At 34.5% G+C, this 62,043-nt stretch overlaps 2 protein-coding genes, 1 non-coding gene and 1 pseudogene across 3 annotated transcripts; all 4 read left to right on the top strand.

Moving 5' to 3' along the window:
• Nucleotides 1–9,134: 9,134 nt before the first annotated feature.
• LOC143632453 (sodium/calcium exchanger NCL2-like) lies at nucleotides 9,135–15,766 on the top strand. Its single transcript, XM_077100971.1, has 7 exons — nucleotides 9,135–9,423; nucleotides 13,051–13,251; nucleotides 13,342–13,523; nucleotides 13,729–13,847; nucleotides 13,947–14,214; nucleotides 14,764–15,066; nucleotides 15,363–15,766. The coding sequence occupies exons 1-7, from the start codon at nucleotides 9,135–9,137 to the stop codon at nucleotides 15,609–15,611; spliced, it is 1,611 nt and encodes a 536-aa protein (XP_076957086.1). The 3' UTR covers nucleotides 15,612–15,766.
• Nucleotides 15,767–25,802: 10,036 nt separating this feature from the next.
• Nucleotides 25,803–33,483, top strand: LOC143632415 (glutamate receptor 2.7-like; annotated as a pseudogene).
• Nucleotides 33,484–46,017: 12,534 nt separating this feature from the next.
• LOC143632454 (sodium/calcium exchanger NCL2-like) lies at nucleotides 46,018–54,177 on the top strand. The gene is made up of 7 exons (XM_077100972.1): nucleotides 46,018–46,318; nucleotides 47,682–47,885; nucleotides 51,929–52,110; nucleotides 52,205–52,323; nucleotides 52,412–52,679; nucleotides 53,378–53,677; nucleotides 53,788–54,177. Exons 1-7 carry the CDS (start codon nucleotides 46,018–46,020, stop codon nucleotides 54,034–54,036), a joined length of 1,623 nt encoding a protein of 540 aa, XP_076957087.1. The 3' UTR covers nucleotides 54,037–54,177.
• Nucleotides 54,178–60,635: 6,458 nt separating this feature from the next.
• Nucleotides 60,636–60,709, top strand: TRNAI-UAU (transfer RNA isoleucine (anticodon UAU)). Its single transcript has one exon. It is a non-coding gene; the product is annotated as a tRNA-Ile (tRNA).
• The last annotated feature ends 1,334 nt before the right edge of the window (nucleotides 60,710–62,043 follow it).

Here is a 62,043-nt window from a genome sequence, read left to right on the forward strand (position 1 = left end):
TGACTTATAAAAAGCTATATTTAACTTCATGTTTAATTAAGGTATGGGTTATACCCCCGACTAGGGTCTAAGCCAATATAATAAAATACTTAGACAGAGCCCCTACCTTATGCGTGCGTTTGGATGAAATGCCCAGGCTTTTAGCGGGTGACGCTTCTACTAGTCAGCGGATATTTGAAAGAGAACAACATCGGAACTTGCACGCACTCAAGAAAACAAACACGTCGGATCGTCGGGATCGGGCACGAATCCCGAGACTAAATGTGTGATTTTGGGATGCTAGATGCAGAGCCCGATTCTCCTATTTATAGGCAAAATTTCTGGTTTCGTCACGTATCACGATGGTGTATAAAACTCTCCATCGCGTAGCGTGATGGATTTTTAAACCGCTTTTTATTATGTTAATCCGTTGCGTGTCGCGGCGGATGAAAAATTTGGTCGTCGCGTAATGCGACACTGTTAAATAGGGTTGCCCTGTCAACTCTAGGCTTGCCACATGGTATGTCAGATCGTGCCACGTGTTGCCACATAGTGCAACTCGTGTCTGATGACTGTGGTGGCCACGTCATGTTTCGCGATGATCGGTGACATGGTTCATCGCGTAGCGTGACACCACCCTTTCCTAGGATTTTGTGAAACATCCATTGTGATACCGCGATGGATCCTCTTCTGATCCATTGCATCATAAATTTCAGTTTAACCCTTATCTTCTACATTTATCAAATGTGGTTCAAAATTTTGAGATGTTACACTCATTAGTTCCCTTATCTCTAAATTTAGAATTACACTAATATTCAATGCATTTTCTCTATCATGATCAATTAAATAATATATTTTTAATACCTTTATCATTAAAATTTTCTCTTCACTACTCATAATTACTTTAAAAAAATATTAAAAAATTTATCTGGTGTTACAGGAACTTTTCAAAATTCAAGAAAATCACAATATTTTCTCTCTTACCTAAACCACTCACTATATTATAAAAACTCCTAAACTGCGGAGTAACATTCGAGGCATGAAGTGCGGAGAAGGAGAAGAAGAAAAGCCAGTAAGCACCAAGTAGAACCATTATTGCACCACCCACGTTAATATATATATATATATACATATATATATATATATTACATTATAAAAGATATAGGCAAACTCTCACCTTCCGATCCTCTCTTAACATCAGACGCCGTAATATTTATGAGGGCTTCACACCGGCGACTTCAATGCTTCAATTTCCGGCGACTTCAATTCACTCCGGCGACTTCATTCATTGCTATTAACCATCTTCAAACGTTACAACCTCTCCATAATTGAACGAATTGAAACTGACGAATCTGTCTGCTACCCCTAAAATCGTCTTCAAATTCAACCCATAGCCCTAGCCTCTTCCAATTGTACCGGCGAGATCAGGTAGGATTTTCGTATCTGTTGGTTGTTTATCTTCAATTGATTTCTTCTATTGTCTGCTTTTGTGTGTGATTTAAGTTAATTAGGGCTCTTTTCTTCTTCTCTTTATTTTTAGAGAGAATTGATTACCTTAGGGCTTAGACTTAACTTATTTAGGTCACATACCATAATGGTATTTTCCTTACATATATTATTATTATTATAATTATTATTAGCTTTTATATATCTGTTAAACTGTGATCTTATTATTAATATTATTATAATTAGCAGTAGTTTTTATATAACTGTTAAACTTTGATTTCCTTTATTTTGCTTCATACACATGTACTTAGAGCCGAGGGTCTCTCTGGAAGCCACCTCTTTATTCCTTTGGATAGAGGTACGGTGTGCCTACATCCCACCCTCCCCAGACCCTACTTATAGCTTTGCTGTCGGTGGGATTTTACTGGGCATGATTGATTGATATATTTTATTGAAAGTTCTTGCCTTCTTGAAGATGATTGTTGGGCATGAATTGAATGCTTTGTTGACTTACTTTAGAATTAATATAACGTACACAATGTGGTTACGGGTTTGTGCAAAAAACACAAACTGACTCTAAATTCAGGTTTCTGAAACTGATTTGATTTTGACGTTTATTAGTTACGGTTATGATGTCTGGATTTAATTGCTTGGTATTGCAGGAATATTGTGTTTGCCAAGTTCTCAGATGCAAGTGGTGGAGCTTGGATTTCTGTTTTTGGTGATGATGCTGGGAAAATAATAGTGTACTCTGCTGAAGAGCTTGATGCTCTGAAGTTAAGGTAATTTTGGTATCGATCGTTTTGGGTCTGAACAGGGTGTGATTCAACCCATCATTTAAAAAGGTATCGATCTGCTTTGGGTCTGAACACGTTAGTTTAAAAAGATATTGTTTTGGTTCGGGTCAAAACGGACCATTTTAAAAAGGTATCAATTTGGGTCCGATAAAAACCGTCCATTTAAAATGGGGCCGTTTTAAAAAAAATTGATCTGGTTTGGGTCACAACATGTTATTTTAAAAAGGCATTGATTTCGTTTGGGTCCAAACGGGCCATTTTAAAAAGGTATCGGTAGCAACTTGTTGATTACAGGTAACTGAAATTTGTATGATGTGTAGATATGGAGATGATGAGCCGACTGATAATGCTGCAAGATTTTATAAATGGTCTAGCGTGGTAAAATATAAATGTTGTTTGCATTGTAGATTGAAGTTATGTAGGTAAAAACTTAATTATCATGTCTTTGGTCTTGGCATCAATGCATTCTTCATCAATTTGGATGGAGTTTGTTCCATCATACACAATTTTTCCGCTTAATATTTTGATTAAGTTTGTTATAGTTAATCGGTTATTGACACTGTTTGGTTTGGTTATGGTTCGGTTAACTATACCTGATTTTTCAGCTTAATCCATGTTTGCTAGCAAGCATTAAAATTTGTATAAGAGAACCATGATGAGGCATGCCCGACTGTGGAAAGTCCCGTGAAGCCCGACCCGAAGGGCAGCAAAGAATACTTTGCAGCCATATAGTTATATACTGGCTCTTTGTTTTCAATATTTATTATTTTTTTTAAAAATCTTATATTTTTTCAACAAAACTTAAATAATTTGTCAATACATTTTGATTGAATGGACTTCAAATTGCAGTCATGAATTTGTTGGGCATTCACTGTTCCACGCAGATTTTGGCCATGGTGTGCTTGGTGATGGCATTGAGTTCTGGTAATGGTTTCAAAAAAGTCTAAGACCAACGCATATGGATTTATCATTAAATATAGGTACATGTTTGTTAGCGGTTGTGCTTTGTATTTGTGTTTTATTAATTATACTATATTTTCTATCGATTTTTTTTCTAGATATGTTCGCTAGGGATTTCTACAAACCAAGGTCTCTGATTATTGGAGAGTTTCTTAACAAAGATGTAACCAGACCACTTACAGACCAAGCATGAATAAAGGTGCTTGCTATATTGAGTTGTTTACTAACTATATGCATGAAAAAGTTCATAGTTGACTTTATGGTACTTAAATTTTTTAGGTGAAAACTGAAAAGAGCCCTTAAAGGTGTTAGGGTGGAAGTCCGCCGCCAAAATTACATGAGGCATTACAAGGTTCAAGGACTGGCGGTTCAGCCAATTAGCTAACTAACGTGAGTTGGAATAATAATTCTTGTTGGTTTTTGGTTTTACTCTTTGATATTAAGTTTTAAGTTAAATTAGGCACAAAATAAATATTTAATTGTAAAAGTTCAATTAGGCATATAAGTAATAAATGGTTTTTAATCTTGTGTGCTTCGTGATGTTTTTTTTTCTTTTATCTTTCTTTTTTTTTTCTTTTTTGACAGCTTTTGGTGGTTTGGAATGGATAAGTGTTTGTTGGTGGTTAACCGAATTGCAAGTACTTGTATACCTGCTTCAGACACTTACAATCTGGTCAACCACCTAAAAAAACACTTGTATTTCTTCTGAACTACCTAAAGATGCAATCAGTTCGTTAGTGATTGATCAATTTTATATAGCCTACTTATACTTTGTGATCGTGTGTGTTTTGTTATATATCTGACTAATCTTTTTTCTTTATTTACTTTGTTAGTTTTCCTGATGAATTTGGAGATATTATCTCTATCGTTAAGTTCTTTCGTGAAGGATGCAACATTAATCTTCGTTATGTCCCTACAATTCAACAAGGCACATGTACAAATCCAACTTATTTGGTTAAGGTATGACCCTTGGCCTAAGAAGTTGACTGCTGTAAAAGTCAACAAATTTTGAGTTCCTATTAGTCAAATGTGAAAAACCCTTGTGATGTAATCTTATATTTTTTATAAAGTGTTGTGAACTTGGATTGCATATGCAATATGCACCTGCAATGCTTATCCTCGTTAGAAATGATATTGGTCAAAGTGAAAGTCAACTAAATATATTTGCATGTGAGCCGAAAACTATAAGAGTTGACATTTGTTGTTACTAAATATCTATCCAATGCAATGCTCAGGTCCGTAATTCTGTTTAGTTTATTTGTTAGGATATTGTTGTATAAATTACCTTTTCTTTTTGTAACGTAAACTATATCGATTATCAATTTTGTTATAGTGAATGTGGTATCATAACAAACTGAACCCATACCGACTGAATTCTTATTGCTTCCTCTCCGCAACGCGCGGGCACACCTACTAGTATATATATATATAGAGAGAGAGAGAGAGGAGGGTTAAAATAAAAATAAAAAGTTTCCTAGGAATGCTTAGAATTTTATGACCTAGATCTATTATCACTCTTCCTAAAAAACTATCTTTTTTCACTTTAACATACTCATTCTCAATCACATGTTTTTAATTAAAGTTTGAAACTTTTGATATACAATTTTAGTTAATAAAAAATGTAAAAGTAAAATACATTTTCTCTCTCATGAAAAATATGTTTAAAAGTTAAAAAAAGATGTAAAAAAATATGAAACAAATTTTTTTTTTGATGTTTTGTATTAAATGTAACATATATTAATTAATTACGTATAATATGTAAAAAAAATGATGTTACATAGGGTTTTCTTAACCCAAATGAGTTTTCATTATGTACATACCCATATATATTTTCTATAGTTGGTTTTTAATATGTTATTATTTAATAGTTGATTATATTATAGATAATGGCATTAGGTAGTAGAGTTTGGGAGAACAAGATATTGAGAGTTTCATCCTTGATCAGTAGCAAGGGCTGAGCTATAAAAAGTTTGAACGTGTTTGGACAAGCTTAATGGTAGAAAGGAAGATGGAATATATTCAAAGACGGAGCTCGAAAACATGAATGCACAAACACAAATTTGATAATTTAGAAGTTGCCTATACCATGTAGTTTGATTTCGACGGTATCAAACATTGTTAGAAAATATGAAGCTTTGATATGAAGTCTAGTGACTACAAAGTGAGATAATATTAATGCATTATTATGTTATACAATATTTAATACAAAAGGACGTGTCTCAACTTTATGTTTGTGTGTTTCCAATTGAGAGGTAATTTAAGAGTTAACATTTTCTTATGTTCACCAGCTAGACATCGACAAACATAATAAAAAAGGGCCAATTTCAGACAAATGCAAGCTTCTCCCATGAAAATATGTTCTCTATAGTATACTTCGTCCTACCAAAGCTTCACCTGCCAAATGTACTTTCTCCATGCTACATTCTCATGCTGCTCACATCAAGATTTCATTGATTATTTCTTTAATACGTAAAACAAACAAATCATTGATATTAAATTGAATAATTCATGCATCTAATTAGTTTGCAAATTTCTCTTTCGGGTAGATGCTTTTTGGTTTGATTTGACATATTTATACCCATCCTATAAAAGGGAGATTGATGAAATAATATGGTATTGAGTTTGATATTTGTTTTCTTGTTTTAAGATTATTCTCTGCATCAGTTTTGTGTGAATTGGTATTAGAGCGCGTTAACATCCGATGGAACATATCTTAAGTGTTCGACAAAACCAATTAGGGAGGAGTACTGTGAGGTTCATGAATTGTGATGTACGGTGAATAATCTAGGTGCTAGGTTTAACAAAATCACCCCGATACTTGAAAAGCCACATAACATGATCGTAGGCGACCATAATCGCGCTGGAAACCATGCGGGTTGCGACTATAGTGTTTACTAGTATTTCTAAACAATGGTGGTGCCGGCGGGAGCTACCTACCTCGTAGCAGACGACAAGTTTCAAGCTGTGATGAAGACTTTTATGACGAGGATGAATAGTTTAAATATATGAGGCACGTTGATAGTAAGAATGATCAATATAGTTAATCTCAACTAGTCAACTAGATACATCTCTTTCTAAGGAGCGTTTTTCAGTCCGCTTCGTCCTACCAAAGCTTCATAATGTTGAAAGTACCTTGTTCATGTTACATTCTCCCAACATTCGAAATCAAAGATTTTGTTGATTGATTTCCTTATACATGTAAAATGTGTGAATTGTGGGTTTAAATAATTACTACGTCAATTTCGTTTTTAGATGGATGCTTTGTGTTTTCCGTCTCTCTAGTTCAACCTGACATTTAGACTTTACTTATAAAAGGGAGATTGATATATTGATTTCGTATTGAATGTGATTTTTTATTTTCTTCTTCTAGAGATTATTCTATATTTCATTTTTACTTCTGCCCCGCATCATTTTTATACTTGCTTCAAGTATTTTATAAGCACTTTTGCTTGTAGGTTACATTTCAATCTCACTTGGAAAACTTTTCGAGCACCTACCTGCCCCTTCAACACCTGGATTTGTTGTTATATGAAATTGGAATAGTCTTTAAATAATTTGTACTACTATCAATTTATATTCTTATTTTTGCATTTGTTCTTTAAGAAAATCCCAGTTATCCAAATAAATTTATGATATTTAAATCAACGACACTCTTTACTTATATTCTACACACCGTCTACAGTAAGTTCATGTGCGCCTATGAATATACAACTATAAACATGTTACATGCTTATTAGGTACCCTAACATATCGGATCCTTAATAAAGAATATGAAATTACAATTATCAAATATTAGCAGCCGTACGTATGTTTAATCACGTAGTAAATCACTAAATCCCACCTGCTCGCCTCACACCATCTTTGAATAATTGTAAAATAATTCCACTCAACCTTTTCTATTGACCAATGGCCTACCTACCCTCCTAAATATCTCGAAGTAATAGTAAATAATTATTCATCCTATGATATTGGAAAAGTCAAATGAATTTCTTCACGGCTTTAATTTCCTTAAAGTTGCTGATATATTGGTGTGTTATTAGCTTATTTAGTGCAATTTCATCTATAGATCGAGGGTTTAAGTCATGTTATAAACATTAGTTTATTAATTTGTGTAGCATTATTAAGAGTAGATTCAATTGCCATTAAAAAAATTATAAATTTAAAAGTAGTACCGTGTTCTCAGATATTTTAGTAACATAATATCTACATGTATCCTATACTCCTATTGAAAGCTTCTATAATGTGTGGCAAGATTTTAACTACTTTTACCATATATTCAATTTTCACTTATTTCGGACTTTTAACTCTTTTAAAGGCAACATATTCAATAGAAACAATGTTTTAATTTATTAGATCTCGTTTGTTAATTAATAGATTATCGAAGATATTCACATATCGTCAATGTCAAATATATATAAGTTTTAAGTATTAGCAGCCGTGCGTATATTTCATAATAAAAAAAAATATGAAAATTACAATTATCAATTATTAGCAGCCGTATGCATGTTTAATCACGCAGTAAATCCCACCTGCTCGCCTCACACCATCTTTGAATAATTGTTAAATAATTTTACACAACTTTTTCTAATGACCAACTTACCAACTCACCTTCTTAATATCTTCAAGTAAGGGTATGTTTAGTTGGAGGTAATGGAATGAAGGAGAAATAGAATGTGAGAGGAATGGAATGAACAAGGGAATAAAATGGATCATTACCATTCCTTTGTCTTGTTAGGTTAACCTATAGGAATGAAATCAATTATTAATTTTTAATGTTTGGTATCCAAAAAAATTGTAGAAATGAAATAGAAATAATAAAAAAACTCATATCTCAAAATACTTTTTAACCAAAAAAAAAAAAAAAAAACCCCTACAATGGCGACGGTGGTAGCTCCGACGACGAAAATGGTGGTGGCGGTGACGGCGGCGGTGGTGTCGGCGGAGTTGGTGGTGGTGCCAATAGTAGTGATGGTGGTGGTGGTTGTTAGGTTAGGTAGTGTTGTTGAGAAAGTAGGGTGAAGAAGGAATGAAATGAAAAAAAAAAAAGGGTGTGGGAAGGAATGGTTTTGATGGAATGAGATTCCATGTGTAATGGATGATTCCATTCCATTAAGCAACCAAATACCATTTTTTGCATTCCCACGTAATGAATCATTCCATTCCTACTGTCATTCATTCATACCAAACGCTACCTAATAGTAATAACTATTCATTCCATGATATTGGAAAAGTCAAGTGAATTTCTTTTGGGCTTTACTTTCCATAAATTCGATGACTTACATTTTATTTGGAAGAACGATAACGTGTTTGACCCAATAATATGTTGGTGTGACATTAGTCTATCGATCAAGTGCTTTTTTATTTAAAGGGCGAAAGTTTAGGCCCTGCTATAAACATTTATGTAGTACTATTAAGGGTAAATTTAATTACCATTAACAAAATGTAAATTTGAAAATAATATTACTGTGGTCTCAAATCATGTAGATCTACATGTATCCAACTGAAAACTACTAACGTATTGTAAGCTTTTAACAACTTTTACAATATATTCAGCTTTCACTAGTTTCATGCTTTTTAACTCTTTTTAACTTTCCAAGTGCAACACGTGCAACACAACAACGCTTTATAAGATCTCTTTCGTTAATAGAGTGTTGGGTATATTCACAAATTGTCCGTGGCAAATATAAGTTTTAAGTACTAACTAATTACACAACTTGGTATTGTTATAATTGAGTCAACCATTGTCGCCTTCTTACAAGCAGCAACTTCGGCCATTGTGTTAAAAATTATTGGCTCAAAGTTCAAACAACCCATTTAAATATCCCCTCTAGATTCTGAAATCACGGAATATCCATCATAATATCTACTTCAATCTAACCTTCTTCCTCCTTTCAAATCTTCTTACAACTATATAAATCTTCATCCTTGTGTTTATTCGTGAACCGAAAAGCGATGAAGACTAACGGGGGGTTGATTACATTGTTGGCGATGTTGGTGGGATTTTGTGGGAACACGGAGGGTGCAACGGTGACATGTGAGCCTCAATACGGGTTCTTGCCATGCACAAGCGGTCTTTGGGGGCAACTGTTCTTGATCGTGGTTTATCAATACTTGATGTCTTTGGGTCAAAGTTATATCTCAAATGGGTCGGATAAGTTCTTCAGCCTTTTCGGACCCGGTATCTTTGGTGCCGGTGTCTTCCATATTCTTGCAAATTTTCCTATGCTGTTCCTCATCCTTGGTAACCTTCATTTCTTCCCATTTTTCGTTTTCTCTTATTATTATATATTTGGCTTGCAAATATTACCCTAATTGTTTATTACAGTATATATTATACCAGCAAAAAGACTTAATAATCATATACGTATACAATATAAAACTTGTGAAATTTTAGAACCAAGAGAATGAAGATAATTAAGTAGTTTTTTTGTTATTATTTTGATAATAAATTATTTTATTTTTATTTATGTTTGTGGAGGTAGGTGGGTTTATTCTCTAGCTTATGCGCATTATAAATGCATGTTTTATGCCATAGATCTGATTATAGTAATAATACTTATAATCATTAGAGCATATTCATTCTGTTTCCTAAAATTATGTAATGAGATTTGTAAATTATATGATATGATTATGACTGATTGTGAGTAGAGGAGAGAGAAAATTTATATGGGAAAGTTAAATTTGGGTTTCACTGTAGATACTGTATCATTTTTTAATATTTTTATAAAATAGTTGTGAGTGAAAGAGAGAGAAAAATATGATGATAAAAGTATAAAATATATTATTTAATTAAACAGAAGAGAGAAAATAAAGTGTATTTTAGTGTAGTTTTATGATATATATGGATATAGGGTAAGGAATGGGCTGGGAATGTTCTTACCTATCTCTCATCTCCGTCTCTATAATTACATATATAACATTACATTTCTCTATTTTGTTTAATTAGATAATATTTTTTATACTTTTATCATTACAGTTTTCTCTCTTCACCCTATAATTTACAAAAAAATCACTACATTTTCTTCAAATTTACAAAAAATCATTACCTTTTCTTTCTCCATCCTATAATTTACACTCACAACCACTCAAAACCTCACCCTATAATTTACAAACTTCACTCGTAAAATTTTGAGGGATAGGATGAGAATGCTCTTATCCAACCCCTCATTTTATGTGAGGGGTGTTTTTATATTTTAAAAAGTGATTTTGGGTGTTATGAGTGAAGAGTTTTTATATTTTAGAAAAAGCAGTGAATTTCTATATATTTGAAAAGTTACTGTTCATCATCTATAATTTTTTAATATTTTTTGAAAGTGGTTCTGAGTGAAAGAAAGAGAAAAGTTAATGATAAAGGTATAAAAAGTATTATTTAATTGAAATAGAGAGAGAAAATATAATGAGTTTTAGTATAATTTTTGATTTAGGGATAAGGGGTTGGATGAGAATGCTCTTATATAACTTGTGGTTAACTATTTTTTTCGTTTACATAAATTCATTCAATTGAATAGAGCTAAATTTGTTAGGGATGTTCATGAGTTCGGGTTTTTTATTTCAGTTTGCTTTTCTAATTACAAGATGGTTTCGGTTGAAATCGAAAATCAAACCAAACCAAACCATATTCAAGTAGTTCAAAACCATACCAAATTCAGATTGTTTCAAAATCGAATTGAATTCAAGTATTTCAAAATTATTATTTGTAATTGGATTGGGTTGAAATTAAATAAATTTGAGCTCAAATTAATCATTATCTAATGGAGCTATGTGACAATCTTAAATCTCCATTATTTGTTATTCCGTATTTCATGTATTCAAAATTTTGGAACCGAAAGCTCAATTTAGTTTCGGTTTGAAACACACATATGTAATTTTGTTTTGTTTTATATCGTATCGGTTCGGTTTCTGGTTTTATTTCTTTTATACCGAGCAAGCAATCCTACGCTGGGCCGTCTCTGAAAATGCGGGGCACCTCAAGGGCCCTATGCAAGGAAACAACTTGGCCACTTTATATTGAAATCGTTTTTAAAGAGACTAATACTTTTTGTTTTTTGAATTACACGAAATTGGAATTTTATAAATTTAGTTACGGGCTTTAGCTTTAAAAACTATTTATATATATATATATACACACACACACACATATATACATACAGGCTAAGTATAAAATGAAAACCCACTTGAGTTGTGAAAACTCTAGAAACTCATTCTTAACCACATGTTTTTAATTAACGTTTAAATCTTGTGGTCAACAATTAAAGTAAATAAAAAATATAAATATAAATATAACTTTTTTTCTCTCCTGAAAACATATATAAAAATTAGTAAAAAAATGTTAAAAAATAGCAAAACATTTTTTTTTATGTTTCGATGTTTTGTATTAAATGCTACAACATATATTACATGTAACACAAAAAAAAAAACCGATGTTACATAAGGTTTTCGTGAGTTTTTACAACTCAAATGGGTTTTTATTTTAACCTTACCCTATACATATATATATATGTGTGTGTGTGTGTGTGTGTGTAAGTGTAAGATAAAAGATCTTAATACAAACAAAGAAATTATCCCAAGCAATAAAAAGAAAAGAAAATAATGTTGTAAGGAGTGAAGTCACCGGCTATTGAACTTAAGTCCAACATCTTGTAAACAATGAAGCATACCATGTGAGCTATAAGACATGCTTAATTATTTTTTGTTTGTATCTAATTTATGTATTGCATATCCAAAATCTTTTATTTGCGCCCCACAACTTTTGGACCCTGTGCGGTTGCACGGGTTGCACAGCTCTTAGGCCAGCCCTAGTATTACGTTTCATATGTGTATCTATACACTCTTTATAATTCTAAAAACTTTATGTGGTCATTGTTTAATTAGTAATACAATGATTACTTTAAATAGAACACTTTTTTACTCTACAAATTAAACGTTTATTACACGTAACTAACATGTATATTAGTAACGATGATTACTTTATATATACGGGTCAAATAATATATAAAAATAGATATTGTTTCAATTTTATAACTATTATGCAAATGACATGAAAACGTGTTTTATTTTTTATGCACATCCTCCTATATCACAATTTCCCAAAAAAAAATATTAAAAAAATATATATCAAAGCAAAAACATACGCGACTAGCTAGTTTAGTTCTTTGACCAATTACAATCCGAGGTGCATTGACCAAGGGTATAACGTGAGTTGATTATCTATTGGTGCTTTAACAACTTCATCCACTTGCATGAAGTTAATTGTTAGCTTTTTTTTTTTTAATTATACTATATTCTAGTTTATGAATTTTTATGAAACAATGTGACATGATCAAGACGACTTAAAATATTAAATTAAATAAATGTTATTTACGGCTGGCCTTCTAATCCAATGATATGGTCGTGATAGCTAAAACTTGAGATCTTATGGTTTTAAGTTTGAAACCTTATTTAATGGGTTCTCATACAATGATTGGATTCCTTTATGGTGTTATTAGATGGTTGAGTCAGGCCTGGAGTATCAAAATTAGTATGGACGGTTTCACATCCTGTTTTAGGAAGGCTAGCTCCATCAACTATTAGGGGTGGTACAAACGTTGTTAAAAAGAAAAATATGTTATTTAAGCAGCTGAAAACGTGAATGAATACTCTTTAGAATAAGAAGAAAGTGTTTTCTAAGAAGTCTAAGAAAAAATGTGAAACATTAGATGTAGTGTGGTAAGGGAATTTAGATTACATCTAGTAGAAAAGCATGATTGTTATATACATACATATGAGTTCTTGAATACATAAAAACATTCAACATCAATTTCTGATTTGAATTCTTTCGATGGGTAAATATATTTATATGAACAAAAGGTTATACGATCTGTCTTTGCAGAAAATGGATTATCAGCTAGTGATGACAGGGGTGCATCTTTTAATGCGGCAATGGGAATGAATGTGCTAGCAGGGTCATTAGTCTTAAGCCTAACATTGATTTGGCCCTCGGCGATAGTTTTTGGAAGCTATGATCTTGCAGATGACGATGACACCATTTTACCACAAGATGAAGAACCATCATTTATAAACAAATTAACAGGTAGTTTAACTGGTTTATGTTGATACACAAATTGCAAACACTTGAATCACTTTAATAAAGTTTTGGTTCTAACTTGGTATGTTGTTTTAGCATATGGGCTTACAACTGATACCGAAACAAGCAAAACTGCACTACTAATGCTCGTGTCAATGATACCGTTTCTCATTCTTCAACTCCCGGAACTCATCCATTCGACCACAGTAACTCGAGTGATAGTTCTAATCACACTCATCATCTCGTTGGGTTTGTTCATTGCGTACGTCGTGTACCAGGTTAGCCTTTTATGCATCTAACAAAACGAATTACAGAAAAAGTTTTCGAGGATGAACATGGCATCAGATAGCTAGATAGAATATATTAAGAGTTCTGTTTTATTATAACTTATTCAGCATCGTTATAAGATATTTTCTTATTTGGTTACCTTTGTAATAATATTTCATATTTCAACGAAATCAACCGTTTTCGGTCTACATGTAGATCTTTCAACCATGGATTCAAAACAGAAGATTTGACTATGTGAGACAACAGTTTGTCAAGAACAAATTATTAAAACTTCTTTCTACAAACGGAAAGGCAAATGTGCAGCTAATTAAAGAGTTAGTACTACCTCATATTCTCTTACTTTTTACTTTTTTATTTTAAAGTTACATAAAAAAAAAAAAAAGCTTATGATGGAGCGAAATATTGATGTGCAGCCTTTATAAGGAACTTGACAAAAATCACGATGGTAAAGTGACCAATGCCGAGTTGAAAACCTTACTTTTAGGCATACAGCTAGAAGCAGATGGCGAAATAAGCCAAGATCTTGTCGAAAGAGTCATGGATCAACTTGATATATCCAGTGACGAATCTATCCAAGAAGACGAGTTTGTTAGAATTTTAACAAAATGGCTCAAGGATGCAAGGAAATCACTCTCTGTGAATGATTATAATCCTCTCAGTCTATTCAGCAAACCTCAGGAGGTAACTTTATATTTTAGAAAACATAAGCTATCATTTCTTCATATATGTGAGTTCTTGTTGACCTAGATCTAGATAAATTCACACACACAAGCGATATATATTATGATAAACATAAATAAGAACAATCGTGTTTGTGGTACTTCCTAGCACGACTTTTTTCTATTAATCAAACTCGACTCGAGACACAAATAAACAAACCTACTCGGCTACGTACACCTATTTGTACTATACCATAAAAACTCAAATCTAAGCTAACTCAAACTCTTTTAAACGATTAACCCTGATAATTAAACTAACATTTAAACTCAACCTCTAAAAAACACTATCTAATCTTTTTGTCTTCATACTACAATCTTTATCCACCAGTGTCACATGTGAATTCAGCATTTACAACATTATTTTTAGACTAACGATTTTGTAGTAGATATTTGAATTACAAATGCAACTAGTATATAGTTATTAAGGGCTCAAATGTATGTTTAATACATTTGTACATATAAGTATATAGCTATTAAGCATTAAAGTGGCTTTTTTTATTTATTTATGCAGGATATTGCAGATGAAGAACAACAAGCAGCATTGATACCCAAGAAGCAAAACGCTAACGATCAGGGTTCAATATGGGACTACCTGGAGGCTTTGGCTTTGGTACTTCTAGGGACCATCATCACAGCTATCGTTGCGCTGCCACTCATAATGAATGTAACTGGTTTTGCTAATGCTGCAAATGTCCCTTCTTTCCTTATACCATACATTATAATACCTTGTGCCATAAACATACCACGTCTCTTATCAACGATCAATTCAGCAAGCCAAAAGACTCAACGCGTTGCATCTTTAACTCTTTCTCAGGTATTTTATTTACAAAATCTTATGACAAAATTTCTTTTATGTTTTAGATTTTGACATAAAAATCCCTGCACTAATTTAAATTATGGCATAAAAGACGTTTACCAAAGTAGTAATAAATGAAATGTGTTAAACGGATCAACCCGTGAACGTCCTGTGCCAGGGTGACACAAACACGACCCGTTTAACTGATGCAAGTTTGACTCAGAACTGACCCAAACCAGTTTATAGCAAGCCAAAATCCGTATATATTATATGTTAACCCTGTAAATGAAAATAACTAATTCATCTTTTTACAGATATATTCAGGAGTGTTTATGAGTAACACCAGTAGCTTGGTAACGTTTTTGTTAACAATCTACATTAGAAATTTGGCATGGGATGTATCGGCTGAAGTTCTAGTTGTGTTGATTATATGTGGAGTGATGGGAATTTTCACAAGTACGAGGACAGTTTTCCCACTTTGGACCGGGTATGTGGGTTATGCGTTATACCCTATATCTTTGCTCATGTTGTATCTTCTTACTGTTGTTTGGGGTTGGTCTTAGGTTAGATTAGTGCTACATTTTCTGTTCTACTTTTTCATTGTATTTGAAGTACTTTTTTGGTTGTTTAAAGCAAATGATTTTTTAAGCTTGTTATAATTTTTGTATTGTAGCACGTGACGTATCGTGTAATTGATGTTTAATATTGAAATAATTTGTGCAGCAACTCTCTCTCTCTCTCATTAGAATCTCACGCTAATGATAATAGACAATATATTGAATGCTCAAAATATCAATACGTTTGATAATTAAGCAACAATCAATAAGAAATCAGACGAAATAGATGTAATCATGAGTAATTGGTTTGATAATTAAGCAACAATCTATAAGAAATAAGATGAAATAGAGGTAAACGTGAGTAATCAAGCCATAAGTGTCGATTCCAATAATAAACCGGCCAAAGAAATTACAAAATAAGCTACATGATTGCAAACTCAAATCTCGACAAAATTAAACACACAAACAGTGAAAATTACACAAAGAACAGCTAGCCCAAATGAACACACGACTGATTGTTTATAAAGAGCTTAGCAATACTGTCTCCATGTTAGAAATTGACATCCGACACTATAAGTGTCTCCATTTAGCATGCGACACTCCTACTGTCGCCAAAACAAATAATCCCCACACTTCTAAGTGTCACTAGTAGCATTATAAGTGCCGTCATTTAGCCTCAAGTTGTATAATGCTACTATTATCAGATACCTCGCATGGGATCACATGGCAATTTTATAATGCACATAAAATCAATAAGGAAGAAAACTAAAAATGAGAAGAAATGAAGCTTCCAAGGACGAAATAAATTTTGGAATCCATGCCAAGAAAACGAACACAAAATTTGATCTTAAAAGATTGATTCTTTATGTTTATTATAACTTTTGACACACTTATAACGACCACTTACCTATCTATTACATATTAACAGTTTCAACTAAAAGTGTGCATTAGTGGTTGTACCCTGTTAGACATATTAGATTAGATGTTAATATTATTATATTAAAGGGATCTCATTGTAATAAAGACTAGTATATAAACACTCTTGTACATGATATTATTATTCAATAATACAAATTACAATAACATACGTTTGATGTGGTATCACAATTAGGTTTCTAAACCCTGAAGTAGCCGCCCATACAGTTCTGACTTCTTCTTCCTCTGCTCGATCATCATCATCAATTGATGGCTCTTCTTGCTGTCTTTACTACTCAAGAGAAAATATCCCACAATTCCCACAAGTTTGCTTTTACCCTATCCCCTACAAACTACATGTACTGGAAAACAATAATTCACCCATTTCTGGTTACAAACAACATGTTCGGTTATATTGATGGAACTATTCCATGCCCCCTCCCCTACAATGAAAATAGTGGGTTCTGGCTCAGACAAAGATGCAACACCAACCATGACCCATGATAGCTCTAATCATGCTATACGGATTGCCAATGATGCCCATGCCCGCATGTTGCTTATCTCTACAGTAACCGAAGCATATTTTCATCATGTTCAGGAGGACACGTCTAGGGATCTCTGGCTCTCCCATAAATGTGCTTGCACACTACATACTTCATCTCGCGAGTTTACCTTGAAACAACTCATAAGAATTGAGATGAAAGGTGATGAAACACCCACAACCTATCTAGGTAGGGCTCAAGAGTATGCCAAAGCCCTTTTCAAGATTGGTGAACCAATCAAAGGCAGAGATTTGGTCATTTTTGCCATCTCTGGTCTTCGTGAAGAATACATTGGTTTTAATGAATTACAAGGTTTACTTCTTGACCATGATTTTATGATTCACAAAAATCAGCCCACACCACCATCGATCCCAAGCATTCATGGCTTCATTTGACACCCATCTCACCGCCCCTCCTGTTGCTTCTTTCTCATGCTTTTTTTTTCCTTTTAGAAAGATAATCAAGCGACATCAATGAAGGTTGAAACCAGTACTTCTTGGTTTCAAGGTTTAAAAAAAAATGAAGAAATTAGATAAAAAAAATAGCAAAAGTTAGAGACATGGTGTCTCTTTTTCAACTACAAGGTAAATCAGATTTTCAAATTAAAGTATTGAACTTTCAAAATTTAGGATTTTGTTGGTTTTGTATTCATATAGGTGTTAAGGTAATTTCAATATTAGAATCCAATTTTAATCCCTTTGCAACAAGTTGACTTAAGTAAATCCCATAATTTTGTTTTGTGTGATGGGTTTAGTTTGAAAAGGTTTCGGAGGGGGATTCGTATATGTGATGGTGTTAAATATAGGTTTGGTTTTCTAATTTTTGATATGTAATGGTAACTTTTACATATGGAGAAGTATTCATCCTTTTTTGAGTTAATAATTTTTGAGAAATAAGTTTGTTATTCGTTTGATACTCAGTTTTGTCGTATTAATTTAACCTTTTAATAATAGTTGTTTTGCTACTACAGGTTTTAATCACTGTGTTTGCTGGTATTCTCAGTAGAGTCGAAATTCCAGGTAATTTCTACCGATTTATGTATCATCCATAGTCATATTTTCAGTTTATTTTTTATTTTTTATTTTTTATTTTTTATTTTATACAATATATGCAGATGCTTTACTAAAATATATTAGTCATGAAGATCATTTTAGGAAGTCAAAAATTTGTCCAAAAGTTGGCTTGTCATTATGAATGATTTTATGGAAGGCGGTACCTTATTTTTCAATGGTTGTTTTTGGCTTTATTAGTGGGCTAAAGTTAAAATACAAAAGGCAATAAAAATGAGAAGGGTGAGAATGAATCTAATTCATTGATTTTAGATTTAAATGGTGGAGATTAATTTAAGAAAATAAATTGATGAGAAGGGCATAAAGTGTAGGTCCCGAAACCGGATCCGACAACGAACGGCTTTGTTCTTGATAAACGCTCGAGACGGGTGAGGTAAATCAAACGACCCAATATAAATAATATAAAGATAAAATAAATGAACGATCTCGTTATCGATTGAAAGATTTAGTATATTAAATGAAAGAATGAACCGACCCCACCCAAGGTGAGCTCACATTGGGTGGGTGATTTCACTTTACAAAACACATACATACATATGACAACTAATGCCCTATATATAGCCAAATAAAAACATAATCTAGAAGCTTTCCCGTTGAAGTTAAGCGCATGTCGAAGCTCTCGTCTCGTGTCCAGTTTTCTCGCCGACATATATTATTAACTTGACCGTAAATATATAATGGGTTTCGTAATTTGATATCGCAAGTCACAACTTTTTTTGGCCTTACAATCACCCCTTTGACTTGTGATCTCAAAACTTTGTCTCACCGTGTCTCGCATCTTCATTTCAATTCACCCCCTCAACGTATGATCCACCTATATTTAATCTTGAAGTAGTTTTCGCTTTTTTGGATCTTAAATTGTATATAGGCATGAGATGAGCTCGAATATCCACAAATCGACCTCGAATTACAGGATTCAATGATCAAATGAACAAAACTTATTAATTCGTTCGAAGTTCACCTTTCGGATCCAACTTCTCGAACGCCTTAGAAATAACAAGCTTTGAACACGGTTAAACAAGACGAAACCCGAACAAATTTGACTTTCTTCAGTTTGGTCAACACGAAACAATTATTTCTTGGCCAAAAAACATCTTGCAAACATGAAAAAAAATATTTATCTCAGCAGCCCAAATAGGAAAGAAGTGAACTGGCCTTTTTCTTGATCAGTTTGGGCAGCCCATACCTTGGCCCAAAAGCCCAAGCCCAACATGGTAAAATAACATCCTGGACACTTCCAAAACTCAAACCCTAGCTGCACATTATAGCCGCCAACATCATTTATTTGACCTGCCGGAAAACTCCTCGTCATTTACCGGAAAACCGATACGGTTGCCGGAATTTGTCACTGATCGTCCACCATCAACCTCCAAGTCACCATTTTCCGTCTCTCTTCTCTCACTCCACCTCCGGTCACCAGTCACTGGCAAATCCAAGCCAGCCGTTTTCCGACCGACCATTCTCAAAGCCGCCACCACCCAGGTCCTGCACTATCCCTCACATATAGTCTTCACCATGTCAGTGGCGGCCGGCCACCGATCTTCACCATGTCAGTGACCGGCTTCCTTTGCCGGAAAAACAACCTGCGGTACCAGCTACCTCTGTGAACGAGATCCCTCTCCGTCGCTGTCACCTTCGTAAACACAACCAGGAGAGACGAGCATTCAACCGTGCACCATAATAGGTCACCGACGACCCATCTTCATCATACCACCGCCACACTAGCCCACAAAGTAAAACTATTGTAGCCACCGCCGTTCACAACCACCGACAAACCACCGTTACAAGTCAACAAGCAAACAACGGCCGTCGGTCTCCACTGCCGGGAAACCAACATCACCTTCTTTAAATCCAGATCTGAAAACACGAGACGAACTTCAAACACCTTTATTTCCTTTCAGCTTCAAACTTTATTTCCAAAAACCAAACTTTATTTCCGAAAACTTCAACGGAATTAACGTCTCGGTTCGGGTAATAGCGGAAATTGAACCCGAATATCAAGAACAGAGTTGAATCATAAGATTCGACCCGCTCTGATACCAATTGTAGGTCCCGAAACCGGATCCGACAACGAACGGCTTTGTTCTTGATAAACGCTCGAGACGGGTGCAGTAAATCAAACGACCCAACATAAATAATATAAAGATAAAATAAATGAACGATCTCGTTATCGGTTGAAAGATTTAATATATTAAACGAACGAACGAACCGACCCCACCCAAGGTGAGCTCCCCTTGGGTGGGTGATTTCACTTTACAAAACACACACATACATATGACAACTAATGCCCTATATATAGCCAAATAAAAACATAATCTAGAAGCTTCCCGTTGAAGTTAAGCGCATGTCGAAGCTCTCGTCTCATGTCCGGTTTTCTCGCCGACATATATTATTAACTTGACCGTAAATATATAATGGGTTTCGTAATTTGATATCGCAAGTCACAACTTTTTTTTGGCCTTACATAAAGGTAATAATCCACTTTTCTTTTTTCACATGCAAAGCACATGTCAATTCCCCATTCATTTTAAAACATCCATAACTTTTTCATGCAACATTATTTTTTTTTAATTTCACCATTATAACAAGCGTTTTTTTATCTTTAATATGAATATCATATTGTTATATAAAAATAAAAAAAAAGTTAGTGGATTTTTTATATTGTGTTATTGGTTGTTTATTATTATTTTTAATTGGGTTTTCTATGCATTGTGTTATAGATTTTGGTCACCGTGTTATCAATTGATACTCATATTAAAGATAACAATTAAAACAAAGATTACGTCATTGCGTCTTTTTGTTTGTCATTGTGTCTTTGTGCTCATAATTTGTCTTTCTACTTATCATTGTGTTTTAGTCATTGTGTAATATATAGTTTTCATTGTGTTTTACGTTTAAGGTCATTGTGTTATATGTATTCACCATTATGTTTTACGTTTCAGATCATTGTGTTACATGTATTCATCATTGTGTATTACGTTTCATGTAATTGTGTAATATGTATTCATCATTGTGTTTTATGTATTAGATAATTTGTTGTTATTTTATCATTATATTTACGTATTATTATTACACAAATGTATTATTAGCATTTAGAAAAAACAGAATTATGATTTGATATACACAATAATGAAAAAAACATAATAACAAACAGAAAAACACAATGACGAAAATACATAATGACACAATGACGTATTTTTTTTAATTTTTATATAGCAAAGTCATACTCGTATTAAAGATAAAAAAACGCTTGTTATTATGATGATTTTTGTTTTAAATACTAATATCATGTGAAAAAGTTATAAGCGTTTTAAAATGATGGGAGAATTAACATGTGACTTGCATGTGGAAAGAAAATATGTACTATTACTATTATACCCTTTTACCTTTGGTCCCCACTTGACACATGTCAATCAATTATGGATTCTCAAACTTCTCAAATCAATTATGGCTTCTCACACTTCTCATTTTTGTTGGTCTTTCTAGAATAACTCAACCCTTATTAACGTGCAGACATACTATGGTATTACTAAAGTGTGACAGAGAAAAGATAGAGACAAGAAGAAATGACAAGGCATATGGTGGTCATATGATGGTAGAGGTGGTGTCGCGACGATAGATGTTAGGGTTTGTGGTTGGTGTTGGTGATGAAGAAAGTCAATTTCAAGTTGAGAATTAAACTCTCGAATAATGACCGATTATGTGGTTACGTCATTACTTCTTCGGCTGCTATTCTCGTGGGGGGGGGGGGGGGGGGGGGTTATCAACATACTAGTTTCCACTAAAATAAACTATATTCTAAGCCTACTCTAACTAAAATGAATTTAATATACTCAAGCTCCTAACTTCTAGGCATTCAAATAAATTAGATAAACTTGCAAAACATTCAAAACTAAACAGATAATTATAAACTTTTAAATTGTTCTTATCTTATTTAATTAAACTAAAGTACTTGTTATTTTAACACATTAAATATTCTATTAACTCATTTCAAGATTAACTGTCACCAACATAACATAGGAAAGTTTTCAAAAATATGGAGCAAATAGCCACCAAAGGTTCCCGTCCAAAGAATATATTCAATCCTTTTGAAATATAACTTTGACCCACAGATATTTAGTATATGATAGACCGCGTCAAAAAAAGGTTTACAATGAAGTAACAATAATAATGAATTGGTGGAGACTCATGGCTTGTAGAACCTTTGGGGATACCCAAATGGGCACGGTAACGAATTTAAAAGAAAAATTAAGGGCATATAAAAGGTTTTGTTATATGAAAATGACAAATCTTAAAGTTTGAGTATGCGATACATAAAATTACGCTTTGCCAAGAAAGTTGAGAGATATTCTATTCTGGACACCCCGGGCCCGCACATAGATTCGGCACTGAATGGATTTGTTTGAACCAATGGTTGTAGACCACAAAGCTCGTTGATTTTGTAGAAAGGTCACAATCGTTGACTTAAAAAACACTAATGTATGCTATTAGTTAGTAACTAACTTTTATTTAATTATGAGAACTTATTATCAGAAAATTCATCGAATCATGTTAGCGTTTTGCTAACCAACAATTCACCTTAAACTATTTTTGCCATCACACCAAATGATGTGGGGTAATGCGACAAATAATAAATTGCATTGTTTAGCAGCAAATAACAATTTCTTATTAAATTGTAAGCCAAAATCTTCAAAATAAGTTTTGAGGTTTATTGTCGTTTCTTTACGTGGCTGCCACCCTCCCACAAGTCTGTATTTGATTTCACTAATCGAGTTACTTGCCTTCCATCACTTAAACTAAAGTTTTTGACAAAGTAAACGTTTTACTTTGGTTGAAAAAGTATGAAACAAGTGAGGAATAATTCTTTATAATATTCTAATTAGTATATATATTTTTCGGGAAAAAAATATCAATTATTGTGAAAGAAACTTATAGGGAAAACCCTTTTTACACAAAGCAAAGATGAATACCTTATACTACACAAATTTAAATATATGTTTTCAACAAAACTATTTCTTTCTTAAAAAAAAATACCGACACCTGAACACTCTTATAAACTACATATACATGCACATTGTCGAATTTGAATCATTAATATCTATGAGATATCTTACTATCACACCGTGTCCATTGACGACTACGAAACCATGTTCACTCTTTGATCCATGTATACTTTCTTCTTTTTGAACGACAGTTTGGGTTACTGATTGGCCACTGTCTCACTTGATTATCTATACTTGATTATCTATACATTACGTCATTACTTCTTCGGCTGCTATTCTCGTGGGGGGGGGGGGGGGGGGGGTTATCAACATACTAGTTTCCACTAAAATAAACTATATTCTAAGCCTACTCTAACTAAAATGAATTTAATATACTCAAGCTCCTAACTTCTAGGCATTCAAATAAATTAGATAAACTTGCAAAACATTCAAAACTAAACAGATAATTATAAACTTTTAAATTGTTCTTATCTTATTTAATTAAACTAAAGTACTTGTTATTTTAACACATTAAATATTCTATTAACTCATTTCAAGATTAACTGTCACCAACATAACATAGGAAAGTTTTCAAAAATATGGAGCAAATAGCCACCAAAGGTTCCCGTCCAAAGAATATATTCAATCCTTTTGAAATATAACTTTGACCCACAGATATTTAGTATATGATAGACCGCGTCAAAAAAAGGTTTACAATGAAGTAACAATAATAATGAATTGGTGGAGACTCATGGCTTGTAGAACCTTTGGGGATACCCAAATGGGCACGGTAACGAATTTAAAAGAAAAATTAAGGGCATATAAAAGGTTTTGTTATATGAAAATGACAAATCTTAAAGTTTGAGTATGCGATACATAAAATTACGCTTTGCCAAGAAAGTTGAGAGATATTCTATTCTGGACACCCCGGGCCCGCACATAGATTCGGCACTGAATGGATTTGTTTGAACCAATGGTTGTAGACCACAAAGCTCGTTGATTTTGTAGAAAGGTCACAATCGTTGACTTAAAAAACACTAATGTATGCTATTAGTTAGTAACTAACTTTTATTTAATTATGAGAACTTATTATCAGAAAATTCATCGAATCATGTTAGCGTTTTGCTAACCAACAATTCACCTTAAACTATTTTTGCCATCACACCAAATGATGTGGGGTAATGCGACAAATAATAAATTGCATTGTTTAGCAGCAAATAACAATTTCTTATTAAATTGTAAGCCAAAATCTTCAAAATAAGTTTTGAGGTTTATTGTCGTTTCTTTACGTGGCTGCCACCCTCCCACAAGTCTGTATTTGATTTCACTAATCGAGTTACTTGCCTTCCATCACTTAAACTAAAGTTTTTGACAAAGTAAACGTTTTACTTTGGTTGAAAAAGTATGAAACAAGTGAGGAATAATTCTTTATAATATTCTAATTAGTATATATATTTTTCGGGAAAAAAATATCAATTATTGTGAAAGAAACTTATAGGGAAAACCCTTTTTACACAAAGCAAAGATGAATACCTTATACTACACAAATTTAAATATATGTTTTCAACAAAACTATTTCTTTCTTAAAAAAAAATACCGACACCTGAACACTCTTATAAACTACATATACATGCACATTGTCGAATTTGAATCATTAATATCTATGAGATATCTTACTATCACACCGTGTCCATTGACGACTACGAAACCATGTTCACTCTTTGATCCATGTATACTTTCTTCTTTTTGAACGACAGTTTGGGTTACTGATTGGCCACTGTCTCACTTGATTATCTATACATTCCCTGAGTGCAGAAGCTTGGAGCTTTTGGATGGCACGTCTCCGAAGGGAAGCTCGTATATTAGTCTGTCTCCATTAGTCTCGACTCAGATACCAGCTTCAGCAGGAAACCTACCTTAGGTAAGAAAACCTCTTGATCGACTTAACATGGAACATGCATTTTATTACAAACTAGTTTTTAACCTGGCACGTTGCGCCGGGCAAGTCGGTAAAAGTTGGACAGTGGTAAAACCCAAGCGTTGAGCCGGTAAGTCGATGAAAATTTGGTGACGCGCATTATCGTATCAGAATTAGAACCAAATATAAAACAAAAATTATAAAAAATGAGGTGACACAATGTAAAAAACACAATGAAAAATACTATTGTATAACACAACTTTGTAAAACACAGTTTGGTAAAACACAATTTTAAAAACTCACTAATTTTTTTTTTAATTTTTATATTACAATATGGTACTCATATTAAAGATAAAAAGACAATCGTTATTATGGTGAATTTGTTTTTCAATAAAAACGTCGTAAAAAAAGTTATGGACATTTAAAAATGATGGGGGAATTTGGCATGTGTCTTGCATGTGGAGAGAGAAAGACAACAAATGTGTTATTCCTTTTATACCCTTTCCCTTATGTTTACACTTGATTTCCCCCCTAAATTAATTTCAACCATTCATGTTCAAAATCAATGGACAAGATTACTTCTTATCCTTCCTACAAAAACTATACTTTCTATTATAACCTAACCCGTATAGTATATTCTATTTCAATATTTATCAATTGGCTTTAGGTGTAAGCTAAAAGTATTTAATTTTGATAGCATCGTTGCATATTCAATTCCCACGTTAATTTCATCTTCTATTTAAGCAGCATCACTAAATATCCAAAATCTTTGTCCCAAATATGTCTTATTATGCACCTTCAAAGCTAATTATCTTAGTCTTCTTAGTATCCTTAATTCTATCAAACAGTTCGACCTCAGTAGCGTTGAATCAAACCACAAGCATAGGAGTGATCATCCATGAAGGTTCAAGAGAAGGAAAGGAACAAAAAACTGCCATTGAAATTGCAGTCCGAAAGCTGAACTGGGGTTCTAAACCTCCCAAGTTGGCTGTCCATTTTATGAACTCTCAAGGAGACCCTCTTGAAGCTGCTTCTTCAGGTTCTAACTTTATTAAATTTACATCTGAACTCCATTAATATGAATCTAGTTAAATTTATAAAATTTTTGGTGTTACATAGCGTACAAGTTAATATGATTTTCAATTCGTAGAGGCGTTCTTGTGGATGCAAGTCGATTTCTGGGTAGGAAGTCGTGAATAGCCTTAAAACAAGTGCATCGACAGATCTATAAAACATTACGATTAATTTATCGATATCGAAAATACAATACCATGCACCGTTAAAAAAGGACCGCGCCTTCTAGCTTCCCTTTGTTTGCTAGATAAGTAGATAACAATGTCATTTGATATATAATATATTAGTTATGTTCTGTCGTATATCAAACAAACCAACATGGATTTTGGTTTCTTATTATATATATATACTAGATTTTATTTCTCGTATTACGAGGATTGTTTTACATTATTTGTTTTTAATATTTATATATGTGTATTTGGATTTTAATTTTATTTATTGTAAGAAAGTTAATAACTAATATAATTGAGGTTTAATGATGAAATGGTTTCACAAATAAATGATATGTTATAATCCGGTTTAAAAATTATCTGGGTTTGGTGATACCCATTACCCGTTTATTTTCTTTATTATAAAATTGTTTCTTAATTATAAATAATATATATATATTTTAAATAAAATAGGATATTATTTTTTAGTATATCCCTATTTTATAGGATTTTCATATAAAATATTTGATTAGATTAATTTTTAATATAATGAGATGCTATAACCCGTTTAAGAGCTATCTGGGTTTGGTAAGACCTTTACCCGTGAATTCGGGTTAAATGCGTGAGAAGCATTCATTTACAGATAAAGCAATATGATGGCTTGTATATCCTTATTTTATAGGATTTTCATATCAAATAATTGGTAAAATTAATTTTTAATTATTGAGATGTTATAACCCGTTTAAGAGCTATCTGGTTTTGGTAAGACCCATACCCATGAATTTGGGTTAAATCAATGAGAGGCCTTCATTTAAAAATTAAGCAATCTGTTGGCTTCCATAAAAGAGGGGGAGCGACCACATCGCGACACGTAGGATTTTAGTGTCTTCGTTTATATATATTATAGATATAGCCTTTGTCCCATTAATATATTACCCTATATATATATATAGGGTAAGGATTCTAAGAGAACCTTTGACAAATTAAGAACTTTGAGAACCATTTTGGACTACTAAAAAAACCTCTAAAAAATTTTTAAAAAAATTATAAAAGAAACGAAAATTTTAAAAAAGTAAAAAAACCGAAATTCTTATATTTCATTCCGGTTTCATTAAAAAAATGATTTTTTTTAATACGTATTACACTTATACACATATGTATACTTTCATTTAATCTTTGGTTACGTAATGTACACATATATACATTATCATTTACCTTAAATAATACATATGTGTATATATATGTACATATTATACATATACGTATAATTTAGCTAAACCGATTTTTTTTCGTTTTTTTTAATTCGTATTATACCTATACATATATATATACTTTCATTTAATCTCTAGTTACGTAAGGTACACATATGTACATTGTCATTTACTTTAAATTATACATATGTGTATAGAATAAAACATATGTGTACATAGGGTTAAGTTAAAATAAAAACTCACTTGAGTTGTGAAAACTCTAAAACTCATTATCAACCACATGTTTTTAATTAAAGATTAAATTTTATGGTTCACAATTAAAGTTAATAAAAAATGTTAACATAAATAACTTTTTCTCTCTCCTAAAAACATATAAAAAAATTAGTAAAAAAATATTAAAAAATAGCAAAACAATTTTTTTTAATGTTTCGATATTTTGTATTAAATGTTACAACATATATTACATGTAACAAAAAAAAACGATGTTACATAGGGTTTTCGCGAGTTTTCACAACTCAAGTGGGTTTTCATTCTATACTTTGCCTATTTACATATTATATATGTGTATATATATGCATAATTTAGCTAAACCGAGAAAAAAAAATTTCGTGTTTTTTTAAGAAACTGGGATGATAAATAAGAACTTTGGTTTTTTTACTTTTTTTTATTTTTGTGTTTTTTTTTGTTTTATGATTTTTTTTATTTTTGGGTTTTGTGTGGTTTAAAATGGTTCTCATAGTTCTCAATTCCTAAAAAGTTCTCACATGATCCTGATCCTATATATATATATATATATATATATATATATATATATATATATATATATAGGGGATGGATTTCAACCATTGATGTTACTAATCAATGGTCATTAACGAAAGTGGCCCCATTTTTGCAATTAATAAGAATTATTTTAATTAAAAAGGGTAATGTGGTAACTTGTTTAACACAATTAAAATAAAAGAGTATACTCCCAATGTTTCTTATTAAAAGCTTCAACCTTTAATTTTAATTGAATTGATAATTAATTGAATTCAATTCATTTGTGATTTATTTAATTTTCTTTTATTTTATCTATTATTATGATAGTCTTTTTTTCTTGTTTTTTTAGTTTTTTTTCAGACAAGCTTGCATATTGCATACACGTACAGTGTAGGTGGTATTTTAATTGTGTATGTCTAATTTTTATCTGTATAGGTTCATTTATGTACTATGTACTGTGTAAATTCGTATATGTACTGTGTATATGGTATTTTAAATTGTGTATGTATAAATTTTTATTATCTGTAGGTTCATTTATGTACTGTATAGGTTTATATACGTATTGTGTATTTGTAATTTTTTTTATCGTATGTAGGTTCATTTATATACTGCGTACGTTCGTATATATACTTTGTCGGTGGTGTTTCTAATTGTGTGTGTGAATTTATATTCAGGTGTGGGTTCATTTATGTACTATGTAGGTTCATTTAAGTACTCTGTGTAATTATCAGCGCTATGAATTTTGGAACTATTATCTGGACAAATATATTAAATTCAAATTAGGAGAATAAAAAAAATAATATGGATTAATCGAAAACATTGAATTTGACTAAAAAATCAATAATTCAACATTGGTTGATTTAACTATATATTAAAAAATATAAAAAAAATTGTAACTTCTCCATAAATTATGACATACCAAATATGAAAAAACACATTATCTTTACTATAACACCCTTGCCATTAAATAAATGATAAAGTAAAAGAAAAAAATGTGATTGGTCGAATTCATTTCTCGCACTTCTCGTAATAAGAAACACTTCTGAAATGAACCTAATCCTATATATATATATATATAAGAGATTTCAAATGAGAACCACTTTAAGTTAATTTTAAGAACTAAAAAAAACTCAATGTAACAAAAAAAAATTTTGAATTTTTTTACACATCAAATATATGCAGGTTACATATACGTAAAAAAATTACAGAATTTTTTACGCACTGGGTCGACCTTTTACATATACGTAACGGACGTAAAAATTAGTGTAATCATTTACATCTTAATTCCATCTCTTACTTGATTTTTTAATCATGTTTAATCCCAACCACATAATTTAATCCATTTGATTTTTTAATAATATTTAATCTCAACCACATAATTTAATTCATTTAATTAAATGTGTGGTCAAGAATGAAGTTCTTAAGTTCTAAAAACTCATTAAGGTTCTCAAAATATCACTTCCCTATATGTGTGTGTGTACGCACACACACATGCACCACTCGGCCGGTGTCCCGATGGCTGAGTGTTATGTGCCTTATGTCCAAGGCTTGATGCAAAACTAGCCGTGGGTCTCACTGGAAGCAGCCTCTTTATTCCTATAGGGTAGAGGTAAGGCTGTCTATACCTTACCCTCGTCAGACCCTACCATAGCTTTGCTATTGGTGAGATTTCCTGATGACGATGACGATGACGATGACGATGACGATGATGATGATGATGATGTTTAATGTTTTTTCTGTCGTGCAAGTAAATGAATTAATTTGCTACAGTTAAACTCAATCGGGTATATTTCTGTTTGTTTAATTTCACAATTGAAACCTTATAAAATTTGGTGTTGCAGCAAACGATTTGATTGACAAAGAACATGTACAAGTAATAGTTGGGATGAATACATGGGAGGAAACTACAGTCGTATCGAAGATAGGACAACTTGCCAAAATCCCAGTTATTTCTTTGACTGCTAATACTTTACAACCTCTATCGCGTCTTCAATGGCCTTTCTTGGTACAAATGACCAATCTAGACATGTCATATGAAATTAATTGCATCGCGTCTATCGTGCAATCGTATAACTGGAAACGGGTCATCGTGGTTTATGAAGACAACATGTATGGTGGTGAATACATGGCTGTTTCACTATTATTTGAGGCACTTCAAAAGATTGGTTCTATTATCGAGCACCGTGTGGCAATTCCTCATTTCACTTCACCATTTGATTTAAAGGAGGCGATTCGTGAAAACTTAGTGGATGTCCTTACCACAAAGCAATCAAGAGTTTTTATTGTGCTGAAATCGTCTATACGGGCAACAACTTGGGTTTTTGAAGAAGCTAACAAACTAGGATTAACGGGGCAAGACTCGGCTTGGATTCTAGAAGAGAGTTTTTCTAATTTTCTTGATTCCTTAGAGCCATCAGTTTTTCAGCTCATGCAAGGTGCTCTAGGTGTGAAGGCGCACTATTCAGACAAAAGAGCACAATATCTAGACTTTAAGTCTAAATTCAAAACGGCTTTTAAATCAAACTATCCGGAGGAAGATAAACTCGAACCAGGAATCTATGCTATACACGCATATGATAGCATAGAAAGAATCTCATTAGCTTTAGATCATTTAGAAAAGTTGAAGGACCGTGATGGTGAGAAGTTGCTGGAGATGATTCTGTCCACCAACTTTTCTAGTTTGACGGGGAAGATACATCTTCAGGATGAAACGCCATCCGTGTCCGAGGTTTTCCAATTAGTGAATGTAATTGGGAAAAGTTATAAAGAGCTAGGATTTGGGTTACCTGTGTCAGGTTTCTCAAAAATCCTAAAACAGTTAGCCCATACATTGGCCCGGGGATCTAGTAAGTAGAATTCCAAAAGGATGGGCAATGCCTAGCAATGCTAAGAAACTGAAAATTGGGGTTCCTGGTGCATCCTCATTCGAGAAGTTCGTGAAAGTTGAGCAAATCGAGGGTTCAAACGAAACCAAATATTCGGGTTTTTGCATCGAGGTTTTTGAGCTTGTAGTCGCAATTTTGGAAAAGGAGTATCATTACACGTTACCATACGAGTTCATAAGTCATACAAGCAGCAATGAAGATATCGTGGATCAAGTCTATAATAAGGTACCCGTTAACATGCAATATTAAACAGGCCAATAATTAATTTTCTTTACTGAAATTCTGTTCCTTATATAAAATGGCAACAAACTTAACTGACTTCATGAGAATAGGAAAAAAAAAAAGACAGGATCAATCATGGTGCAAGGCTAATGATTATAAAGCCTAATATCAAGTTTTCCCTATGCGGTGTGTTGATTAATTACCTTTTGTCCACTGATGGCAAAACTTACTATATACGCATAATACAAGGTCCAAATTTATGTATTTAGAAAAACATTTTGCACTGAATACAAATTGAAACATGTACTAATGTTCTTTTCCATTCTATGCATGCCTTTTCGATGAAGAAATACGATGCTGCTGTTGGTGATATTGCGATACTGGCTAATCGTTCTAGGTATGTGAAGTTCACACAACCATTTATTGAGTCGGAATTTTCAATGGTGGTACCCGTGAAATCGGATATGCAAAAGGTATGGAAATTTATGAAACCATTCACCATGGAGATGTGGCTAGCCACATTATGCATATTGCTATACACAATGTTTGTGGTGTGGTTCATCGAGCATCAAGTGAACCGAGAGTTTAGAGGTCCATGGAATCATCAACTTGGAACTGCATTATGGTTCACCTTCTCTTGTCTTTTCTTCTCTCATAGTGAGTAATTACTTATTTTTGAATCATTTGTCACATGTTTTTCTTCGTCTACATCAATTTGGCTGATTGAATTGAAACAAACCATTTTCAGTCCTGTATGCACAACAAGCTAATTAGAGTACCTAGTCTAGTCTGTTGCATAAACTAGCCCAACCAAACCTCTTACCCAATCTAGTTCCAATTAAGAACACTTTTTCTTTATTGTTTTAATTGTTTGCAGGAAATAATATACAGAGCAATCACAGTAAAGTTGTGGTGATGATATGGCTCTTTGTTGTGTTCATCATATCCTCTAGCTAGACGGCTAGCCTCACATCAATCCTCACGGTTCGTAGCCTGGAGCCCACAATAAGAGATATAAACTGGCTAAGGAAAACCAACGCATCCGTGGGATGCGACCCTAATTCATTTGTGTGCAAGTACTTGAAAGATGCTCTAAACCTGACAATCATCAAGAACGTGTCCCGCGAGGAAAAATGTCGAGACCACTTTACGAATGGAATGATAAGCGCTGCATTTCTCGAGCTTTCGTATCAGAGATACTTCTTCAAAGAGCATTGTGACGAGTACATGGTCGTTGGCCCTACACTCAACAATGGAGGCCTAGGCTTTGTAAGTATACAATACAATTCTCGTTGTTTTATTAATTATTGCATATGCTAACTCCAAATTAACAAGTAAATAATAATATTTAGTGTGTACCTGGTGTTGGGTTCACAGTTAACTTATAGACAGTTTATTGTCTATTTCAAGTTTTTATTTAGAAATAGTTTAATATGATTATAAAGCAATGTCACAACAATATATATCAAAGCAGAATCTGGTATGCATTAAAAACAAAGCATTGTTGTTTTCTACATATCTGGCCGCCTAACCCGTTAGCTTCTAGATACATTGTTTATTTAATTCTAATCCATTGAGTAAAGTGGTCTGAAATTGCCTATCTTTGTCGGTTTTCCCACAAGATTCTCCAATAGCCGATGATGTTTCAAGAGCCATTCTAACCCTCTTGGAAGATGGCACGATTGGTAAATTAGAAATCGAATGGCTTAAGGCTGACAAAAGCTGCTTGAGTTCCAATCCTGAGTTAGAAGGAGAAAGGCTTGGTCTCACTAACTTTTGGGACTATTTCTCATCTCGGGACTCACTTCAACACTAAGTTTAGGAGTTTTCATTATCGACTGAATCACAACCAGATTAAGCGTATTGTTAGTTTCAATGGTCGCTGGAAAAAAGCAGCGAGAGTTGTTCAGATAGCGCTTAACTCAAGCGTAACAAAGTCCAACCAGAAGAGAAAATGGAACCCGCAAACAAGTGGGAGGAGCAGAATCCACCAGGAGATGGAATGGAACCGAGCAACAAATGGGATGATCAGCGGAGTCCTCAAAGATGGGAACGCGTAAGTCCAACTGAGGTCCCTGAGCATGTGGAAATCGGTAGGCCTACTCAACTTGAAATTCCCATGAGGAAAATGGATTCAGGAAAATATTAAACGTGGATCATGATCCCACATCTGATGTATGTATATTCTTCTAAAAGTAATGCCTTGGTAGTTTGCATATACTCTTTACATTTGCTAAGTATTATCCTCGTTTTCTTATGGCACTTTATTCGTACAATTTCATGTTTAATTTTTTTCTTTTTAAATTATGGTGGTATATATTGGCACTTTATTACCTCCATTGCAGCCTAACCTGAAATCAATCTTATTATTCGAAGTATTGAAGTGAAAGTTAACGATTATTAGCACTTGTCAACATGCTGATTGCTGCCTCCACGACCCATTTGTTTGACTGGATGTTGTGTTCGGGGCATTGCGTTACTAGAAAACTGATTTTCAAAAAAATAAGATAAAAAAGAGCGACGAAATATATGTCGCCAACCACACGAAGTAAACAAAACACAAAACACAAAAGCATATATATAAACTTTCTAGACTTCACTGATTTTCACATTCTTCTTTCTTGATCTCTTTGATGGTAATGTTTGTTGAATCACCTAATGATTCTTGGAATCAGCGGACTCATTCATAACTAAAGTTCATCAAATGTACTGGTATTGAATCATTTAACTTTGGTAGAAAAAAACCTACACATAAGTATATGAATTGTGTGAATCGCGCATATTCGTGTATGCTGGAATGGTTGGTTTCAGAATTAAATCAATCGCATGTATCTCAAACAAATTCATTTATGTAGGGATTAGTGGACTCTTAACTAAAAGAAGCAAGTATGCGAATGCTTGCAGATTTGATAGGAAATGTGAAAAGATAAAAAAAATTGTGCCCCAAAGTAGTTTTCACTTATATGCTTAAAATGTCCGCATTTGAAAATAGTTCATACTAGAAAACGAAGCATTTTCGACCGCCTTTTTTGGCGCAAAATCGTCACTAGTGCCCTGTTGCGACCGTTTTGCGAGCAAAATGCGATGTTATATTTCCGACCAAATGTTGCTGCCATTGCAAATCTTGCTACAATAGCTTGTGATAAATATGAACATAGGGTTTCAAATTGTATCTTTCGATGTGCATCATCATCATCATCATCTCGTACGTCTCCAAATCATGGTTCAGGTATAGATGGAGAGGTCGCGGTGGTGGCCGGAGTTATCTGCGAAGCAGTGGCGGCGGAAATCATAGGTGGCAGTCGCCAGCGACACTACCATTTGATATTGTGCTTGACCCGCGAAGGAATAGTTTCGGGTCTGATGGATATCCGCACGGTTCTATCAAGTATGACCTGCTGCACGGAATATTCATTTCAGTTGCTTAATCAGTTTGTTTTTGGGCCTGCACATTTTTTTGTGCTTGGGCCACTCAACATAAACTCAACGCTTGAGTGGGTCATCATCTCAACTCGGGCTTTCTGTGAATCTTTTCATTATATAAACGAAAGAACAAGAAAACCTCGTTTATTTAGTTGTTCATATTTGATCGTTTGTTCAATTAAAGTTTAATGAACAAACACAAACACGCTCTGTTTGTGTTTGCTTGATTCGTTTATCGCATATAGATCAAAATTTTAACCACCAATATATTACCTTATTCTTGATGGAATCTTTTAATATAACAGTGTTCCTTGCTAAAGTTTCTGTATTTTTCTCCATTTCATGCAGTCACATGTGTCAAGTGAGAGATGTTCAAATCAACCATGAAAATTTTAGAAATACAAATAAATCAGTTTATTACTAGTTTTCTACAAAAGTAACAAAATTTTGAGCCTAAAGTGTGTAATTAGAATCTTTAAAAATTCAATTTAAATAACAAAGTTGGGCTTAGCACCGGCTAATAAGACATAGTTAGGATTATTAAAATCCATATTTAAGGGGTGCAAACAAGCTAAGCTGCTCACTTGCCGCTCGACATCTGCTCGTGAAAAAGCTCGATCAAGGCTAGCTTAAATGAGCCCGAGCTCGAGCGTAAAGTAAGCTAGTTTAATAAATGAGCCCGCCCGAACTTTGCTTTTCGAGCTTGAGCCGGCTTGTGAGCCTAAACAAGCCTATTATTTATTTAATGTTATGGAAAAATAACTAAAAAATATATATTATGTTATATAGAAACTTATAATTGAGAAAAAAAACATATAAAAACAATTAAATATATGAAAATTAATTAACAAATAGTAAACGATTTGAGCTCGAGCTCTATTCACGAGCCAGAGTTCGAGCTTTAGAAATAGAGAATATAAAACAAGCCGATCTCAAGCTCGGTGTAAGTTAAACAAGCCGAGCTCGGGCTCGCCTTGACTCATTTGCACCCCTACCAATATTCGTATTTAATAATATAAAATAATGATGATATAAAAATCGTATATAACTAAAGACTAAAAGAGTATGATTAAAAAGTATAGTCAATCAGTCTCGGTTGGGTGGTAACTGGTAAAAGCTTTTGTATTTGGAAGTGAAGACCAATGCTTAAAACGTGACATCAGTATAGATTTTTTCTTCAAATAGTTTAGAAACAGAAGCAGATGAGTGTGAGTCGTTAAAGAAATGATTAACAACTATAAAAGACAGAAAAATCTTGTGTGATGAATGATTGAGTGACTTTGATATAACAAACCTAAACATATAAATTTTGATGTTATAAAAATATATAGAAGAAGTTTACAGCGTATTTATGTATATTATTTTAAAGTTTTGATGTAAACCTAAAAGATGTTTTGTGACAAGCTTTATGCCGTGTTTGATTAATGTTTCTATTACATAAGCCGATTTGACTTTTGAGTAATTAATAAGGCAACATGTTTTAGATTATTGCATACACTTAAACCGATCGTGGAGCAAGGTTGTAAAATCATTAGACGGATCCAAGACGACTGACTGGGAAGTTGGGTGTATTCGGAGTACTTAGGAAGTGCTCGGTGAATATTCGGACATGGTAAATATAAAGAAAATTAATTTTTGGATATTATATATATGTCGAATATCATACGTTTACTAATATTTAAAACTAAATAGGTGAATATCAATATAAGAGTTAGGTGCCATTTTAGTACCTGTGATTTGACCAACTATGCTACTTTAGTACCTATAATTTATTTTATGCAAATGACTACCCCAGTTTCAAAAAACTTGCATTTTTAGTAACTTTTTTAACCCCGTCAATTTCATCCGTTAAGGCCGGGGTATTTACGTAATTGCAGTGATCTGGGCCAACAGACAGTCCATTTTTTTATTTTATTTTATTTTTTAATAAAATTTTTTAATATGTAAATCTAGCAAGCTACCTTAAAATATATACTTCTTATTGAACAATCTTCATAGTTTACCTACAAGCATTAAGGGATCCCGCTGGTGCACCCATGGTCATATATCTGCACCTCCGTCAAACCTGCAAATCCCCCCCGGTTGAACCCATTCATCCCTTCAAAACTATCAACACAATCTCAGCCTTTTACGCAATCGTGACGCTCAACAAAATCAACGGCGGGGGTTTACTTGGTTCTCGAGATTATCTATCCACATCAAATCACCTGTTTCAATTTCCATAATTACCCCGTTGTCATCCTTGAAACTAAGCCAACAATGGAATGGAGTTTTGGGGTAGTTGTGTCTTTTTACGAGGGAGAAATTTACCGTGTGTAAATGACCATAGATGACGGATTGTGGGTTTTGTAGAAACATGAAATGAATCTGACCTGATCCATGACGATGTTCCCCGGTCTTCGAGATGAACGAACCACGACTCGATCTTCTTCTCCGGTAGCTTGAGATCTGCAATGGTTTTTGGGGGTGTGGAGGTGACTGCTAAGAAATCTCGAGGATCTCTCGTTTACAGACACAAAAACGGTTATGGTGGTGGCTCTTATTGAGAACAACAACGACCCTTAATAAGGAGGTGGAGACCTCCTTATATAGGGAGCCTCATGGCCACCATCATGGTACCCTAATGGGCCTAGCCCAGTTAGGGTTACCTCCACAAAACCCCCTCAGCCCAATAATATTGTATTAGTCCATATAATAAAATAAGCCAAACATAATAAATTAAGGTCGTAAGCCGGGTTTAGTACCATACCCCTACAAGCCCCCCAAGTCCAGTGTTGCTCCTAGGCGTGCAAGCGTTTAGGTGGAGCGCTGGACTTCATAAGGTGTGTTAGGATATGAGGCGGTTTTTTCCCTTTTCTTCGGCCTTGTCTTTATTGTCTTTGAGTTTTGAGAGGTTTTCTCCATGATGGTGACATGTTGTGATCCTTATGATAATGATGGTGCACTGGCATGAATAAGATATAGCACGCATCATAACAATAGTGGCGCGGGGCCTGATAAAAGATAGAGTGCGCATCTCGATAATAATGTAATGTAACTTGCGCGCGAGGCAGCTTACGAGCTATAAAAATAATGAAGCTTGCGCGCGAGGCGACTTACGAGCTATAAAATAATGAAGCATGCGCGAGTTGCGGCTTATGAGCTATAATATGATGATAATGACTGGCCCACAAAGGCCTCTTCTACGCAGGATGACTATCCCGGCTTGTCTTCAAAATAATAATGGAGGCACAAACGGCCAGATAATAATAATAATGTCATAGGTGCTTGTGCGACTCGTAGCCGAACCTGCAAAAACATATCAATTGAGGAATTTGTAACCAAGCATGTGCTATTGTTAGCGTTCTGGGATTTGGCCGCGAGGATTCCACGCTTCTGGCGCGAATGTTACACGCCTCTGACGCGAGCATCTTTTCTGATTGAGGGAGGTTTCCTTGTTATACTTGTAGTAACCCGAGGGGGTAGAATGTCAATATCTAAAATCCTTATTTTGTTATCATAATAAATATGACTCAAGAGTTGAGGGGGCTGTTTTGAAAATTTGGAAATTAATTCCTCCATCAAGACTTTGTTGTCATGTGACATGTGATGATACTGACAATGCTTATGTTGCACCACTGACATGCTATAATATTATTTATTTAGCTAACTGTTTCATGTTCGAAGACCCACAAATTTGTAAGGGATGCCGTGTCGGAGCAGAATAAGACCTCCGCCCCAGTTTGTCGATTTTAAAAGGTTGCGTTGCGAAGATGTATGCGTTCTTTAGTGATCGGTGTTGGTCTAACGGAGTGTTGATCTGCGGTGCGCGCATGCATGGAGGCGGAGTGGTGATCCAAGGTCGCGTATGCATGGCGGCGGAGTGGTGACTCGCGGGCGCGCATGCATGGCGGTGAAGTCTTCTGCGCAAAACCAAAGGCACGACCGACATGGTGGTTTCCGCGGGCGCTCATGCATGGCGGCGGAGTCTTCTACACAAAATCAAAGGCATTGAGTCGTCTTCCGACCCGCATGGTGGGTTTTTGCGGACGCGCATGCATGGCGGTGGAGTCTTCTGCGCGAAACCAAAGGCACGACCGACATGGTGGTTTCCGCGGGCGCTCATGCATGGCGGCGGAGTGATGACTCGCGGGCGCGCATGCACGGCATCGGGAGTCTTGTTCGCTGGAGCGCACGTGATGACGGAGTACTGATTTGCGATGGCGCACGTGCGGCCATCACATTTTTCCGCGATGGCGATGGCGCAGTATATGATGTCTCTTCCATCGCGATAATGTAGTGGTGGTATACCACGGTAGTCCCCCAGTTCATTGCTGCTAAATAATGTTAGGAGCATTGAACTTGTAATAATAAACTTGTTAATAAAGTTTAAATCACATCGGCGGATGAGGGGCTGCTATGAAAATTTTGTAATAACTCCTTCCTCTTTTAAATCTTTTTGCCTCTGCACGTTCCTGCCACCATTTTGAACATTTGGGATGGTTGCATGGAGTTTGTAATTGCCGGAGTTAGCGTTGAACTTCAAGAAGGTCGCATGCATTCCACGACGGCGGAGTTTTACCCACCAGATCAAGTTGGTGGAATGTGATACGCGACTGCGCGCAAGCATCATGGTGATGCGCGTGTAGAGTGGCGGAAGGGTTGATCTGCGACTGCGGTGGCAGAACGTTGATCCGCAGTGGCGCGCATGCGACGTGGCTTGTATTCCACCCTGCTATAGTGGCGCATATGAATGTTGACGGAATGTTAATCCGCGACGGTGCGCATGCATGGTGGCGATGTATTGAACCACGGTGGCGCATGCGTGGTGGCGGTGTATCGAACCGCGGTGGCGCATGCGTGATGGCGGTGTATCGAACCGCGGTGGCGCATGCGTGTGCTTGTTGAATATGAGGTATGCTTACACATTGAAACTTGAACAAGGTTGTAAGGAAATTATTTTTACTTAATCCTTAACAGTTGTCATATTTCAAGTTATTTTGCGATATTCTGAATATGCTGACACGTGCCTTGGCATTTCATTATTCCTCTTTTGCGCGACGTTATCGTGCATTTATTATAGGGAATTATGAGTTTTTTAGCCTTTACGTGTCAGTATGTGTTACTCTGCCTATATCCATTATAATCCCATGCGCGGCCCCGACCTGAGACCTTAACAACTATGCTTTGGCATGTGCTTTGCCTTAGTTGTGCTTAGGTATTTTTATGGTCCAGCTGAACAATACGTAGGATGGATGCTATGAGTAATTTGAGCTAAGGCTCATTATTGGGCTAAGGCCCTGACGTTTTAGAGTTAAAACTCGTCAACGCGTTTGAGCTTGAAGCTCGCGCATGTATGTTTTACTTCGTTTTATTTTTAGTTTGATGTCAATACAATGTTGTCATATTGCTCAAAATTAATAAAGGGAAGTGTGAAACATGTATGCAAAAGGTAATAGAACGCATATTAGTTTGGTGAGGGGAGTCCATATTCTTGGTAGAGGTCTGTTAGGCTCTCTGCCGCCTTCCTTCTTGTCAGCTTCTCCGCGATTAAGAATGTCCTTTTGGGGTTAGGCGCGCATGCATGGCGACGAAACCTTCCACGGGCGGTGGAGTGTTGATCCGCGGCTGCACGCATGCATGGTGGTGCATCAGCCGCGGCGCGCGGATGCATGGTGACGAAACCTTCCACGGGCGGTGGAGTGTTGATCCGCAGCTGCACGCATGCATGGTAGCGGAATCCTGATCCTCGGCAGTGCACATGCATAGCGGCGGAGTGGTGACTCGCGGGCGCGCATACATCGCGGCGAAGTCTTGATCCTCGGCAGTGCGCATGCATAGCGGCGGAGTGGTGACTCGCGGACGCGCATGCATCGCGGCGAAGTCTAGATCCTCGGCAGTGCGCATGTATGGCGGCGGAGAGAGGACCCGCCGGCGCGCATGCATGGTGGCACGCAGGTGTTGACCCGCGGTAAGTGACCCTCGGCAGTGCGCATGCATGGCGGCGGAGAGAGGACCCGCCGGCTTACGACCTTAATTTATTATGTTTGGCTTATTTTATTATATGGACTAATACAATATTATTGGGCTGAGGGGGTTTTGTGGAGGTAACCCTAACTGGGCTAGGCCCATTAGGGTACCATGATGGTGGCCATGAGGCTCCCTATATAAGGAGGTCTCCACCTCCTTATTAAGGGTTGTTGTTGTTCTCAATAAGAGCCACCACCATAACCATTTTTGTGTCTGTAAACAAGAGATCATCGAGATTTCTTAGCAGTCACCTCCACACCCCCAAAAACCATTGCAGATCTCAAGCTACCGGAGAAGAAGATCGAGTCGTTGTTCGTTCATCTCGAAGACCGGGGAACATCGTCATGGATCAGGTCAGATTCATTTCATGTTTCTACAGGTCTCAATGTCCAGGACGTTCGAATGATGGTTGGCGAACCACAAGAGCACATAACCATGATCGATTTTGAGGAATTAAGGTTTGTTGGGATTTTGGGGAATTAGGGTTTTTATAAGATATGATTTGGGGGAAATGAGTTTATAGACGGGGAGAGAGAAAAGAATAAAAGAAAAAGAAAAACAAAAAAATAACAGTGAAATTACCCAAATACCCCTCATTTAAATAATGAAATTACATAAATACCTCGAACTTAACAGATGAAATTGACGGGGTTAAAAAAGGGTACCAAAAATGCAAGCTTTTTAAAATTGGGGTAGTCATTTGCATAAAATAAATTATAGGTACTAAAGTTGTATAGTTGGTCAAACTACAGGTACTAAAACGGCACTTAACTCTCAATATAAATAAGAGAAATGCATTTTTAAATAATAAATTGTTCTAAAATTGCTAATTATTAATTAAAAAAATGACATTTGTTCTTTAATATTATAAAAATACGAATTATGTTCTATTTTCTTAAAGTCAAATCGGTCCAAGTTCACCGACTAGATGTGATTCTGGTTGAGGTTGACCACCTTTGATTGATTCTTAGTAACTAGGCGGAGTTACAGAAACTCGCTTTGGCGACATACCTTGTAGCAAGTACTCGGAAAGTACTTAGTCACTCGGAAAGTACTCGACCTTATAAACCTACTTTACAACATTGCCGTGGAGTGTAGATAAAATAAAAAAAAAGCATGAAAAAAAGTTAGTTCAATGTTTTTTTTTCTATGTAGGTAAAATTAAGTATAAATAAAGTATAACGATATAATAAGATGTGTACCATTGTTACAAAAATAATTAAAACGTGTAAAAGAAAGAAGTACTCTCAACCAAGCATACAATCAATGATATTGAGTGTGTTTCTTTCAAAGATGTTGTGACGATGTACATATATTCTTTGAAAGAACGTATGTATATTAATATTCAAGTGACGCAATTTCATTTGATAACTAATATTTAAAAAAAAAAACATTAAAAAGTATAGGCTTTCGTAAATGGATAAAGTAACACGTACTTGTGGCGTTTCCTTTATCCTCTTTCGTCATTACTATTTCTTTTCAAATAATATAAAAATAGTTAAAGCTTGTTCTATTAAAAAAAACCGTTTAAGCTTATTGGAGGATACGGTTTTGTTTTCGAGCGGTGATATTTTTTATTTATAGAAAAAAAAAGAGCATGATACGTATATACATGAGATAGTCTTTGGCAACATACCAAGTTTTGTTAACAGATTTCATTAAAGGGCTGGTGGGAAGTGGGTCTAAGGTCCGGTTTTGGTTGAATATATGGCTAACGAATCATAGATTGACAAATCGATTTCCTACCCTATTCTCGTTAGAAGTGGCGAAATCCTACATGGCAGTTTTAAGATCGGTGCATTGTAACTGATGTGAATTATTCGATAAAGTGTTGGAAAACGTATCCCGTGTTCGGGGAGGTGATTAACAAACTGATGGATTTGCTTGATTTACTTTGTTGTTTCGGGTTTAAGGGAGGAGAAGACAATATTGGGTGTAAGGTGGTGAAGCTCTGGAATCGTTCTTAGTGGCTGATATGTAGGTGAAAGAACGTGTGTTAAGTCGTTTATATCGTGTGTTTTACTTGTTCATATGTATCGAACGCGAGTGCTTTGAGTGGCTTTACGTTTACAGGTGATCGGAGCTTAAAGAAACTAATTTGGAGCATTTAGGATGGAGTGGAAATGAAAGTAATGATATATGATATGTTAGAGAGTTGAAATACGAAGACACGGCCGTAAATGCGGAGGAAAACGGAGTTGAAATGCATATTTTATGAAGAAAATGAAGTTGTGGTACTGTAGCCACCGTAGCCTACGGTGGCTGACCGTAGGGATCATTTTTATTGTATCTTATTCCATATTTAAAGGGGGTTAAACCCTAGAACAGGATTTCTTCATACCCTAACATCCTTGGGTGATTTTGGGGCCATTCTCCACCATCCTAACATCCTCTAATCATCATAAACATTCATGTTCTCATCATCTCAACCAAGAATCAAGATTTCCAAGATGCATATGCTAGGCTAAAGCTTCTGTGACCATCTCCGGGCGTAGGGTTGTTGTTTGTGGTTAGACTTTTTGGTATTTTGAACCTTAATATTGGATTTGGATAATCATTCGGTTAATTGAATCTTTACATTTGCTTGTGTGCTTAAATAGTTTTTCGTAACTGAATGCTTAAGATTGTATCAGTTAATTGGTTTGAGGTTATCAACATTTAGGATTGAGTTCTTATCTTCATTGACCCATTTATCATTAACCATAAAATTGATTTCATTCATCAAAACCTAAAACTAATAATCAATTAGATTATTATTCAGCTGTGCTAATTATTCGGATTCAGTTCTGATAATCAGCAGAGCCAAATACTTAGTGTTTTGCTTATTGATTCAAACAAAGAGATTTCCAAATAGGTTAATTACTTGTCCAACTTGCTTCATAACCTGAAACCTGGAGATTGGTTATTTCCTTATAATTGTTTACAAATCAAAGTAACAGTGTTTTCACTTAATAAATCTCTCAAACTGCTTGACATCGTCTGTCCACTGAGTTTAATAATTAATAAATTATGAGTTTATTAGCACTTTTCGCTGATTCCCTGTGGATTCGGCATCTTACTTGCCCTTGCTAGTACATGTATTTTTTGATTGACCTTTCGACGTCGATAAGTGGCAACAATGAAGAGCGGGCTCCCCACATCCAAAACAGGCTCGGATATGTGTTGTAAGTGTTTAGTGAGGGGTATTCAATGGACCATATGATTGCGTCATGCTACGTTGCGATCGTCACGTGGCAAAGAATTGGTAATGGTGTAACATTTAAATTTTCATGTCAAAATTAATCAAGGGTTATTTGCGGTTGTTAAACAAGTTCCAGAGGTAGAACATAAAAGAAAAATGGTCTATTCCATTATGATGGCTGCTATTTGGTGTTTATGAAAAGCCCGAAACATGTTCATCTTTGAAAACAAGCCAGTAGAGATTGATAAAGTGCTTGGAGACATAAAGGTTTTGAGTTTTTTATGGATAAAAATTAGGAAGAATTGTTTGAGTCCAGATTAAGATAAGTGAAAATTGATGGTGTTGTAATTTGTGTTCTAGGTGTATTGTGGTACCGACCCTTGCTACTGTCTTGTTAGGAAGGGTTTTTGGTTGTTTATTTTATGAAAGTTGTTAAAAAAAAAAAAGACATGAGATAGTTTAAATAAGAATAGTCAAAATATCAAGCATAAGGTGATTCGATCTGTTCAACTCAATAAAACTTCGAGCGTGAATGACATTTTCATAATTACTCTGAATAAAATACTAATGTGACAATAAAATACAAGTAGCACTATACAAATTGCTCTACTTGTAATTAATATATTACTCTACTAATAAAGTGTGGCATAATTATTATTATTTTACTTGTTTTTTTATGCAGAATTATTGTATACAGATTTACAGAGTAATTACAATATTGTCACCACGTAATTGAGAAAGTTCCCCTTAATTGAAAAGGTTAAACAAGTTTAGTTCATACTTGACCCTGGGACAACCAAGCCGAGCTGGTTCAGTTTATAAAGAAGTCAAGCATGAACTCAAAATTTCAAGAGCCTAATTTTTACAGATGAATTTTATTTATATGTACTAGAATTTATTTTAAAGATCCAATTTTACTAATCACACATACACTCGATCTGAAATCTTTGAAATGGCCTTACCTACACGTGCATACGTTGATTATATCACTCATCTTAGTGTATGTTTGCAAAGAACAAAACAAATTCAAAATCAACGAGAAGATCTAGAGATTAATCAAAATCGAACAGAGAACAAGTTAATCAAAATTGAAGAGAACAAATAAAATGTACCACGAAATTCAACATTGGACGAGAAAATTTTGATCTATTTTGACGCAAATAATATAAAACATATTCTGTATTCTATGGTTAAGTTATGCTCCTACTTTATTTAAAACCAAAATGCATCCCAACTAAAAAAAATGGGCTCCCTTCTTAGTATCTGCTAGCTTGCCCTTACGACCTCATTCCCCAACCCCTCTATCGTTGTGTCTAATAGTTTAGTATGTTGGTGATTTTATAAGTGTTGACAAATCAATGCTAGTTCGTTGAATTCACATAAAATCAAGGGGGGTTACTGATAAAAAGTTTGTAACAATAATGAAGTGTAGATATGAATGTTTAATACTATTCGAAAGTATCATCAAAATACGCACGTTAATCCGAAAGTGAACACAAGATCAAAAAAAGATCCAAAGTTATAAAACCTAGCTACATGTTCTCAATGAAGAAAACTAGCCATGAAGAAATATGGATATTAGTTCTTGCTTAGTAAACTTCCTGGTAGGTAGGACCGGGGTTAGACTTAGTTTAAAGTTTCAATTAAGTTTAACTTCTCTTACCTCTAAATTAAATGCCTAAACCAATTGATCGTATCCCAAGCCTGTTCTTGTCGGTTAGATAATTTGAGCAGCCAATATAACATGTGATCTTATTTAAACTCTTTTAACTAATAATCAAGTTTTAACCACCTAACCACATGCCCTTCAAAAGAAGAAGAAGAAAAAAAAAAAGAAAGAAAAACTACCTAACCACACAAATAAATTATTATTTTAAATTAACCAGTGTCCCCTTCCTACAAGCAACAGCGCTACTTTTCTTACAAAACTTGTTCAAACACAAACACTACAAATAACACTTACCCTATTAATATCTTAAACTTCTATATCGTATTAGCTGGTCCCAACTAATTAACAATCTAATCAAAATTCTAGGTTCTGGGCTATTAGACTCAAAAAAAAAACCCGAAAGATGGAACAATTCCGAAAAAAGGCAAAGTTTATTATTATTCTGTTGGCGATTTTAATAGGGCTTTGTTGGGAAACTGAAGGTGCTACGATAACATGTGAAACTCAATATGGATTCCTGCCATGCACAAGTGGTCCTTGGGGAACACTTTTCTTGATCTTGGTTTATCAATACTTGATGTCTATAGGTCAAAGTTATATTTCAAATGGGTCGGATAAATTCTTCAGCCTTTTCGGACCGGGGATCTTTGGGGCTAGTTTCTTCCATATTCTTGCAAACTTCTCTATGATTTTCATTGTCCTTCGTAAGCTTCATTAATTTCTTCCCGTTTGATAAGTTTTCATTTCCATAAGTATACTATATTATTACGTCGCATGTGTGTGGGTACTGTTCCATTTTTGCTGTGGTTGAGAACACTGGATGGTTTGGTGGTTTAAGTACTAGGGCGAATAAAGCTTGTTTTTGTGATCGTTCGAAAAAGATATTAAGCTATTAAAAAAAAGTCTAAATATGATTTTACTTAATTTCTTTGCATAGATTTCATTATCATTTTTTTTCAATTGAAAACCGAGTTTTTTTTAAAACAAGGAATTTTTTCCTTTATAACACCCGAAAAATGTTATTTGTTATACAACTTAGTTCTTAATAAAATTTATATCTAAAGTTTTTAAAATTAAATAAAATAAAACTGTGTGTTTAGATTTTCTAGAAGAAACTAAATAATGATTGAAAGTATATCATTCGATATATTCTTTTGATCAATTCACACCTCCTATGAGCAAATTCGGTTAATTCCTTGTCAATCAATGACTAGTTTTACATATTTGTTCAGAAATCACCTAGGAACATAGTTGATTTTCCTGATCGCGTAGCTAGTAATACAAAAGGGGGAATAAAACAAATGTGATACTATGTTTTCCTATTGCTAATACCTTTTGATTACTGAAATTTATATATTACTAGTTTGTCTTTATATTAAATTTATTTTCTATTTTAGCATTAAAAAAATAGTTGATTAAATTCTTAAAATCAGTTTCATATATGAACATTTTTCATTGACAAATTGTTAAAGAATCTAGTTTTTCAAGCGATTTGTTTGCTAGTTTTTTAATGCTGGTTGGTATATATATTAACTGATGCGTCATTTTCTAATTATATTATATTAGAAGTTTTAATTCGATCTAAAGATTAATCCAGATTATGGTATACGTAGTCATGTTTTGTGCCTTAAATGAATTCATTAATTTTTCGATAACGTAATAGAAAAGAAAAAAAAACTAGCGGGGCCCTACCAAAATGTACAAAGAGGAGACTTTAAAAACACCAAGTAGAACCTTAAATTGTGAATGAAATTAATTATGAACATGCAGGGATTTTAGAGAAAAGAATCCTAACTATTTAACCAAATAAAAACATGAAAACGAAAAATAAATAAAATCTAACCTGTATGCTTGGCGGTTGCCTAGCCTATACAGCGATAGGTCGCCCTCAGCAAATAGCGACGACATGTCGTTGCTTGGTCCTCTTACGCTGACGACACCATGTCGTCGCTATAGGGTCAACGGGTCAGGTTAAATTTCTTGTAGACAGTGTATAATCTTTGCATTTGCTTGCTAGAAATAGATAACAATAATAATGTGTTATTGTGTTTGATGATAAATACGCAGAGTCGCGGTTATCCAGCGACGACACAGGTTCGTCTGGTAGTGCTGCCGTGAGGATGAGTGTGCTAGCAGGGTCAGCAGTCATGAGCCTAACACTGATTTGGCCATCTATAATCGTTTTTGGAAGCTATGATCTTGCAGATGATGATCACACCATTTTACCTCAACTTCCAGATCAACAGCCATCATTTCTAACGAAATTAACAGGTACTTGACTTTCTGAGATCACAATATTCAATCAGTGTGCCATAAAATTCATATACCCACAAAATCACAAGCTTTTATATTGTAAAAAATTTTAGTTTGGTTTTTGATATATCCTTTCTATAGAAAAATAAAAATGGGGTAAGATATTATAGTGGATCAAGTTAAAATAAGAAGTATGGTTTTTGTAAGAAGGATAATAATTAATCTAATCTATTAATTTTGAATTTAGATGTTTGAGATTAGTTTAGGAGAAAATTAAGTATAAAATAGAAATAAGGACATAAAAGGAATAACCCATAATTATCTCCATATACAAGGCACATGTCCATTGCTCCATTATTTTAAAACGTCACGAACATTTTTATACAACATTATTTTTAGACAGAATTATAGAAATTGTCCTTTATCTTTCACCCAAATTTCACTCGTTGTCCCTAATCTTTAAAATTAATCTTTTTTGTCTTTTATATTTCAAAATCCAACAGTGTTTGTCTTTTTCGCTTAATCTGGTTAGATTTTCTCGTTAAGTCAAGTCATGTGCCTTGCACATGAAGGCAAATTAGTCATTTTATCTATTAAATTAAAAATTTAACATTTAAACCAAAAAAAACTTAATATAATATATATATTATATATAAATAATGAGTAGATACACACACTCTCTCCCCCTCCTACTTACCACCAGCCACCACCGCCAAGCCCACTGGTTCACCACCACACCTACCACCGCCAAGCCCTACCGTCACAGCTTGAACGGCCGCCGCAGCAACCACCCTCAACAATGACACTCAGGCCACCGCCACCCCCTCACCACCACTATCTTCTTCCTTGTCTCCCCTGCTATATGACATCACCCCCACCACCACCGCCATCCACTCCCAATCAAATTCAGATGCTGCTTAAGAGAAAAACAAGAATCTTTCGGCGAATCTTAAGAAGACGTTGTTGACTTAGCTCAAGATGTTTGTAGCCGGAGGTAAGTTGGTTTAAGTCAAAGCTTTACGGTTAAAAAACCAGATCTGTAAATTGGTTTTCCACCGTTGCATTTTGAGGAATCGATTGCAAAATTAGTGCTTGTTTGGTGGTGGTTGGAAATTTGGGCTTGATTGGGGCAAATGGGAAAGATTCAATTATGTAATCAGGTTTCAATCTTGGCGGTGAACCTGTGTTGTTGTAGTATGGTCCATAATTTACTGTGAATCCATTTGTGAAACTAAAATAGTTTCTCTTAGTTTGTTAAAAGTAAATTTGTGGATTTTTATATAGAAAATCAAGTGCATAGAATAACTCGGTTCTCTCTCTATAAAAACCCCTGGACTTGATTGCTATCGAAGAGGGTGGTTGACCATGGTGGTTTCTGGTGGGAGTGGAGGTGGAGGTGGTTTTCTATGTCGGAGAAGACGGCGGCGGCTGCCGCTACCGGAGAGTTTGGTGGTGGCTGTCGGAAAGCTTGATGACTATGGAGGAAGATGAAGATTAATTTTAATTTAATAGGTAAAATGACTAATTTGCCTATTGTGCAAGACATATGACCTGAATTAACGAGAAAATCTAACCGGGTTAGGCGAAAAGGACAAACGCTGTTGGATTTTGAAACATAAAGGACAAAAAAGATCAATTTTGAAGACCAGGGACAACGAGTGAAATTTGGATGAAAGATAAAGGACAATTTCTATAATTTTGTCTTATTTTTAGAAAGAAGTTTAAACATAATAACGAGTGTTTTTTGGTTTTTTTTAATATGAGTAACATATTGCTTTACAAAAAAAATATTGGGTTTTTAAATATTGTGTTATATGTTATGGTCATTATGTTTTTCTTTATTGTGTTTTAAAAATTGTAGTTTTACTAAATTGTGGTTTACAAATTATGTTTTAACATATTTTCTTTTTAAATCATCGTGTTTAACAATATTGTTCTTTTATGTTTGAGCATAGTGTTTTTACAATTGTGTTATGTTTGAGCATAGTATTTTTACAATTCTGTTATTTCATTGTGTTTTAGTAGAAAAACATAATTGTGTTTTTGAGTGTTTGTGTTTTTCGTCCATTAGATATTACAAGTGATCTGAATCATTTCAAAACCTCTAAATCAAATAGCACCGTCAAAAAAGGGTCATCAAACTAAAAAACACAATTATTACCATAGTCTTCCCCGTATCTACTCTAGGTTAACCCTCCTAAAATGTTAACAACTCACGACACTCTCTTCGGCGATCAATTTTCCTGCCAAATCTACAGGTTCACACTCTCATTTCAATTCTTCTTAAAACTTCACCATTCAGTTTTCACTTGCCATTTATTTTATTGATCTATACGCTCTTAATCACGTACGCACGGTGATTTTTGTCTGTTCGTGTTCACAGATCCAACATCTAGCTCGATTTCGCGTTCTAAATCGATTTTTTAACCATAAAATCGATTAGCTTTTTTAATTTTTGGGATACTAGGTTCCGAGGATCACAGTGGTGGCTGCTGGAAAGTGAAGGCGGTGAAGAAATGGCAGAAGATGGATGATGGGACAATGGTCGAATGGATGGTAGTACGGTGGTAGATGGTGGTTGTATGATGGCAGATGACGGTGGTGGTGGAAGAAAGGTGAGGGACATGTAGAGATCTAGAGAGAGGAGAGAGTGTGTTTTTCATATAGATGTGAGATATAGTGTTCAATTTGGGATGGACAAAAATACCATTCTTCTTAGCCTTCTTATAAATATTAAACTTTTTATTTGAACATAACCCAGATACATGAGGGTGGTTATTGTAGAATACATAATTTATATAAAAAACGTGAGAATAGATCATGGCATTTCGTATTCATTATTTATGGTTGAGATTTAGTTTCTAATTAATTTGGAAAGAGATTATGTTTTTAGATATAAGGATGGGCAATATCGTCCTTCTTTTGTTTTTTATTTATAGAAGTTCAATTTGGTTTCAGATTATTAGCATCCCTTCGGGTAACAAAGATAATGAGAATCAAATCAAACTCAACATCAAATCTTTCAATAAATATATAATCTAAGATTAAGTATTTGCAGAAATTAGATACTTCATTTACTTATCTTCATCTAGTACAATTTTTAACAGCACATTCATTAGCAGCAAACTCAAAAGCAGCACATTTAGTAACAGGGCGCTCATTAATCACACATTCGTTCAACAATAGAAGATTAGTCAGTCAAAAAGATAGGAGAAAATGGAAAATTAAATATGCGCAAAATTGGATTTTAACAAACCAGCACACTCGCTAACAATAGACTCACTAACTACGCATTCAGTAACAGTACGCTTGTTAACATCACACTCGTTCAACAATCAGAAGAATTGTGAGTCAGAAAAGATAGAGAAAATAGAGAATCAAAGCAACAAAATATGGATTTTATCAAACCAACATATTCATTAACTAACACTATGTATAAAAAAAATAGCACCTAAAATGTTGAACGAATGATGAATAAGAGCATTCTCAATCCGTTCCCCATCTCTATATCTATAATTACACTAAAAAACACTACATTTCTCTTTCATGCTTAATTAAATAGTATTTTTTATACATTTATCATTACAGTTTTCTCTCTCCTCTACTCACAACCAATCCAACAAATATTAAAAAATAAATAGGGAAAACAATGTTTCCCCAAATGTTTCCTCAAATTTACAAAAAATCACTACATTTCTCTCTGCACCCTATAATTTATACTCACAACCACTCATCACCCCACCCTATAATTTACAAACTTCCCTCACATATTTATAGAGAATAGGATGAGAATGCTCTAATAAAGATGTCCATGTTTTGAGTTTGATTTTTATATTCATTGTTTAATTCATGCTTGAAAATAGGTATTAAAAACCAGGAATTATGGAATTCAATTGAATAGAAACAGCTCAATAAAGTTTCTTATTAGATTACAATTTCCATAATACCCTTTTTAATTAATTTGTCAACTAAATTCTTATCGGTTCCTATCATTCTTATAGAAAGCATGTTTTCCATTTGATCCTATCTCTATTACTATAATTACTATTTTGTTTTTTCAGCATTTGGTCTTACAACCGATATCGAGACACGATATACTGCGCGGCTTCTGCTCGTGTCAATGATCCCATTTCTCATTCTTCAACTCCCCGATATCATTAATTCTACTTCAGTAATTCGTGTGATAGTTTTAATTGCTCTCATTATATCGTTAAGCTTCTTCATTGCTTACATTGTGATTCAGGTTTGCCTTTCATATTATACGCATTACCTATCTCATATAATTTTTCTTCATTAAGCATGTAACAAGAACATAATTGTTTACAATCTATACATAGATCTTCCAACCATGGATTCAAAACAGATGTTTTGACTATGTGAGGCAACAATTTGTGAAGAACAAATTACTAAAACTATTGTCTACAAATGGAAAAGCAAATGAGCAGCTTATTAGAGAGTTAGTACCCACTTCAAACGCTTTCTTTATTCTTGAGTTAATTAATTAGTCATAGGTTCTTTTATTAAGAAAAGTTTTCTGTATGCAGCCTTTACAAGGAACTTGACAAAAATCATGACGGTAAAGTGACGAATGCCGAGTTGAAAACTTTACTCTTAGGAATTCAAGTGCAAGCAGACGGAGAATTAAGCCAAGAACTCGTAGATAGAATCATGGAACAACTTGATCTTTCCGGAGATGAATCTATTCAGGAGGATGAGTTTGTTAGAGTACTAAAACAATGGCTACAAGATGCAAGGAAATCACTATCTCGGAATGATTACAACCCTCTTAGTTTCTTTACCAAACCTCAGGCGGTAACTTTCTGTTTTTAGGAAACATGATTGATTTTTCTTTTATTATTGGACGGATAATTGGTAATGACACAGAGCAAAAGCACGAAAAAAATAAAAACAGATTTATCTAATAAAAGTTTCCTATATTGAATAATGAAAACATTGCATTAGGGTCCTTTTATAACAAATTCTGAATTACACATGTCAGTCAAATCTTCTAAATTTGACAGCAGACACCTAGTTGGTGGAATTAGGACAAATGGATACGTGTAATTAGGGTAGTAACTGATTTGTGCATTTTACATAAAAGATGACCGATTTAGAAATGACAAAAACTGGGGGGAGCATCTTCAATGACGACTTTAGATCTCTAATTCGTGACATTTGAATCCGATAGCTGGGCTAAACCGCCTATAGCGGCATGCCACATGTCTGGATCGTTGAGACCTTTCGTCCCACTACTTATGGGGCAAAAAATTCAATTAGTAGCCCAATTTATGCACTTTTTTCATATTGGAGACCTTTTTGCCCTGTTTTCCCTGTCTAGCAAGGCTAAGTAGAGTCGGCTAACTTTTAGATTAACTTTGTATCATCTAGGCTCTCTTATAACTCAAAAGATGTCTTTAAGATACTGAAAAGTTTTGTTTAAAAATGGTTTCAGATGATATTTCCCTACATACCACGTAAGTAAATAATTTACAGTTTGGGTATTTATGTAGAATGCAGACGAGGAACAAAAAGAGGCCTTGATACCTAAGGAGAAAAATGTTGATTCTCAAAGTTTAATTTATGAGTACATGAAGGCTTTGGCATTGGTACTCATTGGTATTGCTATGACAGTTCTTAGTGCAGGACAACTCATTATGAATGTTGCAAATTTTGCTACTTATGCAAAAGTCCCTTCATTCTTTATCCCATACTTTGTAATACCAGGTGCCATAAACATACCTCGCCTCTTATCGACAATTAGATCAGCAAGCCAAAAGACTCAGCGCGCTGCATCTTTAACTCTTTCTCAGGTATTTGTTAAGACACTATATATGTGTTCCAATACCAATACACCATATCAATAGTACTTCCAAATAAAAATGAGTAAATAACTTTGGCTTAACTAATTTTATTTTTGTAGATCTATTCAGGAGTGTTTATGAGTAATATGAGTAGCTTGTCAACATTTCTATTAGCAGTGTATATAAAGGGTGAGCCTTGGGATGTATCTGCTGAAGTTCTTGTCATGTTGGTTATATGCGTTGCAATGGGAATTTTCACGAGCACAAGGACAATTTTCCCACTTTGGACCGGCTATGTCAGCTACCTATTTTATCCTACCGCGATACTCATGTTGTATCTTCTTAATGTTGTGTGGGGTTGGTCATAGGATGGATTGATGATATATCTTGTATTTCACTTTTGATTTTGTTTCATTTTATTTGATGTATTTTCTGTGAACATTACCAAGTAATTTGTTTATGTGTGTTATTAAATTAGTTTTCACCTAACATAACATATTAACTCTTACAACTGTTGGTGTAAAAATGGCTTCCATGAACCTTGAACACACAAATATTTTACTGAGTTCAAACTAAATCTAATGTGAACAGAGGGTATTCACACTCATCAGTGGAGCTCCGTTCATAAATGGTGTTGGGTTCAAGCGACACCATTCTTTTGCATGTTTCATATAAACCATATAACACTAGAATTTCAAACGAACCCAATATTTTTTAACAGTTGTGTTATTTTGTAACCCGGTTAGACGAGCTACAAATGAGTATAGCTTTATACAAGTGTGTATTCTACACTTCTTAACTTGGAGCAATGTTTATACTTATTTCTCTTTGATATTTAGTAAATCCAACTAAACTTAAATGAGCTTAACTTATTACACTAGATTCACCAACTTTGATGCTAGAGTTATAAGCACGGTACGTATACTAGGATTTATTACACTAGATCCACCATTAACTTTGATGCTAGAGTTAAAATCAAAGTTTATCAGAAGCTTGGGCTAAAATTCCTGAAAAATTAGTCTTTTATGATTACATCGGAAAAGGGGGATAAGTACAGGAATCATTTAGGTTAAGATATTGTAGGTCCCGAAACCGGATCCGACAACGAACGACTTTGTTCTTGATAAGTGCTCGAGACGGATGCGGTGAAACAAACGACTGAACATAAATAATATAAAGATAAAATAAAAGAAGATCTCGTAACCGGTACAAAAGATTCATAATATTAAAATGAACCGATCCCACCCAAGGTGAGCTCCCCTTGGGTGGTTGTTTACACCATCAAAACACACACATAAATAAAAATACACATGACATATTTATAGCCTAACATGCATATTCCTTCTAAAAGCCTTATCCCATTGAAGCTAAGCGTGCGTGCCGAAGCCCTTGTTTCGTGTTCGGTTTTCTCGCCGACATAAATTATTAACTTGACCATAAATATATAATGGGTTTCGTACTTTGATATCGCAAGTCACATTTTTGGCCTTACAATCACCCCCTTGACTTGTGATCTCAAAACATCATCGAACCGTGTCTCGCATTTTCGCAAATCATCCAAATAACCGAAGCTTCTTCAATCACCCCCTCAAGGTATGATTCACCTAATACATTTATGAAGACGTTCTCGCTTCTTTATCCATCTCGGATCTTAAGCAATATAGGTTCAAAAGAGCTTGACAAAATACCGGGGACAACGATCAAATGACAAAGCTTATTATTTCCGTGAATGAAATTATTTAAGTACCTCACCTCTAATAAATAAGTATCCCAGATACTCGTATCCCATATTTTCAGGTTGAGAGCTTAAACAATTTAATTCCCTATTAAATCCAACTTGTTCAAAAATTATCACCTTAATAAATAAGCATCCCGGATGCTCGTAACCCACGTTTTCAGGATTTAATTCTCGAACACTTTGAAAATAACATATAAATAATATGCTTTTAACCACTGTCCAATAATAACGAAAAACCTAATCAACTTTGACTTTATTCAGTTTGGTCAATCCGAATTATTTCTCGGCCAAGTAGTGTTCTCCTATTCAACAAAATCAATATTAACACTCATTTGTATTTGTAGGTGCAGATTTAATCTCTTGTATCATCCTCTAAAGCCCAGTTATTACAAGCACAATATCCCATTTTAAAGTATTAGTTGATCCAACAAAAAGATCTAACACAAGTCCACTAGACCCGATATTTTTATATCCAACCTAAACCCAGTCCAACCCAGCAAACCAAACCCGGATTTGTGGATCCGACCCAGAAAACCCACATTCATTGAATCTGATGACAGAAAGGAATTAGATCTTACATTTTGACTAATGTGCACCATCTTTGCCACAAATATAGTCCTCGATTTCGTCTAAGTCGTTGTAGATTTCAAATTGCAAAATTATCACCAACAAAACAAGAGTATTAACGGGAGAATCATCACTTGTATGAGCAACCGCCATTGTCAACTTCGTAGAACCGTCATCAGGTGCCACGCTTAACGATACGAGCTTTCACTGGTGAAGAATGAACCAACGACGTACCTTCAAAAATACTAGAAACTAGAGAACCGGCGCCGGAAAACCAGATTCAGGTCACCGGCAGCTGGAAAACCGATTTCTGGTGACCGGCTGCTGTCGTCTTCATTCGTCATTCACCGCCGCCATCAATCCAGCCCCGGCCACCTTCACCACAGCCACTCCTACCGCCACTGTAACCACCGCCGCCGTGCGAATGGCCGGAAAAACATAACCACCACCGCTACCGCCAGCAATTACCGGCAAACCCCTCGGTCACAGCTTTATCCAACAGTTGCCACGATCAGAAATAACCGATGCTCACGCACATCAGAGTTTGATTTTTACATCTTCAACCTCGGAATCGTCGCCGGGAAGGACTGTAGGGTCGCCGGATTTTTGGCGTATGGCGGAACGGTTCCCGAAACGATTGGATCTAGCACTTCTAGATCCCGAACATCCGGATCTACAAGGAGAAGCTTCAAACACGTTTATTTCTCACTTTATTTCCAACTTTATTTTCAAAATCTTCAAGCTTTATTTTCAAACTTCAATGGGTCTTTAACGTCTCGGTTCGGGTAATCGCAGAAATAGAACCGAATATCAAGAACAAAGTTGAATTATAAGATTCGACCCGCTCTGATACCAATTGTAGGTCCCGAAACCGGATCCGACAACGAACGGCTTTGTTCTTGATAAGTGCTCGAGACGGGTGCGGTGAAACAAATGACTGAACATAAATAATATAACGATAAAATAAAAGAACGATCTCGTAACCGGTATAAAAGATTCATAATATTAAAATGAACCGATCCCACCCAAGGTGAGCTCCCCTTGGGTGGTTGTTTACACCATCAAAACACACACACAAATAAAAATACACATGACATATTTATATCCTAACATGCATATTCCTTCTAAAAGCCTTATCCCATTGAAGCTAAGCGCGCGTGCCGAAACCCTTGTTTCGTGTCCGGTTTTCTCGCCGACATAAATTATTAACTTGACCATATAATGGGTTTCGTACTTTGATATCGCAAGTCACATTTTTGGCATTCACATGAAACTCGTGACTGTGATTTTTTACATGAACATGGTAGTATCCGATTCAAGAGAATGGTGGATCAACGAGAGGAGGATACACGTCACGCGTGTTTTATAATTAAGTCTCTTTAATTCCCTTAAATATGTTTAGAGTGGTGAGACACCTGTCATGGAAAATTTGTTCAGTGTTGACATTTAGTGAGAAAGGAGGCCATTTAGGAAAATGACATTTGTTTGAGACTTGTAAGTTAAACAACTTGTATATTTTGGATATTGAATCTGTACTCATATATTGTGTTGTCTATAACCCAAAATCAATCGATTAAAATAAATAAACAAATCTGGTAATCTTGTATGCGACTGTAAATGAAGAAATTACAACCTGGATGCTGGATCATTCTCTGAATCATGTAATCACTATCAGATTACCTATTTGTGGGTTGCATACAATGATTTATCGAATAAGACAGAGAACTGTTCATGGAATTGGATCTTTATTGTTTTTGTATATGGATGAAGAACCAGAGAATTATTAAGTGTACGTATCGATCACAAATAACACTGAATAGTATGTTTGAAGCGTCAAATCATTTACTTTTAGAAAAGAATATAACCAAAAGGCTTGTTTGGTTCAACTTTGAAGCAAGAATATATATAATCTAAATCTATAAGTTTACAAACGGATATTTTGCCTTGAATCATGGTTTCTTGCGCTGTATAACAAATTCTTTTGAATTATGTATCTTTAACTATAAGTATTTGTTGTCGGAATATTTTAACGTTTCATTTAAGGTGAATAATGATGTATACAACTTATATAGTTAAAAGAAGATTATAGAATACTCCGTATAATTTAATATAATGGCGCAGTCTTATTTGTTCACTGACTTTTTATTTTTTGAACAGCCAATAAACAAACTATTATGTACGCAACAAACGAGTCTCAATTGTCCAATAACTTTTTTTAAAATGGCCAACATAAAACAAACCGTTACAAGCATGAACTAGTAAAACCAAAATAAAGATCAATAAATTGGCTTCTGATTCTACAACTTTCATGGTTTGATCCTAAGTTAACTATTTTGATAAAATAGCCCCTTTCATTTCACGATATCACGTTGAATTAAACCACTAATACGTTATGATACTTATGCACAATGTATTAAAAACCGGCTTATATATATCTACCAGTAATATCGGTTAAACCGGATGTTAGACAAGTGGCCGGTATGTTTTAGTACGGTAAATTGGATGAACAGTTTGTAATTTGAACCGTCGGTATTACCGGTAGCACTGGTTTATATCGTCGTACCAGTTGAAGCCCAAGTTAAATTTTAATCGTTTAGACTATAGAATAAAGGTTTTTAGCGTCTCATATTTACCTCCGATAAAAGTTTTACCTTAGCGTCCTTTCCTATATCATTAAAATATAGGAATCATGTACTTTTGGATTATTTGAGTTGAAGTTAAATTTTTTACATAACTATAGGTAGCGTTTGGTATGCATGAATGAAATGGGGGAATGTAATGAGTCATTGTGAGAGAATGAAAATGGGATCTCGGTTGGCAAATGGAATGAAATCAACCATTACATAAGGAATTACATTTCATCAAAACCATTCATTCTTACCCTCTTCTTATTTTTCCAATCCATTCAATTTTCATCATACTCTCTAGACAACACCACCTAACAATCACCACCGCCACCATCTGCCAACCACCACCATCACCGCCACCATCGTCGCCGCCACCACCGTCGTCGCCAATTGGCCGCCATCGCCATCACCAGCACTACCACCACCGTCATTGCAACCAATGTCACATCCCAATCTATGGTGGAATATGCGGAGACGCGACTAAGATTGCTCGTAGCTCAAAGCCACTAATTAAATAAGTGACAATAACTAATTATTTCATTCTAGGAAAACGCCATAAAAAACTAACATACTTTTTTCTTTTACCTACAAAAGTCCCTCAACAATTATGAAATCCTTATACATGCTAATTTGGAACATAATTATGAAATCCTATTAAGTTAATTACATAAGTGGTCCCTGTGATATGCATAGATTTTAGTCTTGGTCCCCCAACTTTGAAACATCACATTTTTAGTCCAACAATTTACACAAAATTAACAGTTTTGGTCATCTGAAATGGATGGATCGTTCCTACAAATTTCAAAACATTAACTAGAATACCTTTAGTAATAAAAAATTACAAAACAAAAAATAAAAAATAAAACTCAATACTTAAAAACGGGGCCACCTACCAAACCACTTCATCTTCAACTTGAGAGCCACTGCAGGCCCGCCGGCGACTAAAAGCACCTCACCAAACGGCCAACACCATCATCAATTTTAGCCATCTAACACCACTGACGGTGACAGAAACCGCCCGTAGACCCACCGGTAGTCGTATAAGCGTGGAGATCTACTAGTGATGACGACGCCGGTGTGGAGATCTTTGTGCGGGTATAGATCGGAAAAACGACACCACTGAATCTTTCAATATATCCCATGTATGGTGACCGGCCAAAAGTTGTGGATACACACGGGAATGTCGATGGGGGCCGAAAAAACAGTAATTAGTTACCCCTGTGAAACCGTCGTCTTCTGAGCTCAATGGTGACCAGTGGAACCGGATCTGCACATGAAGTTGGAGTTGGTTTTGGTAATGGGCGGCCGGTGAGGGGAGAGGAGTTTAGGTAACTAGTTGATGAAGAACGAGGGGTGAATGAGGAACAGGGAGTTTGGATACCAAAACTGTTAATTTTGTGTAAATTGTTGGACTAAAAATGTGATGTTTCAAAGTTGAGGAACCAAGACTAAAATCTATGCATATCACAGGGATCACTTATGTAATTAACTTAATAGGATTTCATAATTATGTTCCAAATTAGCATGTATATCACAGGAACCACTTATGTAATTAACTTAATAGGAATTTTAATAGGGAGTTTATTGTGTAATTAACTTAATAGGGAGTTTATTGTGTAAAACACTATTGAGGGACTTTTATAGATAAAAGCAAAAAGTATTTTGATTTTTTATGGAATTTCTCCTTTCATTCTCATACATAAAGTTGTGAATAAAACCAAGAATAAGGTAAACAAAAATAAATACTTTGCCCTTTAGAAAAATATTGAGCCTAGTTTAAGTTTTATAAACTAGTGCACACTCTATAAAAATTTCAAAAAGTGAATGGTGTCACTTAAACTCGTGCCACTGCATATAGCGCCGCCAGTGGGTTTAGTCATTTTTATCAATACTAAAACATTATAATAAGCATATTCCTAAAGATTGCATATACATATAATCATTTCGGTCGACTGAGAAAATATATGTATTATTTTATAACAATAATGAAAAATGTATGATATATGTACTGTTTTTCAAACAATATTCAACATCTGGTCCCGTAGCTCAGTTGGTTAGAGCGTTGGTCTTATGAGCCGAAGGTCGCGGGTTCGAGCCCCGCCGGGACCGACTAAAATTTGTTTAAGAATTTTTTTTTCAATATATGCCTTCTCAATGGAGTGACGCAATATATAAATATGAAAGTTATGTTTTTTTTTCTAATAATTAAGTGTTATTATCTTTTTGCATAATAGAGCACGCATATTTTTGTTTTTGTTTTTGTTTTCACATTGCACACAAAAATATTACTATATCACATCGTAAACGGATGTTGTCATAATAATCAGAAAGATATTAGTGTATCACATCATAAATGGGTGTTGTCATAATAATTCATGTTTTCATTCACATAGTGTAACGAAGAACCATGCTCATTCATAGTTTTGTAAAGGTTAATCGGATAAGGCTTCGAGTTAGTCGGATTGTTTGGCTACACTGCCGCTGATCCCTCGGATTAGGTCTTCAGTATGCCGAATCGTGTGTGGGAAGCCGAATGGAAAGGGAATGATGACGAATGATCGGGTATGTGTTGCAGTTCGTGCAATACCTTGAATACATCGCTAAAATATGAGATGTAGGATGGTTTTGATTAGTTTTCAAAAACTGAGAAACACCCGAATACCTCCTAAAAAGTCATATCCACCACGTTTTCCTAAATGTAGTACTCAATGTTCTATTATTAAAATAATTGTTACTCTTTCCTGGGTCCGAGGCGATCAAAAATTGAATAAACGTGTGTATTGAATAGTACATACAATAGTAAGAAATAACATTTTTTTTAATAAATAAACTCTTTCTTACTTTTATAATCACCAGCCAACGATCGGAATCACGTATTCACGTGTCAACAACAATTCAATGATCTTCACATGCAATTCCTTTACAATCTAAAAGTCACCTTAATTGATTATTGAAGATCCTTAAACCAAGGATATAATCATTATTATACTAGCCATGTGACCATTTCAAAGATAAAAAAAGTATTTGGTTTCCATACTTCTGTTATACCATTCATTCTTTATTTTTTACCATTCATCATTTTAGCAAGTAGCAACTGATCCACTATTATCTTTCATCACTCGACCTAAGTTATATCTACCAAGCATCACTGGAAGGCCATGTTTTTTTTTCATGTGTGTTGGTACGAAAATGTAATGTCATAACTAGTCGGTCTACGTAAGAACTTTTTACCGTATAAAATAATTAGGGCATTACAAAAGTATTCTAGGTATTCACGTGAATTCCTATCAACCATATTTAAATGTTCATCCCATTCGTGAGGAGGATTACTAGTTGCGAGTTCTTTAATTGTCAATGTGCATTTTTGTAGCGTCGTGAAACTAATTTTTTCATCGTCCCGTCTAGACATTCACGCGAATTCCTATATCCATTTTTTCATTGTC

Source organism: Bidens hawaiensis, unplaced genomic scaffold, assembly GCF_021521415.1.
Source record: "Bidens hawaiensis isolate Kalapana, Puna unplaced genomic scaffold, B.hawaiensis_p1.1 tig00006390_1, whole genome shotgun sequence".
Classification (NCBI taxonomy): Eukaryota; Viridiplantae; Streptophyta; class Magnoliopsida; order Asterales; family Asteraceae; genus Bidens; species Bidens hawaiensis.

What these genes read in the sequence shown, in the direction of transcription:
- LOC143632453 (XM_077100971.1), top strand. Translation starts at nt 9,135, where the DNA reads ATGAAGACTAACGGGGGGTTGATTACATTGTTGGCGATGTTGGTGGGA. An exon ending in TATTCAGCAAACCTCAGGAG is followed by an intron (nt 14,215 to 14,763) that starts GTAACTTTATAT and finishes TTATTTATGCAG; the next exon opens with GATATTGCAGATGAAGAACA. An exon ending in CATCTTTAACTCTTTCTCAG is followed by an intron (nt 15,067 to 15,362) that starts GTATTTTATTTA and finishes ATCTTTTTACAG; the next exon opens with ATATATTCAGGAGTGTTTAT.
- LOC143632454 (XM_077100972.1), top strand. Translation starts at nt 46,018, where the DNA reads ATGGAACAATTCCGAAAAAAGGCAAAGTTTATTATTATTCTGTTGGCG. An exon ending in TATGATTTTCATTGTCCTTC is followed by an intron (nt 46,319 to 47,681) that starts GTAAGCTTCATT and finishes ATAAATACGCAG; the next exon opens with AGTCGCGGTTATCCAGCGAC. An exon ending in TTGCTTACATTGTGATTCAG is followed by an intron (nt 52,111 to 52,204) that starts GTTTGCCTTTCA and finishes ATCTATACATAG; the next exon opens with ATCTTCCAACCATGGATTCA.